General features: G+C 33.8%; 5 protein-coding genes across 8 annotated transcripts in view; 3 read left to right on the top strand and 2 right to left on the bottom strand.

Annotated features, from left to right (window-relative positions):
• LOC108552941 (beta-1,4-glucuronyltransferase 1) overlaps positions 1–13,544 on the top strand; it is a 97,145-nt gene extending 83,601 nt beyond the window's left edge. For all 3 annotated transcript variants that reach the window (XM_017907641.1, XM_017907640.1, XM_017907642.1), the window contains exons 3-6: positions 5,868–6,245; positions 10,115–10,450; positions 11,919–12,161; positions 12,559–13,544. In XM_017907641.1, coding sequence (XP_017763130.1) covers positions 5,868–6,245; positions 10,115–10,450; positions 11,919–12,161; positions 12,559–12,756 — 1,155 coding nt within the window. In that variant the 3' untranslated portion in view covers positions 12,757–13,544. The remainder of the gene's footprint in view (positions 1–5,867; positions 6,246–10,114; positions 10,451–11,918; positions 12,162–12,558) is intronic.
• A 5,479-nt stretch (positions 13,545–19,023) lies between these two features.
• On the bottom strand, positions 19,024–25,548 carry Pp2C1 (protein phosphatase 2C). 2 transcript variants are annotated; one of them, XR_001890598.1, is made up of 8 exons: positions 25,100–25,548; positions 24,371–24,721; positions 24,070–24,290; positions 23,848–23,994; positions 22,353–23,698; positions 21,869–22,242; positions 20,154–20,421; positions 19,024–19,230 (listed from the first exon to the last, which is right to left on the bottom strand). XR_001890598.1 is itself a non-coding variant. In XM_017907637.1 (7 exons), the coding sequence occupies exons 1-6, from the start codon at positions 25,401–25,403 to the stop codon at positions 21,870–21,872; spliced, it is 2,742 nt and encodes a 913-aa protein (XP_017763126.1). In that variant the 5' UTR covers positions 25,404–25,548; the 3' UTR covers positions 19,996–20,421; position 21,869. The 2 variants fall into 2 exon arrangements, 1 of the variants encoding a protein (XP_017763126.1); XM_017907637.1 differs by lacking the exon at positions 19,024–19,230 and having other exon boundaries at positions 19,996–20,421.
• Positions 25,549–36,493: 10,945 nt separating this feature from the next.
• On the bottom strand, positions 36,494–49,817 carry LOC108552940 (uncharacterized). The gene is made up of 5 exons (XM_017907639.1): positions 49,700–49,817; positions 49,293–49,490; positions 45,055–45,263; positions 38,425–38,565; positions 36,494–36,511 (listed from the first exon to the last, which is right to left on the bottom strand). Exons 1-5 carry the CDS (start codon positions 49,815–49,817, stop codon positions 36,494–36,496), a joined length of 684 nt encoding a protein of 227 aa, XP_017763128.1.
• Positions 49,818–53,274: 3,457 nt separating this feature from the next.
• On the top strand, positions 53,275–55,072 carry LOC108552937 (uncharacterized). Its single transcript, XM_017907636.1, has 2 exons — positions 53,275–53,441; positions 53,929–55,072. The coding sequence occupies exons 1-2, from the start codon at positions 53,275–53,277 to the stop codon at positions 55,070–55,072; spliced, it is 1,311 nt and encodes a 436-aa protein (XP_017763125.1).
• Positions 55,073–58,727: 3,655 nt separating this feature from the next.
• LOC108552936 (uncharacterized) lies at positions 58,728–67,969 on the top strand. The gene is made up of 4 exons (XM_017907635.1): positions 58,728–59,561; positions 64,261–64,320; positions 65,691–65,843; positions 67,565–67,969. The coding sequence occupies exons 1-4, from the start codon at positions 58,728–58,730 to the stop codon at positions 67,967–67,969; spliced, it is 1,452 nt and encodes a 483-aa protein (XP_017763124.1).
• The last annotated feature ends 4,120 nt before the right edge of the window (positions 67,970–72,089 follow it).

Raw genomic sequence — 72,089 nt, 5'->3', positions numbered from 1 at the left:
CAACAATCACTGTTAAATGTCCACTATCGAAAAATTACAAGTTAGTAAAGACTGGCGTAAATTGAATCTCTTCCTAACCCTAGAATTAGGCTACCTTCATTGGGATCGGTGCATTTGGACAGGTTTCGGTACTCGATAAAATCCAAACACGATCCAACCAGTGGTTTCTTGGATTACACTTCTTCAACAGTCACTATTAAATATCCACTATCGAAGAATTATAAGTGAATAAAGACTGGCGTAAATTGAATCTCTTCCGAACCCTAAAGTTAGGCTGCTTTCATCGGGATCAGAGCGTTTGAGCAGGTTTGACTTCCGATAAAACGGATATACGAGCCAACTAGAGGGTTCTTGGATTACACGATCGCATATATACCCTGCCTTATCTCAGATTTTATCGCAAAAAAGCGTATCGCGCTCCGAACGATCGACTTTCATCCAAAATTCACGGAACCCGCTTCACGTTCTCGCCGCTGGATGAAAAGTGGCTCGACCTCGTTTAAAATCCTGATCAGTGGACAAGATCTGCCGCCTCTCGAGAGCCGGGTTCAGAAGTGGCCGCTTTTGCATTGTCGCGTTACATAGGACACGGTGTCACGATAATGCTCGCGGACTGGCCGAGATACGCGCCGCGACCAGTCCAGCAATTTTTATCTGCTCAACGTGTTAACTGGCGAGGAATTTTCTGGACAATTTATCAATATCGATGTGGTTCATTAACCACTTGGTCCGAGTGTCTTACGCGTGATGGCTACCTCGACACAGAGATGGATGCACCCTGGTGCACACTGGTGGCCTGACCTTTTCGGTTTGGATAGGGTTTCAGATATTTCTCTGCATTGTTAGTTGTCATTAAAATTATTTTATTCGTTAGTAGTTTTTAGAATTGGAAAATATCACGTATCAACTGAATCGGTAATTTATTTGTACTCAAAATTCTTTTTTTGATGCTTGTCGTGTATATAATTATACTTCTGATGTAATAAGACATCATGCAGTGATGAACTTTCTCAATTTATTTTTGTTTTATTAATATCTTTTGAACAGTCGTATTGCTAATATAATTTAATATAATAAATTAATAATTTTTAAATCATGATAAAAAATATTTTATTGCCTTATTGGACATTTTTCTCAGTTATAATTATTGAAAAATTAAAGAAATAGGTGGGTCCAGGGTTTGCATGATGCTTAATTAAATTTCAACATAAATCTTCAACTATTTTTATCAAGTTAACTATTATTTTAAAACGCAACAATTCGCATTCTCAACTATCTTTTTCATTACTTGAAAAATGAGGACTATCCTACGTAACTAAAATTGACTTTATGTTATAAAAATTTTCAATTCTGTGCCTCGAAAGATTCTCAAAATGTACCTAACTAACAAATGTGTCACTTAACATCCTCAAGGAAGAAGCTTCTTTTCATGACACCACGTTTACATCGGTTTTAACTCTCTTTAAAATATTCATGCCACTTCACTGGTCCTACCCTACGTTATTTTCATGCACCTTACTCCCATAAGCCACGTGTATCGCTCGTAATACACACCCTCACTTCCCTCAAACGCATTGGGAACATCAATGGCTCTACGGAGAGCTGTATCAAAAATGCCACATATGGCACAACACCTCTCCTGCCATTTTTATTTCTTCTCTTTTACAACTGTTACCATTTATATAGAGATTGAATGGAGAGAACATTTATTGCTAACAATAATATAAAAATGTGAGAGTGACAATAAAGTTACGAACTATTTCTTGGCTTACTGTAAAGCTCAATGCATTATTACAATATTACAACTCTGTTTGACTTCGACTCTTAACTCTTTCACAGGATTTCAGAAAATAAAATAGACCCATATTGCACAGAAATTTTATTGCGTTTTAAATGAAACAAAATTGGTATATTTTTACTAATAAAGGAATTACATAATGTAAAAACATAAAACCAGGAAAAAAAGATTGTCTTAACAAGAAGTGTCCTAAAGAAGTCTCTCCCATAGAACGAAACGTCGTGTCAAAGATGGAAACATTACGATCGTGCAGTCTTTGGTATTCGGTCTTTTGACGCAAATCTTTCGAAGGAAAGAAAGAAAAGAAAAACTGACCATCGCAATAGTGCTTGCAACTCTTTGCGAAGAAAGATAAGAGGAACGGTAGCACAGACAAGTGTTAATTAATTTTTTACTCAATTTTTGTGGCCGGTGACTATAGTTGCCTGTCGTGTGCAGATGGCGTCTCGTGGTCGGTGACCATAGTCACCCGTAGCGAAAGGGTTAATTTAGAGTAGACCCCATCCCAGCAACATTATCGCATCCGCGTAAACGGGCCTTACAACCCCGTGAAACCCCCACTGTGCGAGTTGCAGTGTTCGGGACGCAACAATGATCATGCTAAGGGTTTGACGACCCAAGCTTTTCCCAGCTGACCCAGGCTTTGCACATTGGACCCTCGTTCTCTCCGTAACCTTTATAAAGCTGCGTGTACATGATGGAAAATGTGCGATACTATATTACTACTGTTGGGAATTTCGGGAAGGAAATAAAAAAATATTCAATTGTACAGCAATTGGATGTATAAAGTTTAATGTAAGTGAAATATATACACTTTGTGCGAATATATAAAGAAAACGAGAGTCTATCACGCCACTATGGGTCACAATACGTAAGCAATCTGCACTGTTCTGGGTTTGAGAGTGAGAGCTGCGAGAGACAGCAGGCCCTTTTAACCCTTTGTACTCGACGATCTTTTCGTTACAGAAACATAGTAATTCGAAGACTTTCTGCCATAAAGTCGACGATATTTTCAAAACGGTAAATAAGAAGTGCAAATTAATTGTAAGACGTGGAATTATTTGACCTCGATATTTCACGCGTCGTTGGGCAATTTTAAATTCGAGATATTAATTAACAATGATCTTTAGAATCTGATTAAATGGCGACTGGAAGGCGCCTCTCGAGTGCAAAGGGTTAAACCCCAAAACCGACCCCTTGATGCCTGCACAGTATCTTGAAGTCCAAAGATCGGTACTGGCCTGCAACCTCTAACAGGCCTGTCACCATCGCTGCATAGGAGTAGTTAATTTACAACAACTACCCTAAAATTTTCAGTTTTATATCCCATATTCCTACGGAATAGCCCAAATTCGAGATTGCGTTAGGAATCTGTGTTTCCTTCGAAATATTTGGATTACGCGTTAATAGCGATTGCACGAGAAATCACGATTCTCTTCACGTTTTCACTCGGCTCGCGAGCAAGTCTCGTCACCCCCGAAAATCCCTGTAAGCCGTCGATTGTTCGACACAGATGACCCGGCGGTTTAGGCTGGGCCTTTTTTACCCCGCAAATCAAGCTTTCCACAGCTTCCTAGAGGAGTGTAGAGGAATTAAGTCGCGTCAAACCAGGCTCAGGAGCTGCTCCAACCGCTGTGCAGATCAATATTTCAGAAGAGGAAACTTCAACGTGTATCTTCCTACTCCCTCTCCCAATCGCCGTGCAAAATTGAAGCGAAAGCTTTTACCATCTCTGTCTCAACCTTTCCGATGGAGACCAGTGCAAGAAACTGTATCTAACGATAATTTAGTAATAACGGAAGATGCCGGTAATGTCACGTGCAAAATTCACTGTAGAAAGTAACTCGGGATAGCTGGGTAACGGTTATGGTATTATACTTCGTCGAAAATTGGTCAGGCATTGGAATCACGTTATGCGAGGATTGTATTTTATTCTGTGTTTGTTCCTTTGTTTCCATGGAGGGTGTGACCGTTACACGTCTAATATAACTGTATGTGATATACCCATAATATATCTATTGTCTTGGGAATCTGCATATTCTTGGGAAAGGATGTAAAATAAAATAGAAATGTGCTTTTTGTATTCTGTATGTAGGTAAAATTCATACGTATACCATTATATATTATTTAATTATACAGGGTGTCTCGTCTAAGGGTAGCCACCTAAATATCTCTTTAATTATAGCAATACAATATTTTATATGTAATTTTGCATGGTGATAGAAGATTAATATACTGTCAACAAATTTTTGAAGCAAGCTTGTTTTTGGGAAAATTTTTAAGGTTATGGATGTCTCTTTGCATGTAAGTGCAAAATTAAAATTAAATGTATAGTTTGTTCCTGTTGAAATTATAGTTTCCATGGAGGGTGTGACCATGACACATCTAATATAACTGTATGAGATATACCCATAATAGAATCTACATATTCTTGGGAAAGGATGTAAAATAGAATAAAAATGTGCTTTCTTTATTCTATATATAGTTAAAATTCATACCTATACCATTATATTATTTAATTACACAGGGTGTCTCGTCTAAGGGTAGCCACATAAATATCTCTCCTAATTATAGTGATGCAATATTTTGAATGTAATTTTGCATGGTGTCCAAGATTAATGTATTATAAACAATTTGTTGAACTTACCTTGAATCTAGCTAATTTTGGAGGAATTTTTAAGGTTATGGATACCTTTTTGCACGTGAGTGCAAAATTAAAATTAAACGTACAGTTTATTCCTATCAAAATCATAGATAGAAACCTATTTGACTATCATTTGTGTTTTTATTATTTATTTAAAAACAGTGAAAAAGAGGAGCTTGGTATATGAATTTTTTTTATCGTATTTTGGTCTTTGGACTAATGTACAAATAGCACACGAAATATTTTTTTAGTGACATTTAGACTACCTTTACGAGAGGTACTATATCAGTACTGTATCTTGATGTTCGTTGCCTATATTTCATGTTTTTCTTCTTCTGTACTTCGATATGGGACGCATCAAACTTTATATCTGATGGAACACGTGAAGATGATACGTCATCCAACCTAACCCTCTTTTTCTGCGACCCTCCGTCTGTTCTATACTACCCTGAGAATTATCGAAATTAGGGTATCCGAATTTAATATAAATAGAATCTTCCCCTAATTCAATTCGTGTCGATTTCTGATCCCCTATACCTAACTCAAACTCAATCCTGTTTTTCCTATCTGTTCATTCGTCCCATAATGCCTCTGGAACTAGCAAAGGAATTAATCGAGAAACGCAAACCTAACCTAACTCGAGTTACGAACTGACACGAACTTAGCTCCAAATTTTCGGAATTATGGATATTAACGTGTTCCTTAAGTCTCCTCATACCTGACAATACTTTACAAATAATCCGCAACAGTTGCATCGGAGAATACAAACCCAATTGGAAGCCTGCATATAATTTCTGTTAATTTATGATTTTTCATACTTAATCCAAAATTGAATCTATGTTCCTTAATTATTAAATTAATGGATCAATCCACGACATCTCAGAGTCTCGTAGCACCTTAAAAATTAATAACGTATAAATGCTAGGGAACTGATTTAACAAAAATTCCCTAGAATTCCCTAGAATGCAATACAATTCCTGATTCTCAAAACTAGAAGCTTCGTACAATTCAGTCGAGCTTCAGTTCACCGATTAATCATTCCTTCGTCATCCATCTACCCCCCATCAGCCCACCTAATTACCAAGAACAAGTACTAGGGAACAGAAACCTAACCTAACCAAAATCCCGTTTAATTCAATCCGGACCAATTTCTCGGTCTCAAAACCAGAATGTGAACTGAATTCGGTTCACAACGAGTTCATTGATCAATTATTCTCTAATCGTACACCTATCCTACGTTATCCTAGAGTCCCGCGTTACCCCGGACAATCGTTAAGGGCAAACGCCGAGGAACAGAAAGCTAACCTAACCAGGATTCTCGTCAATTCGATCCGCGTCGATCCCCCCCGATCCTCAAGATCCAGAACCTCGTTTTAATTCAGTTTGCCTGAGCTTCAGCAATTAACCATTCGCTTCCTCATTAAGGCGAAGAACGGCATGCCAGTGATTTATCCGACGATGAGCCTAAAAGAAGCTGTGCCCTGTAACGAGAAGTCAATGGAACCGAGGAGAGCACAGCGGGGTGATTACTGGGTCCTCTACAATTACGTGCCGATGAGCATGGCGGTAAGATGCTGGGAAAGCGTGACATACACCACGCACGCGGACTACACGTTCCTGGATAATCTGGAACCACTACTGGAACGATGGAGGGCGCCGATATCGATTGCAATGCACGCCCCTGGCACAGACTTCGCGGCGACCCTTGACGCCATCAAGTACTCGAGAAACTGTGGCAGCCATCTGGTCTCCCAGCTGGTCACCTTCCACGTATTCTTCAGCAGCAAACACGTGCCAAAAGTGGTGAGTACAAGTAGCGAATTCTACCGTTGTTTCCTTGGCCCATGTGTCTTTATATATATATATATTTGTGTGTGTGTTTGTTTGACCAGATATTGCGTTAAATTTGCAGATGTTCCGTTTGATTTGTTAGCTTTCCTCTTGGAAACAGGAAATTGGTTGGTAGCTTTTACACATATAGTCACTATTGGGGTTGGAAAAAGCTTTTCCAGATTTCCTTATAAGATTTGTCAATGAAAATCTCTAAATCGAAGGTTTCTAGGTTCCAGTGTCAAAAATTCGACACGTGTGATCATAATCGTTCAGTTCGGTTTACACCTCAAAACAGCGTGGCTTTTATTTTACTCCGCTGGTTACATCGATCTTAACCTACAATTTGCACTGTCGGAATGTGATTGTTATTATTAATTTTCTAATTAAGTATTGTTACCCGACGCAAACATCAATCACGTAGATATTGGAATAGAAGGAGCGAAGCCTACGCGTCTGAATATTCTCGTCTCACGCTACCCTACTTATGCAGCGCCCTCTATGCAGCACCGAACAAAGCGCGTTCCCTCGTCAGAACGGACACAGGCTGCTCGACCAGCATCTTAGACAAAGCAGAGAGTGTCTTCGGACCATACTTCAGCTTGGGACACTTGACGTAGGCAGGCACAGCCCCGGGTTCTGACAGTACTATACAAGGATACCGGGGGTTGACAACCACCTGTTCTCTGTAAACAGGCGCCACGGGGGCTACGACCTCCTTTTCCACTTCCGAAACGACCACTGTCTCCGACTTAGGTGCAGATTCCACGATCTTCTCCGTGTGGATGATCTTCTGGACCACTGGCACGGGATTTATCTCCTTTATCGTAGGCTGGAGGATGTTCACGTTGGTTTGGGGGCTGTGTTGAACTGGTTGGATCACCTGTACTGTATTGGAAGACCGAGGAGCCACTGTGATTACGTTGGCAGACCTTTGAACCGAGGTCAGATCGCGTTGAGGTTGCAGCAGGTTGAAAGTTCGAACTGTTGGTGAACCTGGTTGGATGCTGACGGTTGAGACGGGCTGAGGAGCTCGAATGCTGAAAGATTGAGTAACTTGTGGTCTTTGGATGCTGAGAGTTTGAACCGACGATGAACCTGGTTGGATACTGAGAGCTTGAACAGACTGTGGGGCTTGAATGTTGAAAGTTTTGACTCTTTGTAGCGCAGGCTGGATATTGAAGGTTTGGACAGGCTGTGGCGTTTGGATGCTGAGAGTCTGAACTGCTGGTGCACCTGGTTGGATGCTGAGAGTTTGGATAGGTGGTGTTTGAACTGGTTGTGGGTTCTGGATATTGAGAGGCTGACCAAACTGTCGGTTTTGGATGCTGAGAGTTTGAACTGACTGCGGGTTCTGGATGCTGAGAGTTTGAACTGGTTGTGGGCCCTGGACGTTGAGAGTTTGAACTGGTTGTGGTCCCTGGACGCTGAGAGTTTGAACTGACTGCGGGTTCTGGATGCTGAGAGTTTGAACTGGTTGTGGGCCCTGGATGCTGAGAGTTTGAGTTTGCTGTGGGTTCTGAATGCTGAGCGTTTGAACTGCCTGTGGGTTCTGGATGCTGCGATTCTGAGTTCTTGGGATCAGTATTTGTGGAACTGTTTGGATGTTGTAGTTCTGAAACACTCTTGACACCTGGTCCCTGACCTTTACGGACTTCTTAGACCTGTCCGTGTCATTGTCAATTTCTTCAGTCTCCAGTTTCTTCTCCTCCGCCGGTACGGCTTGCGACACCGCCAGTCCCAACAACAGAAACGCGAAACAGCTCCTCAACTGCATTTTAACGGATTACTCGTCGGATTACTCTCGGAATGCCTCTTCGAATTATGACGATCTACCGGCGAGTCTAGCTTTTAAAGGAATCCACGAGATCCTGTCGGCACGTTTGATGATGAAAACACTCACGTATCCAAAACACGAGACGTCGCTGACCGTGCGGAATTTCGTTATCGTGTCACTTGTTGACGCTGACCAGTCCACTGAACGCACCGTGTTTAGTACGTTCGCATTTTCGTTGCGTGACATTAGCTCGTCTTCCGTTCTTTTTATTTGCGTTTGTATTTACAATATCGCGATACCCGCGACACACGCGTGCCTGGTCCAGAATAAAATTTTGGTCGGTCCCGGTCGAGAGTTCGTCATAGGTTCTTCAAGAAACCATCTCCAACGAAGGATTCTTCGATCGGTGTAGGCTTCTCTCAGTCTATCTTTTTCTGTCAATGGTGCCCTATATCCGAGCCTTTGGGCAAGGATATCCCTCAAGAAAGGTGAGATTTATATCGGATAACCGGTCGGAAAGACGATCCGACATTCTCCGACGGGAAAGAGCAAAAAGTGGATCAAGATGAAAGGTCGAGAAAGTGGCAATTAAACGATAGAACCAATCAACGATTGATAACGGTGTCTATTTGCTCCTTTCCGTCCTGCATACATAATCCAACGGCAAGAGAGTCGTCCTGGAAACAAAGAACCTTCACACGTGTAATTGGTGTGTCTGGGTCTAGGAGTCGCAATCGCGGTTTCGCGTTCTAATTAATTACGTGCACGTGTATCGACGTTACGCCGTGATACAGAAGGAATTAATAACAGAGTTTCGCCACAGAAAAGTACGGCTGCAGGAAGTGTTTCTGCCAGCAATTTGTTTCTCATGCCGCGTGTCTGCCAGTCATTTCACTTTTGCCAAATACCGTCTGCCTCCATTGCTTCATTCGTTCCTTTCTGTTTCCGCAAGTTATCAACGATGACTTAACGTTTAATCGACTAACCTAAAAATAGAAACTAATTTTTGGAAAAGTTGAAATATTTGATCGTAGAAAAATCATCGTGATTCTGTGTTCTTGTTACGCTCAATTTCTGTTCCATGTATCGTTGAAGGTCGTTGGAGGAATGAGATAGGAAATATATTAACGTTCAATCAGTTAACCTAATTTTTGGAATATTCTGAAAAAGAAAAAAAATTGAAACGTAGAAAAATTATCGTGATTCTGTGTTCTTAGTACACTCGATTTCTGTTCGTTGAACAATTTCTGATCGTCGAAGGTCGTTGGATGAATGAGTTAGGAAATATATTTTTCGTAATTCCTAACAAAAATTTGATATTTGATTCGTACTACATTATGAAGAGATGTGTATATCTTGGTTGATACTAAAAAAATTTATCGATCAAGTAATATTGTAAACACGTGGAATATTAATAAGTATGTAAAAATGAAAGTTGACACTGAAAGTTGAACTTCCAAACTTTAAGGTTAGGTTAATAATAGTCTGTAACTGTACCTTAACTTTCTCGCATGATATTTTTGTATTATACACGATGTTATATTATTTGTGAGTCAGTTCAATAATAAGTAGAAGATACAAAAAGATTAACAGTAACTTCTATAATCCATCTTTGACCTGAATGCGAAGCTTCGAATTCCATAACCTTTCAGAAGTTTCGAATATTTATCCAGCATTTACAATCGTAACATCTCGCTCAGAACTACTCGAATTCAAAACTGACTACAAACCACGAAAACAAAATCAAACAAGACACATATTTACATAGAGCAGTACCACTCAAGTGTTAACCTAACCTCAAAATTCAATTCTACTATTATTTGTTTTGCTTTAAACTAATATCGAAATTCTTTTTTTATTCTTATTTACTGTGTTCAATTGAAACCCTATTATTATTATTACTGCTATCATTATTAATTTTAAAGTGTACTGTCTACTGGGATTATTTTGTAACAAGATTCTAGCCTTGGGAGGGTCGAAAGTAACTTTAAAATCGTCAAGTATGACTTCATACTAATGTTTCTACGGTATTAATATAATGCGATACTATCTGGTTCTAAAATAGGTACCCCATACCGAGAAGGTTATGTCTGATACGTATAACTGCACGCTGGGACCACCGTGGGTGAACGTCACGCTTTCAAAGATGTATAAAAACGAAAAGAAGCTGCTGTATCCTGTGAACATCGGCCGTAACATAGCCCGTGAATCGGCGCCGACGTTCTATATATTCGCCAGCGATATCGAACTCTATCCGAACCCAAACTTGCCCGCAAAGTTTCTTGAGATGATCAGAAGGAGGGATCAGCCCGCCCTCTACAAGCCTAACCCCAAGGTTTTTGTACTGTCTATCTTTGAGGTGGATGAGAAGAGTCAGCCGCCTAATAACAAAACGCATTTGGTAAGTTGATTAAATTTTAGAATAATTAAAAGATATTTACGAAAATAATATCTTGTTGAATAAAAAAATATTTCGTTGTGAAAAGAGAGTCAATAGATTATTACTGACCTATTTAGTCCTTACTTTCTTCTGAATATGATACTCTCGTTCTAAAACTCTCATTTTATGTTAACTTAACCTAGATTTGTCACGAATTCGGTTCAAACCTAACCTAAATTGAAGGTTTTGAAAGCGACGAAGCTTTATGACGTCTGCAAATTAATTCTTAAATATTGGATCGATAGTAAAAATTCGTGCATGAATTTGTGTTTTAACACTAAACCTACCATGATCTAAATAAATAATTTTAAATAATAAAATTGTCATTTAAAATTCTTCGTTGAACCTTATCGTCTTATCCATTCATTTTCGCAATTTTTCTTCCAGTATACCAATATATCCAATATGTAATAAATCTTTCAGTGTATCGAATTATTTTATTTTATCAAGATTCTACTGCTCTCTCGTTTATGGGTCATTTGACCGTGGTAGGTTCAGTGTTAAGGTTCGTGTGGTAGAAACGAGAGATAAAATGTTTAAAAAAAGATGGCGGAACTAATTTTCTTCGTATTTATAAAAGGGTTCGCATTCTGTTACGCAAGTTCATTTACATTTGGTATTTATGTTGAGAACTGAACTTGAAGGCAATTATAAGTGTATGGAAGAGTGCAATGGCGGCTGCATAATATCTGACAATACGTTAAATGGTATGAACGCGAGGGTCGTTTAATCAGTGGCGCTTCCTTTGACCGTGGACCTTGATACGTACAATTAGTAGTGTCGCTGTGAAGTGCAGCTGGCCACTGGCCGCACTTCTATGAAATATTCAATTCAATTCCGCCACTTCTATGCACTATTCAATTCCATTTCATTTTTCAAACGTTCAACCGGCTTTATTTCATTACCGTGATACGTTTCTGTGCCTCCTTTCAAAGCGTGTATAATAGTGGCAGCTGTACAGTTTCGTAAAAAGAATTTTCAATGGTTGAAAATATTGAAAAATAGAAGAATAGAAAAATTATTTCGTGTACATTATGTAATTAATATTTCACGTATAATATTAATTACATAATTAATTACACTGTACATTAATGCAATAATAATATATTATGTATATAATATTAATTACATAATTACATATGTATACAAAGTAATAAAATAAATAAATAATAAAGTAAATTACGTATGCAAATAAAACTTTACAACAGTCAAAATTATATAAATTTTGCTAAATGGGTTTTGTCTTCAAGAATATTTTCATTTCTCAAATTTTTAAAGTAATAAATATTTGTTACTGTTGTAATTATATTATAATACATATTATACCAGAATGTATCTAAAAATTTTGAGAATATGCAAAAATATTTATTATTACATTGTTTATAAGATTTTTATTTTATAAGAAATATAAAAAGAAATTGTTTTTCAGGTTCAAATGCTAAAGGCCGGTACGGCTATCCCTTTTCATAAAAAGTTGTGTTCTGGCTGTCATAACGTTCCTCGAAGCAAAGAGTGGCAGGAGACACCGGAAACTGAGGATCTTCATGTGTTTCATGTCGGCAAGAGAACAGGCAGCTTCGTTCACTGGGAGCCGATTTTCATCGGGACCAATAATGATCCTCTGTACGACGAGAGGCTTAGCTGGGAAGGAAAAAGTGACAAAATGACACAGGTGCAAATGATTTTTGATTCAGAGAGTACAACGTGAACTAACAGTCACGATCTACGTTCATTTTGTTACAAAACTTGAAACGAAATATTCGAGAAAGAAATTAATTTTTCCCTAGAATTTAACTTATAAATTTCTTTGTATATTAATATTACTGCAGGAAATAAATTGCTGCACTTAGTCAGTTTCTTTTTAAATTTATAAGATTTAAATTAGATATCTAAAAAGAAAAGTAAAGATATTAATAAATTTTTGGAAAAAATGAGTATCAACCAACGCTTTATAACACGAGGAAAAACGGTTGGAAAACGTTATTTCATGTAATATTCATAAAATATTCTCTCTAATCCGATTTCTCAAAAGAAAAAGCATCATTAACCCAGTTCGACTATCATTTCAGGGTTACGCGTTGTGCGTTCTTGACTATGACTTCCTCATCTTGGACAACGCATTCCTGGTTCATCGTCCAGGCATCAAGATTTTCAAGAAGGATCCTCACCGTGAAATGCTGACAGCCAAAACGAACGCACTGATAAGAAAGATCATAGTTCCGGAACTGAAAATTCTTTATGGAACCCGAAAAGGTTGTGCGGTGTAGCCCGTGATGACACGAGCACAACGCGTGCTCCACAGGTGTTTTTTGGTCAAGTGGAAGCACCTCAGATCATTCTTGACACCCGGAGTATCTGGAACTCAGCAAAAAATCAATGACGTCCGTAACGCCCAAGAACTTGTAAACACACGTGGCTTTAAAGACTATGTTCACCAGTCATTTCTGAACGTTTCCGGTGTCGAAAATAACCTAAAGGATTTGATTCATTGCGACTAATAGTCGTCGATGGTTAAAAATAATGCCAATTGAACGGTGCCGAAAGTAATAGTTTGTTGGTTAGATTTTGAGGCATAGCCTCATAAGTTTCAGCAAACTTCTCCTATGATCGTTAGTTCCTGCAGTTCCTCTTCGTTTCTCATCGCTGACTTCTTCATCTTCTTTGCAGTACAAAAGTGTGATGGCAGCATAAAAAAGGAATACTGAGAACATAAAAATGGAATTCGATTGGTTTAAAAACTCGCCGGTAGTATAGAAATGCTTTCCGTGATGATCATGTAGTTGTTTCCATTGTGAAAGAATCTTGTTGCGCATATTTTTCACCTGAGATCGCATTAGAGTGGACAATTGTATATATTAGCTTTAAGTCTAAAAATTAGTTTTAAAACGGTGCCTCGTATATAGTTGTACATTTACAAGAATGCTGTGTGGTTTGTCGGTGAACGTGTACATTTTGTCTCATTCCACGATTTCTTCGAAGAGGAAACGAAACTGTGTCTAATGTGAAACGACTGTGGTCATAGAAACATGCCAAAAAGGTACACTGCTCAAGTTGATTAAGGGACACAATGTTTGGAAAATGGAAGAAGTATCTTTACTTTTTTTATTTTTATTATTATCTCGAGCAGTGCATGTTAATAATTAAACCAAAACTCTGTAGCTATAATTTGGATTAAAATTGTTAGTCGACAAATTTTTGGTTCCTATAACTTTCCAAAACATTTATTTATTATGTCAAAAATTTATTTATTGAATCAAAAATTTATTTATTGTGCAGAGTTTTGTAAAGTTTACTACAAACCAAACGACTGAAGTCGACATTTTTCGACTTTTTGTTTTAATTTTATGCATTTATATGCATGTACACGAGCGTAATTGAAACAATTTCATTATTTTAAGGTTAAGTATCTTGTTTAATGAAAGATGCGAAAATAAATATTTAGGTACTGGAAAAAAGATGAAAAAAGAAATGCATTACGTACTTAAGCATCATATAAAATGCCCTTGTATTTAATGAACAATTCAATTTGGTTTTAAACGAATACCGTGGTAAAAGAATCAAACAAGGACTACTCGCGAATCAAGGAACATTTTACTCTCCCAAGACTGAGAAACATTTGATAACAGTTTACTAGGATATTTATCCTAAATATTTTCGATTAAAGAACATCAAGTCATTAGTTATTTAATGATTCTTTTATTATAGTATAATCAATTAAGATTAACATATTAATCTTTCTTTGTATACTTTTATTCTATGTCTGACGAAAATGAATTGGTGCTTCCAATACTAGATATTAATTACAGTAATCATGAAAGAAACGTATTCGCTTTTATCATTAGAATGATCGTTGCAACGCTTTATACAAGATGTCCTACAATGAGTGTTACAGCTGATGATGAAATGATTCCACTTCTCATCAGCTTTTGTTTTTGGAAACTCATTTACATATAAAATAATAAAATATATCGGTAAAAAAATAAAGAGTTAAAATTGATAAACGAGAAATTTATATTCTCAATATTGAGATATATACATAAATACTGGCAATAATTTTCGATACACTCAAAATTTAATTAGATTGCACACCTAAAAAATTTTCAATTTTGATTTTCTTAAATATAAAGTTTTATTTTACATTTTTGATTTATCTTTGCATGTAGAATTCAGCCTATCTTTAATTTCACCATTCATTATAGGACACCTTATATATTACGGTTGAAATGAAAGAGAGTAAAAAAGCGCCTCCTGATGAATTTCATTCAGCTGGATAATTATTTGATATTATTTCCCACGAAATCGTGCAAGATCTATTTCGTAACTATACATTATGTGCTAATACTTTTACTTGATAATTACTGGAGAGGGATATGCGTGGGGAACGTGTTAGAGAAGGAAGACAAGTTCGCGAGAATTCTTACACAATTACTATTTCGTGTGTTGTTGATGATGCGAGATGAATTTGAAAACTCTTCGTTAGGATTGTCTTATGTATGAAAGAAAAATGTAAATAACTCTGTACGTTTAAGTGTAAGTACATAAGTATGATGTAACTGGTACTACTTTTACACGATTAATTAGTCACTAAATGGGAATTCGAAATTCTAAAGAGGCGTACTGTCATGAAATGTCCGACGCGTCCAAATTTTTGTAAATTTTTAACTTTATTTTTCAAACTATGTAGATGATAAATTATAATATTTTATTGCAAAAGATAGTATAAAAATATTTAATTCTGCTATCTTCAATAATCAAAAGTTTGGAAACGCCTTAATTACTTATTTATATTAAATGAAGTAGTATTTTCATTTTCTATTTTATTTAAGCACCATGCAAAGCCAGCGAAAGAATGCCATTGTTTAATGTAATACTTTTATTTAGCCATTTAAATATTGTGTATAATATGAAGAAATATTCTTTTGAATGGTAAAAAAATATTAATTAGGAATGATCATTTTATTTTAAACAGATTATGTAATTAATTTTTATTATATTAGTGAATATAGTGTCAACAAAATTTGTCAAACTATGACAGTGAATGAGTGAGATAATAGAGAAAAATGTGCTTATTTGATATTATTAAGGGTACACTCATTTAAAACATTAAATGTATATTTTTAAGTGATAAATCATAAATTTAATTTACAAACTTTTTCATAGAGGTGGCTTATCTTTTAAAAAAATAAAAATTTTTCTAATATGAGTACCCTTAATAATGTATGATCCATACACAATGCACACATATAATATTATCACTTATACATACATATATTTGCAATATTTTTGTTATCACCGCCCCGAGTAATCTGAAAAAGGCTATACACGTGTACATATAATGTTTCATGATAATAAGACTCAAAGAATAAATGAGTGCAGTGAAAAATGTTTCAAATAAATTTGAGACAAATTCTTAGGAAAAATGAGAGGCTCACTCATTTTTCTGTGATAACCCTAGGGCACAAACTAGCTACTATTTCAATAATTGTTTTACTGGTTATAAGAGAATTAAATTCTTTATGCTAGTAAATCATTTAATTTTTAATAATTGTCACGAATATTTAATTTTTATACGCGGTACTTGAATCCTCTTTTTAAATTTATAAGCTTTGTTTCTTGATGAATTATTTCATTTCTTTCGCGAAGAACTATGTGATCAGAATCAAGCAAATATATATGATAAGTAAATGAGTCGTAAAATATCATTTGCCGCAATCCATATATGAAAATATTAAGCAAAATTATATATGCAAAAACAATTTTTCGTTGTTACTTAAAATTCAATATACAATTTTTATAATGTACAAAACTTTCGTTTTTTTCAGTGTAAATAATATAAAAAAAATTAAAATTACAGATAATATAGTATTTTCGTGTATGGAAACAAGATGTCTTGATGATTTTTTTTCATTAAAAGCAGTATTCTCTAATACAAGTTCCTTTCATTCTCTTGCCTTTTTTTTCATTTGTCGGGGCTGTGCAACCACATGTAATGATTGCTCGTAAGAAATAATGTGTATTCTGTGCCTTATTGTCTTTGTCTTTTAATGCGTATGCGTGTGCGTGTTTGAACTGGAAACACGCTAAAATATCGATTCAATTGTAAATATAGTTAATCGTAATAATAAACGAGTTTCACGGTGTAATAAATCTTTGAAAAACTTATTGCTACAAAAAAATGAATTACACTTTTAATGCATAAATATTTGTTCATTGTTACTAATTCTCACAATAGTATAGCAAATCTTAATATACCACATCATAGTAACTAATATTTGAGCATCCTAAAATTGCTCATTTTTAAAGAACTGATTAAACTATAATTTAATATCTTACACAGTTTTTTTTCTTGTAATTCATTTTTTTCAAATATGATACTTTTATATGATTTGTAACACTTTGAGATCCATTTTATTATTATGACTAACAAACTCATGAATTACTTCATTAAGTAAATCAAATTTATATGTAATACAATTTTTATATTAACAAGGATTAAGGTAAATATTTTTCCTCTTACTGAATTTGTCTATTATTATTTCAATCTTTATAAATTTGATTTTTGTCTATTAAAATGAACTTGTTCAATTAGACACTTTAATATAAATAAATGTCAGACTGCAGAAACATAAAACTATGGAAAACATAAAACTGTACAGATTATAAAGATTAATAGTCAATGATAAAAATTTTCTGTATTGTTATAGTGTTATTCATAAAATAATATATTATTCCAAACTAATTTTTGACGATTGCAATACTTTCATTATTAAAATTTTTGTCTTTTTAAAAAATTTCAGTAGTAAATATTTTAAATATTTTCATCATGTCATAAAAAATTATAATTATACAATTACATCAAATTTTATTATGCTTATAGTATATAAACAAATCAGCTTTTATTAAAATTTGTTTTCATATTCTTTACATTCTGACATATTATTACAAATTTCCGTTTATTATTGTATCTTATTGTCAAAGAAGATGTTACATTTTGATACATAGATATGTAATTTAAAATGACATTAATAATTTAGTGTTTCCATAATGAAAGTTGAAATAATCAGAGTTTGATATAATTCTTCAAATTTATATTGACTATTAAGTGGGGATTTTCCTTCAATAGAATTTTGCAAGATATAATAAACTAATTAAGAAAGAGAAAAGCATAATGGTAAAGTAAGAATAATCCATACTTTCTGGTATAAATTTTAGGTTTAAAAGTTTCAGTATTATGTCATAAAGTTACAGATAACTTTTATAAATTTTGGATATTCTCTCTGTGCATTTAATTGAAAATGAAAAAAAAAAGTAAAAAAGAGAAAAGAGGAAAAATATATCACTTAATAAGATATTGTGTTAGACTGTATACCAGCATGTATGATAATTCTTCTAAAGAATCATATTCTGTCGCTTCTTGTATTTCTATTTACATTGTAATTCTTCTTCACCGACACTATATTCGGATATCCTTGAAAAATGATGGTTTAAAACAAAAAGAAAGTATTTATTATTGGTATAAGTCAAATGAATATTTAGCATGTACATTGTTATGTATGGTGTATAATTAACATCATATCATTAACCATATGTGTATATGATATAAGTATACTTGTGCAAATGCCTATCAATATCATGAAATCACGTAGAAAAAGAAAAATCCAACTATACCGTATCTGTATATATATATGTAAAATTGTATTTTTTCAAATAACATCGTAGAAATATAACAGTTGTAAGAAATTTCTAAAATATCTAATTTACATATATTCTAAAATTTTATTTGTTCAATTTTCTTTTCTTTAATAAAACCATATAAATGCTCCTTTCCATAATTTGTAACTTATGTCTAAATTTCTAGGCAATGCACAATGAGGGTTTATGCTGGTATTCATAAAGAAAACATTTACTAAAAACATTTGTATATTTCAGTTTATTTAATTAAAATATACAGATTTGAAATGTGATCACACATTTGTTCGAGTTCGCCTCTTTCAACCTATACTTAACCTGAGATAAACCACTATAAATTTTTTGCTCACTATGCATTTCTGTTGTTCCAATAAATGTTGTTTATTTCTTTTTTTTCATTTATTTCGACTCTCACAAAATACTTAGTTTCTTTTTTTAATTTACATCCTATGTAACGAATGTTATATCTACAAGCGCAATCAGACGGATACCTTTTCTCGTCCATTTCTACATCTCATTTTTTTCATTTCTATGTATATTATAATTTCTCATGTATATAAATAAACGCTAGCAAAGATTTTCTTTATTTCTGCTATGAGCACAATCATCTAAATCTTCTTCTTTATATATACACGTATATAGACACCTTATAAATATACGTGTTTTTATTTTACATATGTATGTATATATGTATATACGTTTATATATATATTTACATACATATTGATATATATTTATATGTATACATTGTGCCATTGTATTGCATGCACCAAGAAGAGACAGTTTAAGATCCTTACTTACATATTTTAATTTTTACCTACCTTATATATTTTTTTTGCATCATTTGGTACTTATATTTCTGTTACGATAATGAAAAATGTGTTTTCTTCTTGGCCCATGATATATTAATACACTTTATACATACATACATATATATATACACACACACATTTAAATGGTAACTATTGTAGGCACGTGTCATTATTTCCTTTCTTTTTCTTTATATCATACTCTTCTTCATTCTTTGATATAATTATGTTTCTTTGCACTGTCTAAAATGAAACGTAAAAATATAAAAATATTGATAAATTCGTATAAACATATGCTTTTCAACCTATATTCAGTTTTCCATTTCTCTTTAACCTGGTCATATGATTCGTAATTCATGGACATAGTAAATTCTCTTATATCACGATACAATTATCATTTATACGGAAAATTTCTCAACTAAAAATTGTCTTAAAAATGATCTTATAATAACGTTAAATATTTTTTAACAAAGATTTTGAACGATCTAACGTTATAAAATAAGATTGCAATACAGAGACGAGAATTTACTGTTTCACTCTAGATTTACAGTTATTATTTTAATATACATTCAACTAAATTTTCAATCTATAGTATCCTGAAGTACATTTCGCACGTGGTTTTAACTATACGCAAATTTTAAATTATCTTAAAATATTACCACAAAACTCAAAATCACATTCTTAAGAAAACAAAGAAAAGAAAATTCCAATAGAAGTGTTCCTACTTAACAATTTAAGCACAGAATTATACGAAATGTTCACATTTCAATTACTGTTTTAACGATTTATGTTACTATACACAATTATAAACAGATGAATTCATTTCACTCGTTCATTTAATCTTTTTTTTTTATTTTTATAATTTCTCTAAATATAGTCTAAATTTTGTATCGCATAATAGACAGTCATTTTGTATATTGCTTAGTGCCAGAACGGCCACTATTCAAAATTCTATTGTAAACGACTAAATGCTTATAACAGTAAGTAGAATTACGAGTTACTGCGAGTCTTTTATGCATTGAAAGACTTTTTTTAGACTTTGTGCTGTTTTTGTATAAACTTGAATATCAAGATTTAATAATTATGTTTGTTTCCCTCAACATCGATCGAACGAATTTTGAATAGCTGTTCCGTATCTGGTCAAAGCAAATCGGTGATTTACGTACCTACGTATATTTTAATTTTTAACCTTACTGCAAAAGCAAGTCACATTTTCTCTTTAACGACTTATTAATCCCCTTAAGGTCATTTCCTCATAGAAGACTGCAACACTTAGAGGAATTATTGGAAATAATTTCTACAAATCACATACGCACTTTGTCGGTACAGTCATTCTCTCTTTTACTCCTCTTGTGGTCACACATTTTATACATATGTTCACATATTTAGTTTTTTATTTCGAACTTCCTCTTCTATAATCAACACCTCGATAAGCTAGTCAAATGTTAGAAAGCATAAAATAACAAAATGAGTCTTTTAATATTAGTTATACAGCTGAAGTGCTTATTAAAAAAGTGAAAAGTGACAGAAATATAGGTAGCTTGCTGATAACAAAATATGTTCAAATGAATATAACCGCGGTATAGCATTCGAACTAGTATAGTGATCTGTTATTTAAGACAGAGGAACATTTTAATTATGCTTGAAAAGCGAGATAACATTGACTTTTCAGAATCAGAAACTATGCGTTATACGGCATTAAAAAAAAGAGCGTTACGTTTTTTCTTTAAAAATTACACGCATGGACAACAGTGAAATATTCCAATGCATAAATTACAATCTGTGATAATTGTATGTACAACCGGAAAAATATATGCATGCAATTTTATTGATGTTACTCCTTTTCTCAAACGGAACACAAAAAACACGTTGTACTATTAGATTGATATCTACATTATTGCTAAACATTCTTGAACATGCGAAATTACGTAAATATGAAAAATACGATCGACTTTTCATCCGTAGTGTGCTGTAGAAGTTATAAAATACCGCTATATTGATAACAAACTGCTGTCCTATTTACAAGAGAGAAGTATAGGTGTGCAAATCGCTTTTGGAACGATAGTATACATCTAATATTACTATAATGAGATTTGATAGAAAAAGCTTTTGTTTTTGAGATACTTCGGTTTAATGTTTTTTAAGCGAACAATAATTTACTTATATAATACTTCACTTGAAAAGAAGAGCGGGTATAGCGATAATTAGCATCTTGAGTGTAGTAGAAATGTATAATATCCTAATATATAATATTTATATAAGTAATATACAATGTATATTACCGCAATTCTTTTCCTCTTCTTTGTTTACACTTTAATAAAATATTTACAATACAAATAATATTTGTTTTATTTGATATCAATTTCAAGATCAAACTGAAATATTAAATTAAACCGAAATATTAAAAAAATGACAGTTCATTGTAATAAATCCCATTATGGCTTCTTATCGCTGGATACGTACTGTAATTCCCACTTAGTGTCATACCAAAAACGATTTTTATATCCATATCTTCCCCTTAGTACATTTATATATGCAATTACCTCTTACTAACGAAATAGTTTTAAGAAAATGTTAGAACTATCCTAAAATAGAAAACAACGAAAATCGATGATTTTTTTTACACGAATTGATTGGTCCGTAAAATGCAAACCCAATTCCGTCAAGACGTTTGGAAAATTGAGACATGAGCTTGCCTACAATATCTTTAAGTTTCAAGATAAAATGCAACAGTACAAACGAGAATAGATTCTTTTTCAACTAGCTATATCTTCCCATGAAAATGAAAAGCAAGACGCGAAGTAAATAAAAACTTGGTAAGGGTAAAAAATAATACCCTGTGTAATGTAACAAATAATATAATTAATGTACGTTACCCTACCTCATTTTCCAAGGCGCTTCATACGAGATCGCGTGCTTAATGATCTAGCACTTGGGTTATAAGGTGATTTAACTCTCTTAGCCATTCCGGAACTAGAATTACATCCCGTATTTGTAGGACTAATCGTAGAGCAAGCTCCGTTCCCAGTATTACTGTTAGTTTGCTTTATACTGGACGCCAAGGAAGAAGACCTTACTCTACTTGACTGTAGAAATCCATTATTACTACGCTGTTTCAATTTACTCGGCAATGAAAGTCGACTTTGCTTTACTATTCCATACTGATGTACTAATTGTGCAGATATTGTGTGACCAGTTATGTCTACATTACGTGAACGTAGTGTTTTTACAGGTGTCGCCGCAATGGTATCCGACCTGGAATGAAAAAACATAAATATCATATAAGAAATTGCGAAAATACCATGAGTAAATATAAACTCGTTATGCATGAAAAAAAAAAAAAAAATTAAATGATAAAAACCAACCTGAGCCAACGTTGCGGAACAGTTGTATTATCCGAAGAACCTATAATAGACACAGTTCGATTTATCCTCTGCTCGTTGCAATTATTCGAACGACTACTTCTTCCCTGATCCCACTCTCTTGCACCGAGACTAGCAGCCCACAATTGTTTCAACAGACCTTTAATAGACGGTCTTCTGATAGCCTTCACTGGCGTAGCTTTCTTTCCCAAATTTCTTTGGAAACTATTAAGCGAAGATAGTCTTTCCTGTACAGGTACAGTGATAGCACCAGCCGTAGCACGAGTAATGTTGGATTCCACGGTAGGCCAACCCAAACTATTATTTGTATCTTTCGTAGCCTGATTCGCTGGATCATTCTCGTCAACCGGGTTCGGACGATCCTCCGAACGCGTTCTCCTTTTAATGCATGGCTCTTGTAATATACATGATTCTTCAGCTGTGTTAACTACACTCTGTGATATTGCACTATGTCTTCGTTTAGTACCAATAGCACTACCGCTCGTTTTATTTGCAGAGTTCCAAACACCTTCCTCCACTCCATTCCCCGTCACAGACACTTTTGTACTACGCGACTTAAGCCTACAATTTACATATGTTTTCGTTTCTAACGAACCCGCATCCACGAGGGTATTTCGTGAATGTGCACTCAAACTGTGCCTTCTTGTATTTCTAACTTCCTTCTTTGAAGCGGAGAACAATATGGGCTGTTTATGACGTGATCCATTTAATACATTAGTCTTTACTTCGTTTTCACTACAGATAATACTTCCCGACATAACATCATTGCTCTCCGCGTTACTAGTAACAATTGTGGAGGTGTGTGTATCATCACATTCACTAGAAACTGCACTTTGGTGTATCACATTTTCTGTTTCAGATGACTGTTGAGATGCCAAATTCTTTTCTTGAATTAGTATATCGTGCGGTTCATTTGTCGTTTTTGTTTGTTTTTTAACATTTTCAGTTGATATTGTATCAAGATCGACATTATCTACATCTATACTTTTTTCTAATATTTCACTACTTGATGTTTCTACAACTTGAAGATTTTCTTCTACAAGAGATTCCTTGATATTCGTTCGTGTTTCATTCTTTTGATTGTGATTTTCTTCTATTTTTTCTATAAGTGATGTATCTTCCACATTTGATTCTTCTTTATTCTCCTTAACTTCATCAGAGATAGTTGGTTTTTTAAGGTCAATATCATGGGTTATTATAGGGGATGGTCTTGATACACTTGGAGAACCAGGGTTACAACTAAGTTTTTCTGGAATATCAGCAATTGTAGGTGCAGGTGTATGAATAATATCATGTGTTACAACACATTCCTTCTGGCTGAGCAAAACCTTTTAAAAAAAGATAGATGTTCATTTAATAACAGATTATTTTTATTAATATTTCTATAACAAAAATCAACTTCATTTTATAACATTTATTTTGAACCTTTTAACAGTGACTTTTAAAATAAAGAAATACTATGTTCAATAATACATACCTCACTACGAGATGGACCTGTTGGATCTAGCATTAATGTAATCACGCTTGTATTATCTGCACGTAGTCGTTTTGATGACCATTTTTCCAATGCTCTATCTACCAGACTTTTTGAAGGGTTTATCCATAGTTGAACATTGTCAGCTTGCTGTTTAAAATAGCCATTAGAACTACATCTTCATATATATCTAATATTTTATTGTAGTTATTATGCTAAACATACCCCATTACATGTTTGTTGAGAAGCAATAAGATGTTTCTCATTATGTCTATCTGCAGCTTGAACAATAGCTACTGCGGCCTGAGGTGTTAACATATTCCATAAACCATCTGTTCCAAAAATAAGGCAACGATGTGATTCAACATCAATTGCAACTACTTTAACATCTGGTTCTGGAGATACAACAAATGTGTTCAATTCAGAATTATAACTCCAAAGATCACCTATGAAACACAAGATCTTTAATCAGCTAATGATTTACATACCTTTATGGGTTTCTTTTAATATATTAATGATGATATACCTAAAGATCTAGCAACAGCAAGAAAAGGAATTTCATCTATGTGAGTCGATCTTCGAACTGGTCCTTTGTGTCCTATACGAGGTCTATTCCAAACAACTCTTGGAACCCCAGATTTGCTAACAACTTTACCACCAGACTCACGTATCCTCATCATTTCAGGCCCACTTTCTGGTTTATGATCCTTAGTTAAAGCTTCAGCATGCCACTGTGAGTCACCATCTACTTGGTACCCTAGTATTATGCCAGAATCTCCTACATGGCCTAAGTAAATCTTGCCTTTACGAATGAAAGCTATACTAGCTGTGGTCCCAGCAGTAGATGGTAATCCAGATGCAGTTCTTGGCCATTTGTCTATCATAAAAGTAGATCTTTATTAACATTTATGTTTATTCGAAATTGTCTCGGTAAACCAGTTTTTATAATTCTTCATTTTATAATAGACGAATTGATCACAAAAAAACTAACAATGTTGAAAATTTTCTCTCAACTACTTTTTCTTCGAATTCGAATTTTCAGGTTAGCTCGGATTACATAACCTAAATTCTAACCTAATCGGGCACAGGTGGTGGGGGAAATACGCGGGACAATGAGAGAAATTCTTAAAAAATACTAAATGTACTAGATTTTTGGATAAATGTACTCGGAAATTGTTTAGATTTTATAGAAATTCTATAAGGACCAGTAAAATAACAAAAATAGCAGAATAGGAGGCGTAAATAAGATTTTTACCAAGCTCCCGCCACATCGCATAGTGCGTGTTCACGTATCCGTCTTTGATAGCTCGAAGCACATCCTCGTCACGATCACTCCAGAAATTCTTCTGTTTCACGATAACTTTCATTAAATGTTCTTTGGCAAAAGTAGCCGCTTCGCCGCCACCGTGGCCGTCAAATATCCCGAAGAAGGCATATTCCAGATCTTTGTCATTCGGTGTCGATTGAAAGGCCACGCTTAACATGTCCTCCATGTACTTACGACCGCCCTGATTACAGTGTCCGGTCACTCTTAAGTTAACCCCAATACTCAACGGCATGATGGACACGCCGGTGATACGGGATGCCGAAGAGACAAGACTTTTCTTCCTTTACTACGCACTCTTTCGACACGCACAGGGGAACGGAAGCTTCGTATTTACTGGGCAGGTCTGCGCGTAGCTCGAGGGACGCACACACACTCCAACGATCATGGCCCCACACAGCACAATGACGTTGTGCGCAGCGGAGTAGGGCAGGAGGGGTCGTCCCCTCTACGATTTCACCGTCTCCAAAGCGCCGCACTACGTACGACGTTTCTCGAGAATTTTCAAATTGAAGATTTTCAAGCCACACAATTTGTTCCTTTCATTTCCGTTTTTTATCTTCAAACACACCTCTATTAATTCATTATAGAACTATATAAAAATTAGCTACTCATATATGAAAATTTCTTCAAATCAGCACTATGCTGTGTAATAATCATATCGTAGTGAGAGTTTCTGAACATTTTACGTCGCGGAGTTAAACATGGAATTTAAATCGATTCGCGCGCAGAAAGTTTCATACGAAAGCATTAATGATATATCTATGCATTTGATAAGTTGCAAAATGTTTGGAGTATTCGCATTTCCAAGATAAGGTATTCCCGTTAGTTCGATTTTCATGAAGCATATGTTAGTCGACGTATAGTTAACGTATGGTGGTTCGATTATCACGATTGGTCGATTCAATTTGCCGCGCTTCGAATTTAACCGGGAAACTAGATGTGCTCATGAAATTTCCAAAAACTCTCCGTAAACAGCAACTCGGTAACATTACCTCGCTTATATTACCCACACCGACGACCACCACATGCAGAACATATCACATCCCCCTTCCGTTTCAACGTTTCCTGTCTATCCCCACTATCGTGGAAACTTTTACCTTGTCCCTTTCCCCTCTAGCCGCTAACAACGGGCCGGCCCATCAACGTCGGTGCTATTCATGCCGCGCATCTCAGCTCACGCAGTTGCTACGTTGCCACGTTTTCTCCGACGAACCTGAACTTTCTTGTCCAGCTGGAGACCTGAGCACATCGAAAAATTCTTTCCAAATTATACTATAATTATATATAAGTTACATTATAACATAATTGTTTTAATTACTGATTTACTATAAATTTTATAAAAGCAAACAAATTTGGGGTAAGATTAAATAAAATATATGATACTTATTGGAGCATGTAATATTTCGATCGTTCTCAGATTTAAGTTTCCCTCTTCGTTTGAATATTCGCACTTTTTATGTTCGAAGCGTGTGTCATGAGTTTGCAAGATTTAAACAAAAGTATGTAAAATTTATTACTAAAAAGCGTAGAATTTACATTTTATTTCCGCATTTCTTTGTTACAATAAGTGGGAAACTTTGCTGTGAATAAAGTGGAAAGCAAACATTCTGTTTTGTCAGGCAGTGCAGTTATCTCTTTCCAAGAGCAAAACACGGGGCACGTGTTTGAACTTGCTTGCTTCACGATTTGGCAACGTTGTTCTTCGTTCAAAATAGCACTCCCAGCTGGCGGCTTTCGCTTAACATCCGATAGGCTATAGTTTGATGAGAATTGTTTCGACTTATCGTAAAAGTAGAACTAATTCATTGACATTTCATTTTTCAATCCGATTTTCTAGCAAAACTGACGGTAGAAAAATTTATGATGTAAAAAGCGATTAGCGATACGGTCGATATGTGTCATCGATTGCATCATCTCTTCAAAAAGATGGCTGTTCTTTTCTGCTTGGAAACAGTTATGCGGAAATACACCAATGAGTTATCGGTTTATTTTTTCTTATAAGTTATTGGTATTAAAGAATTGTTTAGTTACGAATATTCCAAAGAAATAACCACTAAATTATCGTCATCGTTGAATCTCGATTACTGATTGGACAGTAAAATTAATAAAAATAAAAATTTTAAAACTACATGTAGTTTGGAACTGTCAAAACAGTAGTTGTGCTACCATCTACCGACGATGGGCAGAATTACCGAAAGTGTGGACAATAAAAAAGATATAAAACTAAATACATAACAAAATAATTAAATTTTTTGTAACTTAAAATTTAATTTCTGTAAACGGTGTAAATCATAATTATAATAATAAAAATAACCGTATTTCTTATACTCAACAAAATTTTAATTTAGTGAAACAAATTCTACGATACAACATTTGTTATAGCGTTTGCATAATACGTAGTATATAATAATAATAACAACAATAATAATAATAATACCCTCTCTTATGAATGTAATTAATGCAATTTAAGATAAATAATAGAAGAATTGTAAATTTTTTATTAAACGTTCACTCGATTAATTTGTTACAGTGTTAATAATGTAAGAAGTATTAAAAAATATTTACAAAATAAACGGTGAGACTTTTGGTGTAAAGTTTTAAAGATTCTGTTTTGTGAGGTAATAGAAATGGGAATTTTAATTTGGTTCCCACGTAATTGGTCGAATGATTCAGAAATATTCTCTGAAGCAAGTCGGTGCAGGTTCAGTCTTGTCGAGACAGATATACCTGACGACATCTTCAAAGTTTCGGCGTGTTACTAAGCGAATACATCGATTGTGTCAGACAAGATTGTCCGATGACGTTTGTTTTGTGATATATAATAATCTTTTATTTAAAAGTATTATTCAGTTAATTATTTTAGATAGATTCATTTTACATACGTATCGTGTTTCGTTTTTTCATTTGTGATCTGTTTTTCCTCAGTATTAATTATAATACATATAAGATATTCGTCTGTGTTTATAACCTCTATGCTTTTATACCGACATAGATTAAATATTGTATTTTAGTGACTTTATTTTTATTTTAAATTTCATTAATAACTTTGATTAATAACATTCTATTAATCACTAAATCCCTCAATTAAATTTAAATTTTATTTTTTGAAATCTTTGCGTAAAATTGAAAATGTATCATAAATATTTTGCTATCGTTGTGTTGAATAATAATATATAACATAAATATATTGTCTATATTAGAAACGGAGTGTGTGAAAGGTTCTTTAAAAATTGATAATTGATATAATTCCTTTTATGTTATGATATAAATAAAGCACAATTCGAATCTAACATTGTATGTATTTTCGTATTCACCACGGACTATGTGTAGGATATATGTATGTACTTATTATGGGTCCTAATATCACATGTTCTGAAATACCGATCGTGCAGAAAGCAAGTTTTGTTATGTTCTCTATAGTGAGTTTCAGAATTACAATTCAATCATCAAAGTTGATAAAGTTAATAAATTAAAAAAAAAATCTTTATCACATCTTCATATAAATATTTATATATGTATATTGAACTTTTGTCGAGAACTTGATTGGTTCTCTCTAAAATACATGTATTTGAGGAATCAAACTGATGCATAGCTGTTATAATGAAAAAAGGTTCTTATCTATATTGATTTTAATTACACCTCCAAAGTATTTGAAATATCAGTTTTATATCGATTTCTTATCAGTTATATTTTGATACTGTATTAATTACAGTTAATGATAGGTATAATGGTAGAATATGCATAACATTTTAATACATGCATTAATATTTATAACATTATTTATGAAATATTTTATATTTAGTTATTACTCTTAATATTAATAGATCATAATATAGTTCAATAATATGACTATTAACTGTATAATTAGTATTAGAACTCCTAATTTCATTTCTCTGAATTCCATAACGATTGTATTGCAGGTACGATTTTTTTTCATACCGTGCGACATACAGCGACATCTTGAGGTTTTATGATCAAGAATCCCGCTAACAATGGTTACCGACAGGGATAAACTTATATTTTGTCAGAATGAATTGATACCATTGCTCGATAAGAAATTTATTAAAATGGATACGAATATCAATATAACGTGTTATTGTACTTTAGTATATTAGCACTCGTGGTCACTATGTTCTCTATGAAAATAATTAAATACAACCAATCACCCTTGCCGTTTTGAATTATTCATCCAACGATGTAATGGATAACCAGACGAATTGTAAACATGCGACTTACCCACTGTTCACCCTTTGTATTCTATAATATTACGTTTTTAAATATTCTAATAAAAACTCTTTCTATAACATATTTGTACAGTAACTAGTTCTATATCAATTCAAGTAATTAATTTATTTGTTATTAATTTCAACTACAGGTAACATAGCGATTTTCTTTTACTTATATCGGTAGTGTAGGAAGTGATATTTGTGCAATAGTGGATAAAAAAATATGTTCTAAATTTTATTTCCATTATTCAAGTATTATTATAGATGAAGTATATGTAGAACAATTACATTATTAAATAGAATAACAAGTACTGTAACTATGAAAGTTTTAAATAAGCTTTGAGTACTTTCTATTATCTTTTGTAATTTTTCCTTATATATATTGTATTTTAGTGAATAATATTTACAATGAGTACAATTAAAAAATTAATCAAAAGTAATCAAGGATTTTAAGCTTTGCACTAACTGTTGGTAAGGTAGTTTTGTTATCAAGTATGTTTCTATTACCACAAGCAGGTATGTTTCCAATTGCATGAAAATAGATAGCTTCAAAAGCTATATTCAAACAGTAACGAAGAAACTTCGGTTCCGTAATTCTTAAAATCGCAACAAAGCTGTCATAATCTTTCTTAAAGCTTAATTCACATAATACAATTCAACAACAATCATCATTACTATAATTATCAGTAATGATAAAATATCTGTGTTGTCAAGTTATGTTACGAACACAATTTTCTATGTTATCGATTTTGTTCAGTCGGTAATTGATAATAATTGCTTCTTTATGGTTCCCTACCACATTCAGACGCAAGTTAACAAGGAGACAAAATGAACGTTAAGGTATTAGACAAAGGCGGAATTCCATATGTGCAAAAAGGATAAACTACGTCATAGTCAGGAATTTTCATTATAAAATCCTATTATTTTGCTCCATAGTTTAGAGAGATGTATGATTATGGAAGAAGTTTACACAATGAAAAAATAAATGTGTATCAATGATAGGAGATATTTACCGTGTTCTTTTATGTACACCTGTTGCTTTCCTTAAAGTTGGTAGGAGTTCATAAGTATACTAGAAGTTTTTGTTCGACGAGGATGTGAAGTTATTAAATAAAGGAGTATTTATATTTCATTTTTGTCAAGACGTCTTTGTAGCTTATATCTTGCTTTCCCTTGTTATTATTTTATTTTGATATGAACATCGTATAACTCAATAATTTGTTATTTTTCAGTTAGTAATCAATATATCTACTTTGATTGTTTGTATACATAATATAAATTTATTCTATATGTGAAATAAAATATGATTATAAATAAAATATTATTTTCTTTCTTGAAGTCTTTTAATGATAATTATGGGTAAATGAACAAAGTATTATGATAATTATATTTATGGGTAACTTATTTGTTTTTATAGAAATTTTTCAATAATTTTTAGTAGTAACAATTTTTCTTTTTATGATTTTATGAATATTAATATATATTATTATGGTATCACATATCACTACTATGTTGTTTGCTACAATTTTGTATTCCTAATTACAAATATTTGAATTAGTTAATACATATAAAATAGGTATGAATTATCTAGTTATAGTCTCGTGCGAGTTTTCTGCCGCTAGATGACACTGCTATATCTATGAGTCGTCGAGTATCAGAAATATATATGTGTTCTCGTACGAATTTTCTCCACTAGATGACACTGCTTTGACCATAAATCGTCGAATGCTACAAATATACTTACAATCAATATAGTACATCTGGAATCTAATCGAAATGTACTGAATTTTTCTGTACAATAACGTTTCAATTATTATTTTTAATTGTTTCAAAACACTCAATATCTAAAAATTTTATAAATTATATTTATCATTAATAGTAAATTAGTATTGTTAAGAACAAATTATTTACAACGTAAATTTCTAATAAAAGTGAAATAATTAATAAATTATTGAGTAATATAGCCGTAAAGTAATTATTATTGGAATCGGTAAACTCCGGTAATTTCCGTCGATCTTCGGCCGATCGGGTGCTATATAAAAGCCGTCGCGCAGAATATGAGTTATTTGTCAGTTTATAGTCGGAAGTGTTGTATTAAAATTTTGTCCGTCGTGGTGTCAACGTTGGTGAAGGTTGTTGATTAGATCGTGGGCTAGCCGATAGCCACTGTCCACTTCACCCACACCTCAATTTAATAATAATTTTATGTTTAAGGCACTAATTATTTTTTTTCCGTTTTTAATTTTTTTCTCCTTCTTCAAATTTTATTTTTCTGTCTCTATTTACTTCTATTCGAAAATTCATTGCAAAACAGTTTCCTTTAGTGATAATCGATGTGCCAAAGATGTGGCTTATGTATCGAACAATTTATTATAAACTTATTGTAAACAGATAAATTTATTACGATTAAATACATAGATTAGAAATAAATATCGTCGAAGTACAGTTCCATGAAAATGTTGAACACAGAATTTTTAATTTAACGTAAAGGATTATTCGGTTATTTGTACCATGGTGGGTTTATCGTTTGAAAAATGTAAATTGGATGAAGTATATACACACTATGAGATTGACGAGTATATTATCGTTCCAGACATAATTAATTAACCAATTTATTGTTGTTGTATCCTGACGTTCGTTGTTGTTCATATAAAGTATGCTGCAACCAAAGGATCGCGAATTTCATCCCATATCACCAACGACGAGAACACATGCGCATTAAATCCAATTTTCTTCGCCTCATTAAAATGATTATTTCGTGTAGCGATCGTTAAGCTCCGATGCTGCAGTACCCATTTGCCAGAGCGCTTTACGTAACTGTCTAGTGACAAAATGGCGGTACGGGGAGCCATTTCCTTTCGTTAATTAACTATGTTCCTCTTTTATTTTAAGCTTCCTTTCACTGACAATACGCCAACAAGAACATCCAGTAAACGAATAAGCGAATTATTCTGGCCTGTATAATATTTAATACGATAAGCAAGCAGCTTGACTTTTGTCCATAATTGAGTAGCAAAAAGGAACGATTGCGCCTGTTGAAATTTTATTCGATAATTACGTCTATCAAAGGATGTACTTATTCCAAACGGAAAATTTGTTTAATTTTAACAGGAAAGTTTATTTATTAGTAGGTTCCTCGATTTTTCATCTTCTTCGAAAAAGAAAAGTATTAAAAGAATTAGGAAAGATTCGCAATTTTTCGTTGAGAATGCAACCACTGTTCAAAGCGATATTGGATTTTTCAGGCTAAGAAGAAGTTCTTTGTAAAGAGTCATTGCTGAAGGTCCTCCGAAATCGTGGTGAGATTGAAAGAGAAAATAGTAACGGAAATGATCAAAGTTGGATCGTGGTTATTACCGATTAGATAAATGCAAAGAATTCTTATCAATGTTACCCAGTTACTTTCATTTTTAGCAAGAAACTTCGAAATGCAATTAATATTTAGCGACAAAGAATTTTTAAATTCATTTTTTAATGAAAAATGGAAACCATACGAGTCGTCATGGTGTCTAAAGGCCCTACACTGTCTATCAAAACTATCAGTAACAGTGCCATTTATAAAAAATTTACATGTAACTACCTATTGCGAAAGATGACGAAGAAAGACACTGAAACAATACTCGATACAGCAAAGAAGCATAACAAAATGGCGCATTACAGAAATATTCTCTATCTAGGTCCCAACCAAGATGAAATTTCCGGAGTTCCATAGTAAAGTGTCCCAGCCGTCTCTGGCACAGCTCCGAAAATCACCATGACCATCATGGGATCGGAATAATGGTTCCTAACCTAAATTCAACACGGTTTCATCAAGCTGTTGACGTGCCTCATACACGCTAGAAGCCCATTGTCTTGCCCTCTATTGCTTCTCGATATTCCATTACGCCGTTCGACAAAGCGTCACGAGAGTCAGACGGAGAAAATGGCCACCGGAAGTGGGCCATTTACAGGCAACCATGCGAGCGTGCTGGAAAGGGACGCGCGGGCTGAAAGTGCGGGATACGTTCGGCACGGCGTTTAGTATTCGCCTTAACGACGTTGCACGGGACGAAAATGCAGATCGCAGTTGAGATCCGCGGCAAAGAGTCTGCAACGCGCAGCGCTGATGCACGACGGGAAATTTGACATGGCGGTAACGACGATCACGTCGAATGAACTTAAATTGTATCCCGACTGCAGGAAGAACAAGTAGAGGGCATGCTGTACATAGGGGAATCGTGCCCAATGGCGGTTTAGGATGCGACGTTCGTGTCACGATGATTCCTGTGGAGAGATCAGGCTTGTTTCGTGATAAAAGTCTCCTCGAATACGGTATTCGAGGTTAATGTACGTGCTCGTTACGGACGTAGTTTCCAGAATTTATAATTTAAACGTCGAATCATAACGAGGTTATGATACATCGATATAGCACAATGGAATATAAAAGCGTGGAAATATGGTATAGATAAATGAAAAAGTATAAAAATATTAAATGCAAAGATACAATACTAAAGAAATATGGGAAAAATAGAAATGTAAAAGTGTGATATAAAGGTATGTAGAAAAATAGGAGTTAAAATTGTACAATAATATGGAGATATGTAGGAATACAGATATGAGGAATAAAGAAGTATAATAATATAATACTAAAGAAATATGGGTAAGTGGAAGTGTAAAAATATGATATAAAGGTATATAGAAAAATAGGAGTGAAAATTGTAATATGGAGATGTGTAATACAGAAATATACTATACCAAAATAAAAGAATGTATAGATATATTATAAAAGGACGAAGAAATGTAAAAATATAATATTGAAAGAAATATAGAAAAATATAAATATAAAAATGTGATATAACGAAATGTAAGAAGAAAATAGAAATGTAATGTAATATAAAAGAATATAGACAAGTAGAAAAATAAAAATATAATATACTGTAGGAAGATAGAAGCATGGAAAGGTAAATACGAATATAATATAATGAAATGTAAGAAAAAATAGAAATGTGACATAGGGAAAATGAAAAAATATATAGAAATACGAAAATATAATATAAAAGAATTTAACACGTAAGGTAAATGAAAAGTAAGGATTTATAATTCATAAATCGAATTTAGAAATTTAAATTAGTAATAAAAAGTAGAAAAATGTGCTATTATCACATTTAAAAAAATTGTTTATCAACTCCTTTTTGAAATCTATTTTAAAATTAGCTATTAACAACAATTACATGCTGTTGGATTTTAATTGATAAATTTTCCTGCAATAAATTTACACTTTTTGAAAATTTCGATTATGTCCCAGGTTGCATGTAGTATTTTCGTTAATCCTTTCTAATCAGAATTTTGTTCGATCATAAAATAAAATAATTCTAATCAATTCACGTTTTATATTAAGTTAGAAAATACTAATAATTCATGGCGACGAATTGGACATAGTGGAAAAAATAGCGATTTAATAAGGTACAGCAACGAAACGATAAATGGGCAAAGCTAGGTTTAAGAAACATAGATTTATGAGCGTTTAATTTCGAAGTTACGACGCGTTATAGAGTTTCTCGTAAACTTTCCGTTCCTAGATTTCTTCCTAGCATTCACAGTTTTCTGCTCTTTTGTCTCTCTACCTTTAAAGATCTTTCCTTCGCCCTCGCAAACCGCGAAAGTACATTTGCGGCGTCGAGGCACGTGCAGAATACTGTTTTTCCCTTTTCCTTCTTCGGTACTTCCTTCATTTCTGCCTCTATTTATATCTACTATCTTTCATCTTCTTTAACTACATGCTAGTTAAAACCAGTAATTCTTCCTTTAAAATTTAACTCATATCGATGGTATAAAATTCATGTCACAGGAATATTATGTTATATCCTACTCCTAAAATTAATCGTTAATTTATTTATCTTGAAATTTATATGGAATTATTATTGATTTTATTCGTTTAGGACAGATAATTTCAAGTAAAATTATAATTATTAAATACAAAATATAATATAGAGTATATAAAAAATGATGAAACGGATTTTCTAGATGGACAATAATTCCTTTTCTTTGTGTAATTATTATATAAATTTAATGTAGATTATTATTGATTTATTCGTTTCGGATAGGGATAATTTCAAATAAAATTATAATTATTAAATATGAAGTATAATGTAGAGAATATAGTGAATTATAAAACCGAGTTTCTAATTGGACAATATTTTCTTTTATGAAAACCCTTCTGGATTACCATTTTATTTTTCACACATATATACCGCACATGAATCTTCCATATGATGATAACAGTTATGTATATATTTATTTATTTTTCAATTAAAAAACAGTTATATTCATTTGAAAGTAATGTTAAATATAGTATATATGTTATAGCTATTAAAATATAACAATTAAGACTACCATAATATCTGACTCGTGGTAGTTTTATTTAATTAATTCTTTTTCTATTTAATTAATAATATATTATAATAAGAAATAATCTATTTCTATTTAATTATAATTTTGAACTGTTTTCATTTCGATATTCTCTCATTTCACTTCAAAAATGTACATGCACTTATAGTCTTCGATTTTGTAGTTAATAGATATCCAAAATTCTTATTTTATATATAAATTTGTTTACAAATTAGGAATGAAATTTTCAAAGAAATCTTTGGTATATTAATCATCTCGCTTTACAAGCTCAGAGTTTATTTCTAAACATTTGAAGCAATTATTCGTACACAAAATTCATCCGAGTCTACAACTTTTGGAGCACCATGTATATATATTTCAATTTTTCTCCGTGTACATCCACCAGCTTTTTCGCGGTAAACCATAATCGGTAAAAATGGGAGCTCGACGTGACAGGGATTCGTCGCTATCCGAGTGAAAAATAAAAAGCAAATAAAGAATGGGAGATAAAATGGAAGGGAAGAAAGAGGTTAGGAAAATGTCCGCTCACGCGATGGTCGATGCGCGGGCGCGGAGGTACAGGTAATTTACACAGTTCCATTACATTTATATCGAAGAATTACATTTGTATTAATGCCGCTTAATGCCGGGTGCTTTCGATTCGAATTGGAAATCGCTGGGTGAAGTCTGCTCGCCGGTGGGCCATGCAACGGCACAGCGAGAATCCCGGTTATCTCTCCAACCTAACCTAGAACGATAAAAAGGACATTTGTGTAAATTTGTTATTAAAATCGCCGCTGCCCGAGGTACCGAGATTTTTCCATGCCGGCAGGTATCGACGTGAAAAGAAACGATTCTGAACTGATCGCTGTTCGCCTTTTATTTCATCCCTTCTCCCTCGTCCGCCATTGCTGTTAGCCGGAAGTGCTTCGAATCAGGGGAAGATTAATACGAGAGAGCATCGAGTGGAATCGTCGACTAACAAATGCGCAGCGAATCTCGTGCTTCCAACGATTACTATTACTTCTATAGTCCGCGAGGCGGAAGACGGAACAGTATAAAGAGATTTCGTGTAATCTCGTTAGCTGCCTCAGTTCCCTTCTGGTAGCGTTCGTCCTATTGACGAGACCGATTGTATAGTGAGCATTGAAAGCTGGTAAAGAGAAACTGGATGAACAGATACTGATTTTAATAAGCGTTTCCATCGGTTTGTTCGTTTCGTTAGTTACTCGTCTTTTAGTTTTATTCATTTCTGTGACGGCATCATTCTCACGCTTCCTAATAGATAGACTCCTACTTGAAAGAGATTCGAGGGCTTCCTCGGTAAAAACCTATATATATTATACAATTTCCTATATATACAATTTTCAAACAAATTTTCAATAGTATCCTCATATAAGGCAAGACCTGTTAGGTTAGGTTAGGTAAAACTTATATATACAATTTCCTATGTATACAATTTCCAAACTTTCCAATTGTATCCCCATATAAGGCAGGGCCTCTTAGCATAGGTTAGGTCAGGTAAAACCTATATATACAATTTCCTATATATACAGTTTCCAAACTTTCTAATAGTATCCCCATATAAGGCAGGGCCTGTTAAGTTAGGTTAGATAAAACTTATATATACAGTTTCCAAACTTTTCAATAGTATCTCCATATAAGGCAGGGCCTGTTAGGTTAGGTTAGGTAAAACTTATATATACAATTTCCTATATAAATAATTTCCAAATTTTCCAATAGTATCCTCACATAAGGCAGGGCCTGTTCGGTTAGGTTAGGTAAAACCTATATATACAATTTCCTACGTATACAATTTCCAAACTTTTCAATAGTATCCCCATATAAGGCAGGGCCTCTTAGCTTAGGTTAGGTTAGGTAAAACCTATATATACAATTTTCTATGTATACAATTTCCAAACTTTTCAATAGTATCCCCATATAGGGAAGGGCCTGCTAGATAGCCATACTGATGACCCCCACAATTCCAATTGTTTTTTTAATTATTTATTGATGGATGTCGTATGACTGAAGAAAATAGACGAAGGGGATTGTAAAAGAGGAAGTCTGGGGCCCAGATGGAAACCAGACCCATCAGGAAATGGTCGTCAACGATGTTTATCGATGGGTCTGCAATGTTTTAAGTGGTTCAAGAGATGCGGATGGTATTTCTAGAAAATCTCAAAAAGTAAAAGAAGACTATGAAAAAATGTTATTTGAACATATTTCAATTTTTGGATCTGTCTATGGCTCACTTTGACTGAATTTATTTTAACGAATACCAAATTTTCTTAGTAAATGAAATCCGTTCTAAAAAATAAAAGGTAGATCATACTAGGGCAAGATATATTACAGTTAAGATATGTTATATATTAAGATATAATTTCTAACCTCAAAATATTTCCCAAACTAGTTGCAGTTAAGTTAAAAAGTCTACACTGTCTCAAATAAACAAATAAAGCTTCTCTATATCAAATTTTCGGGATTATTGAATCCCTTTTGCCCCAAAAATTTCTGTAAGTGGAAACGACATAACCTAAAACTCGTAACTTTTTTCTCCGAATTTCGACTCATCGAGATACGATCGTATTAATTAATTAATTAATTAATTATTAGCGTATAGAACTGTTTCTAAACCATAGGAAAGTTTCCGTTTCTTACGTTGCCGACGTTCCCAATAGAGAGTCTCGTGGATGCTATTTCGTACGATCGATTTTCATTCAACTGCAGTTGCTCGGGGGCCTCGGTAATTAATTCGCTGAATCTGGCGGCCACTTGCTTCCATTTCACCAGGTCGGCCGGCTGTAACAGCAAAGCGATCGATCAGACACGTTGAAATCCCCGTCGATCTGCATCGCCAATCGTCTTTGCCTGTTTCCATCATCGGAATGTTTCCAAATCGGATCGACGATGCACTTCTCTCAAGAGGGTCTTAAGAACTGTAAAAGCTCGTAAAAATGACAAAGCCCTTGAGGAAAAGGGGATTAAACGAAGTGAACGTGTAAAAATAATCATTCGCGAACTACACGATGAAATAAACTGAGAATGATTGTGGAAAGGAAAATAAAATACAATCGTGCATCGAGTATATGTTGTCAGAAAATTTAGTTTTAATGGAGATCAAGTGTATGTCGGTAAACAGAAAGCTTAACATTTATCTTAATCGATAATATTATTTATCATTATTATTATTTATTAATATTATTAATTATTATTTATTATATCAATACAAATTATATTTTCAGACATATTTTTGAAACACAATTTTCAATGTATAGTCATGTTTAAAATGGAAGTTTTCAAGCACATGGAAATTTATTAAAGATTCATAGATCAATGGATCTTTCTTTCAAAAACGTTCTTAATTGCAATTTTATTGTTATGTATCTTTCTTAGTATCTATCAATTAGTCATTGATATTTTTTGTTATTTAATATTTAATAACAATAATGATAAAAATTTTATGACTATATGAGACTCTTTTTTGGAGAATATTTTTATAATAAAACGAAATGTAAATTTATTAATGTTACTAATTTCAAAGAAAGAACAAAACGGAAATATTTTATGGTCCATAAGCCTGGATTACCATAGCACTTTTTTTCGAAGTATAATAAATAATACAAGCATATAAAAGTGACAGTAATCTCTTTTAAACTGCAAATAAAATAAATCACGAACTTATTTTCACGAATTTTGAATAAAGGATAACACGAATATACTTTACGGCCCATAAATTTGGATTATAATGCTATTTTCTTCCTTTCTCTTTGTCAGAGTGGTAAATAGTACGAGTTATAGTAGTATAACAGTACCGTATATATTAAACGAAAAAACTGTAGACTGTTTAATATTGTCGACTTCAGAAAATGGACAAAACGCAAGCATTTTACATTTCACAAGGCTGCATTCTGATGATACCTTTTTTTGAAAGCATAGTAAATAATATAAACTCTTTTCTCTGTTCTTTTTACGACGATAGAAGAACCAAAAAGTACCGGTAGAGAAATGGTCTTAAGTTCCCAAAACTTTTCGTACTTTAGTAGCTTTCCTTCTATTAAATTGCCCAGGAAATTTACAGCTGAATTTAAGAAGAACTTCTAAGTAATGCATTTTGCACAGAATTGTCAGATAAATAAACAAAAACATTATAAATATGTTCCTTCGAGTTTCTTTCATTTTTCGCCATTTTGCCTAGAAATCTTTCATGCAAGGATTTTTCGAGGTAGTTTTTACAAATCCCTTGAGTATCCAACCCATTACCATTAAAAGGCTTCAACACATGCTAGCATAAATAATAATCGGATTATGTCATATTCGATGAACGAGTTAAAATATTGTAATTAAGATTCAACTTCGCAACATCCTGCATTAATCTAATCGAAAAAGGGTACTTTTTCAGGTCCATCGAATAATTTCGAAAAATATTCTGTCTCATATTTCGTTCAATTATGTAATGCACGCATAATTAATATGAATTTAATTATTTTAACCTATACACTACAGCAGCGCCACTACGGGGATATTTATAACCAACGTGTTATTTAATTCCATATTCGTCCGTAAAGAAGAAAAATTGAGTCGAATCTACAAATAAATTCGCATACATTCATAATTTATTCCTTTCCATGACAAAATATTCTTTCCAGAAAATTAACCGAATGAAGAAAGTATTTAGAGTGCAAAATATAAATATAAATGACATAAGTCACGAGCAAATTTTAAATCTGTTTGAAGTCGTTAAGAAAAACGGTAAAAAAATGTGTGTATTTCGTCATGGATTATCTTTCGTGATTTTTACGTTCTATGTGCAATTAGAATCGCGGTAAATAATTTCTTTCCAATTTCGCTGGACGTGTACAGAAATGCCCGTTTAATCGTCGCACGCTCGTGTCCGCATCGCAACAGTTATCCGGGGAGATAGTTGTTCTGGGAATTGTCGGCTATTATCTCCCCGGGACTCGCTCATTGTTGAGTACGTCGAAGACCAGAGTGAGAAGCATTCAGAGCGAGTGAAACGGAGACAAAAGTTCGAGCGGCTGTTTTACGACGTGCCAAAATCGTGCAAGTACTGCGCGTTCCAGAAAAGAAGGCACGTGATTAACCCTCGCGAAATGGTTACGGGGTCTTTAGAGACCCTACTATTTTTCGATTGAGTGGAAGTTAGTGATGTAGGCAAGGAGATCAACGTCTACTGACCCTACTCTTATCGCTGTAATATAAACTGACTGCATGGAGAATTCCAACGTCATTAGCTACAATAGTATTCAGTGGAACAGTGGAAAGAATAAATCTGCCAAATATATCTTCATTTTATGAATTATTTTATGAATTATAATATAAAGCATATTATCTTGGCCACTGAAGCTACGGGCAGAAAACTCAGCAAACAAAATGAATCATCACCAAGTATTATAATGTCTAGGGAACCGTAACATGTATAGTATGAAATGTGTCAAATGTTAAGGATTCACATGCAAAAAAATTGTAATAAAACATAATTATGTTGTATGTACCCAGTGATAAATAAATAACAAATATGTTTATAAAATTTTTCATTTTTTAAATAAACTATTTTCCTCCGTATATTATAAATATTGTTAGATACTATGCTACACCAAAAAGTTAGATGCAAAGCCGACCAGGTGTCAATTTGCTGCGTCGCTCATCTACGGTCAGCTATTCCAGGGAGTGGTGGGAGTAGTGGAATAAGGGTGGGGGTCTCGAGCATGATTGGCGGAATATCAGTGTGGGGTCTCAAGAGACCCCGTTACCGTTGAACGAGTGAGCGTGCTCCAAGGATTAACTGATTAACTCCACTGACACTCCCTTGATCATCGGTCACCTTTTTCAGCCAATAACGAACACTGCCTGTGATCAAAGGACTGTCAGCAGTGTCAGTTAATCAGCCGTAAAGACGTAAACACTCTGTGCCTTCTTTTCTCGAACGCGCAATACGGTCATCTTTGTCTCAACGTAATTTTTACACGGATATACATCACGGTTATATTACTATGGAATGAAACAAGCAATTCGCGAAATTAATGAATACGTACATTAATATTAAGATAACAGGGTACGAAATGTAATATAAATAAATAGGTAAAAATTATCATACACCTTGGCCACGTGCTTTGCCGAACATTTGCACGACGAGGTTAAAACGCGCAAAGAGATCGGAACGCGCCAGAGACAAACGAATAACAATACATCACGCCAAGAGTAGACACAAATCAACACAAAGGCCAGCAGAACGACTCTTCTTGAATCGTGAGGTAGAAGAATGTAGGAATCTTAGATAAAATTTTGGTGGAAATTTTTAATAAAATCTTATTTAAAATAAGACTGTATTTTTAGAAAAGCATCAGTGAATAGTTGACAAGATATTTGAAGAGAATAATGAGGAGGGAGGTTAAAACCAAAATATAAATTTTTAATTGGCACTTCGTTCTTGAAATATTATTTTAAGCTAGAATGACGTGTTTATGTCAAATCGCATAACGATGACCTACATCTGTCATGCGACGTAAATTATACTTAACATACTTCAACGTGTAGAAAATTTGTGTAGATTGTACAATTTTTGTATAGTTTTAGGATCATATTTCTTTATAATTTTGTAGTAGTTAATTAAAATGAAATACTTTTTTGAAATAGAATTTTTCGTAATTGAAGATATTATTTCCTTCGTATAGAGACGTTAGTAATACAACCGTCTTCACTATAGCAGTAGTCGTCGGCTGTCAACTGACCGACGAGGCAATAACGGCAGTACTGGTTTAGGTTAGATAAGAGTGCAGCTGCTGGCAGGCCGCCATTTACACTACTGCGAAGTCTCACAGATGCACACGTGTACGTATGATTCAGTATATGATACTGAAAGTCTTTTATTAAGATCTTGGAGACTGACAAATACCCGATAAATGCCACAAAGTCAAAATTTTGTATTTTGTATCTACCACCTCTTCCCACCTTCAAATTTTATATCAATCGACCATCGATATTTTTCGGAAAAATAATATAAAATGATTCCGCAATTACGGAATAAAAAAAAGGAAAAAATTTATTATTATTATTTTAGTGACTATTTAGTAGCAATTAGTCAATTTTGAGTTATAAATGATTGTTGGTAGGGATAACGTCGTAACAGATAAGCGTGCATTGACTGTACATATACTACTACGTAGTTCCACTATATAGGGTGTTCCAAGCGACATGCACATCTTTATAATTTCTAACCTATATGTTACAAAAAAGAATGTATTATACAAACGTTGCATGTTTACATTACTTTATATTAAACAGTGCATACACCTTTTTCATAAATATAAACACTGCTGTGTTGAATTTGACATCACGCGAAATAAAATTTTCAGAAAACGAAGCCTAGTCATTCCCTATCTAGTATATTTAGGGTTAACAAGATATCTTTACTCAGAACTTGACGTTCTTCCAAATTTTTGTTGAGAAAGTAAGATAAGAAATAGTATTTCATATAGGATAGCAAAGTTAACCTAAAAATTTTCGAAACACTTTTACCTATAAAAAGGTGCATGCACTATACGATACACCTCTCGAAACCATGCAACTTTCGTATAAAATATCTTTTTGTACATACTTGTGAACCACCCTGTATATATATATATATATATAACTCCGTTATGTAACTCCGTTATATAATACGGAACGATTTAATACCATTTGTAATAAATGCTACGAGATATCCAGCGAAACCAACGTTTCTCTTTCCATTATTCAACGGTGACTGTGGCGCGACGAATGAAATGACTTTCAAAACAGTATAGCTAATACAGTGAGAAACAAGCATCGTGAACAGAGACGTTTGAAATGATCGGAATTCTCTGCTGTAAACGTAGGAACCGGCTGCGGATCCTCCTTTTCTATCCGACAAAGCGTTTGTATATTCTTCGTAGCGCGCAATATGGCGGCTGGCCTTTGACCCCGGACGTGTTTGACGTCGCTGCCTCGGCCGAAACCAGTGCCAGTGCCTCTCTTTGTGAATTGCCGTGGCACGTGCAGCCAAGATCGTGTTTCCCTTCCTCCTCGGATTATTCTTTCTCCGACATATTGTGCCGCGCGCCCTCTACGTTTTATCGACATCTGCCGCTGTGTGGCGGGCCCGTCGAATGGCTTTTGGCATCGGAAATGATAAAAGAAAAAGGTGAACAAAATGAAGGCCGAAATAAAAGATTCTGCACGAAACATTGTAGACTCATTCACGAAGAGAGCTTCCATCTAATTGGTGCGTTTAGTAATGTGTTTTTATAGGTCAGTAATATAGAGGATGCTGAGATTTTGAGGTTATGAGTGTTTTTCGGAATGGAACGATATATTTCTGTACTCTTTTTACAGAATTTTGTGTTTGTTTTAAACGAATTGCAGATTCGTGTATAGTATGGTGTTTGAAAGTGCAGTGAGTGAAAGAAAATGTGTACGTATTTGTGAACTACGTGTGATGTGTATGTAACCTATGTGCAGGTAGTTAGAAAGACTAAAATCATGAAGAAAAAGAGTTTGTCAATGAGATTTGGGAGTGAGAATTTTTAGAATTTTAAAATTTAATGGAGAGGTAAAGAAAATATAGCAAGAAATATACAGGGTGTTTAAAAAACAGAGTACAACAATTAATTTGGGAAATAAAAGTATCTAACGAATATAGTAAATCCTAGAATCAATTCTTTCGAAGATAAATCGACTTGTATTATTTAGATATATTTCATTAAACGCAGTTATTGTTTTATCTGATATTTCATGTATCAAGCTCTGTTCTAACCTATCTTTTAGATATATAACCTCAAACTATTCTTATAACAATGATTTTTAATGATATTCTTTTACTCATGGCACACATCAATTTGTAACTAAAATTCGACATGATTATTGATATAATAAACTTAAAAAAAAATAATAATAATAATTCCAACTGTCTACTATTTTGTTGCACCACATTTAATGCAAAACTAAGAAAAATGAGATCACTATTTCAGACTATATAGTCCTCCCTCAATTTCTATATATAAAATATTTTTTCGAATTTACAAATCATGTTATTTCAGGATACTCTTCATGCATTTATGTAATTTTCCCAAATTTTCAACTTTTCGATTCCGAGAAAATTTATCAGTGATATAAAGAAGAAAATTAACTACGGGTGTCAAACCCAGACTTGTGGACCACAGTCGCTTAGACTTTCGACAACTATGGAGGGGTAGAATTCGATTTCTGTTATGGCAATTTCGTTTCAGGTTCACTTGTGTTAAAGTGTTTTACCGTCAAAGTGAAAAAGACCGGAAGCAGTGCTATTGGAAGCGGTGAACCACGGAGCTCTGATCTTTCGGACGGAGGGCCGGAAAGGGTCAAGTGTCTCAGTAAATCAAGAAGACCAGCCAGTAGCTCTCCGTGACGTCCACCGACGTCTTGTCGTATCAATCCGAGTGCATCCTTGGCGATCACGTGGGCAGTCACTCCGGGGTTGTCAGCTGGTCGATGCAAAATTACCATTTAATCACTGGTCCTTCTTACTTCACGGCGAGGGGGGAAAGGGAGCATTAAGATTTATGGCAACGAGAGAACTGGATTTACAGCAAACGATCAGAGCTTTCATGTATGTGCGTTGTCGGAAAAACGTCTAGCGGAACGGTAGAGAAGTAAGAGGCATGCTTTCTTGGCTCTGCTTAACTTCATTTTTGTTTTTGGTGCTCTTCAAATTCCTAAGATTTTAACAATATACCCTGACATTATGTACAGTGTGGGTTATGTCGTTGTAGTTTTTATATTGCGTTAGCATTAGGGTTGTAATGTATATCTAAATGTAGTATGCACAGTGTACTACATTGTATATTGCTATATTGCTACATTTATACATGGTACACTATATTATCTACTCATACATTAGTTAGCAATGTACTACATTACTATTATATTATTAATATATTTTGCATGTACTATATTGTATATTGCTATATTAGTATACATAGGACAATATATTATATATTAATACATTAGTATACAGTGTACTACATTACCACTATATTATTAATGTACCACATATATACTTCATTGTATATTGCTATATTAATATACATAGTACACTATATTATATATTAATATAGTAGTATGTAATGTACTACATTATACAATATTAGTATGTAGAGTATACTTGATTATTATATTACTATAAGGCATGCATTATATATTGCATTATATATTACTATGCTAGTGCAAGTAGTATGTCACATTATGTATCGCAATCCTGGTTTACTACAATGTATTAATTAAAGTGATATGATATGAATAAATACATACGTCAAAATAATGCTGATCAACATGAGGAGGTACTGTTTGTACATTTATTGGCAACATATTGTTCCTTCAAGCGAAATTAACGTGGATATTTATTGAAATATGTGTAACCATTTATTCTTTATTAATTAACTATTTATTTTTTATTCCTTAATTATTGTCATTTACATAATTCAGTCATGCATTTAGTTACATATTGCAGGTTAATAATGTTAGCGATAATTACGTCTCTATCTCGGCAAAGTCAACATTAATTTTGCCAGAAGCAGCTGCACGTTTGCAGTAATTGCAGAATCAAAATGTTCGAAACTAGTTACTTCCATAATTTATGGTTTGATAATTTTAGTGTCAATGGTTAACATCGTATCTTTGATTATGCGAACGTTTTGTAGTATTTATTTGCTTGATTATATAATTCATTTCGTTTCCTGTGTTTGTCGAAAATTCGTGTGTAGCGTCTTTGTAATTGTGTCAGAGAAGATTTCATTACATTGTAAAGTTACAACCTAACCAATCAGACCCACATTCCGTCCGCTAACCAGCTCCCCAGCAACGCACATACCAGAGAGGGGAAGATGGCGCTGTGATAAATGGACGTCTAGTGGTTTTCTAGGGGAAAGTTCTTGGCGTCGCAAAGATTAACTGCAGTGTAGATTTTGGATTAATCCATTAACCTTTAATGTACCATTTATTTTCTTTCTGCATTGCACCTCAAATCATTTATTTATATTAGTTATTTGTCTTTACTTTTCTTCATAAAATTGAAAAAATATAATAAATCATATTCTTTCCTCTGACGAGCATAATAATAATAATATAAATAACGAGATAAAATGCAAAGCTGGTGCAATAAGGATAATAAAAGAAGAAAAGATTTCTGGATTAAAATCTGTTCATAAAAGCTGTTTATTAAAAGATAAGAAGATTAAGTATAATAACATAAAAGCTACAGGAATTATAACTTTTTGTCCATTAAATTCATAAAAGAACAGTTTATATTTTTAAATATAAGCATATGTAAAGTTCGTCGACAGAAAAATCTTCGATTATTAAATCATTTTGAGGAAATGATACAAGGAACAACCGGTAACAAATATACTCATTTTTGATGCCAATTACCATAATCATATTTCCCAACGAATTTTTCAAAACGTAGAATCCGCAAAATTGGGTAAATTTTGAATCGTCGTAAATTCTCAAAAATCGTTTCTGGTAACAGTTTCGGACAAACTTCCAAATGGAGTGGTATAGGAAAATTTGAAATTTCGCCAGAACTGAATAACGACGAGATGAAACTATTCGATTTGAAGTTTGACGTTTACGTGTATCAATTTATTTATTGATTTTTTCGATAAATAAAGTTTATCGAATAAAAGATTAAAAAAAAAAAAAAGAGAAACACGAAGAGAACGATTACAGTTTACCAATAAAACCCGTTTCTATGAATACAAAAACGTCACGTGATGGCCCAATTCAGAGGAGAAACAGTTTGGTAACTTTTGTTTGTTTACACGACGAGAATCGATCAGTTTTAATCACGATCGCGTATCACGTATCGCGACCTTTCGCTGCTGCGAGCGCCGCATGGCGGTCGTGTGTCGAAACGCGTCTCGTTATTCGAGAGCACGGCAGGTGGTGGGGGTACGGGCGCACAGTGTTTGCAAATATCTGCGGTTAGGCAACGCGAAGAATTATTACTTAACACGATGCCGGGTGGACTCGTTAATTTCATTGGCGACATGTATCGCTTCGCCAAATTGCGAACAGATATGCATACACGAGCGAAAATTTGTTACGTTATATATCTAATACAATAACGCAGCGATTCACCAATCGTTCCAGTTACACGGTCGAGTTGAGTGAAATTAATTCCACAGGGAAGTTACCGGTGACGTAGAGATTTAATGGCAATAAAACATCGATAGGAAAGGAAGAAAAAGGGACAAATAATTTTTAAACAACGATTATGAATAACTTAATTTGTTCGTTTAAATTGATTCTTAACTTAGATGTTTTTTCTTTCAATATGGAAAGAGAATATTAAAAAAAAACTTTTAATTTTGATATTAGGTAACAGGAGAATTATCCATAATTTTTATTATAGGTAAAGAAGAGAGATAATAAATAATTTCGAAATATTAAATGCAAGAATAAATTCTATAATTCTAAGAGTTTATTCTCTTTTTTTAATATTTTGGGAATTTTTAATTCTTTTTGAAAGAATTTAATATTTTTATTTTTTAATAAAAGGAACTTTTATATTTCTGCTATTCCTGCTATTGAATTTCACGTTTTTGTAAAATTTCTACAACACGGTCAGTTTTAGAGAGAAAATTTTTTGTATAAAATATTTGGTATCACTGTTTGTATATTAAGAGCTGGACAAATTATTACAGCAATTTCAGCAGCATTTTTATTGAGCTAAAAAGCGGAGGAAACGCAGTGTTTTGTAATATATACGCTTTATCGGCTGTTACTGTATTTATGATTATTTTCTGAATTATTAGGTTGATCGGGAAATTTTGTCGCTAGGTTTTACTGGTACATTTGCAATTTTATATTGGAATTTTCATAAGTCGTAGATAAAGTACACGTGTACACACTACCGCGCGAAATTTTCGGATTTACCAAACTTTATAAACCAGAAAATAAAGAAAAGATATTCGGCGATAAAAATGAAGCTGTATAAGTGTTGGAAGAATATTTCGATAACGAAAACGTAAAATTCTGTAACAATGAAATAAACGTAGATTGAAATTGAGAATTATGAGGTAGAAGCAGAACATTCATAAGTAACGATCAATATTATATCAAATATTAATAAATAACAATTTTAATTAAAATGATTGATGTCATTCTCTCCCTTCAAACAAGAAAGAAAGAAAACAGGAAAATGTAATCAATGTTTCTATCAATTTAAAATATTGGAGAGTGAGAAATAAAATTTATGTATCAACGATATTTAAAAAATTAAAGATTAGTGTCATAAATATGTTGGAAAGCATTAAAACATCTCAATTCATACTAATGCCATAAATTACAAGACTGAATTTTACTAAAAAATTAAAAGAGGCGTTGGAAAAAGCTTCTAGTTATCCAGAACTATTTTTACACTTAATAATTTCAGAACAAAGGTAAGCATGTTAAATCTACCAAATTTTACTAAACGACACTACTGAAAGAAGATGTAGGGACTTTTTGGTTACCCAGAAGCAGTTGCTGAACGTGCTGAGGCATTACGGGCTTCTTCAAATGGCTGAGAAAGAGTTGTAACGCGGCTGCGCACTCCAGAGCCGCGCCATTGTTGCCTAAATGAGGTTTTTCCCCTTTCTTCAACGAGTTGAAAATCCGTCTCCTGAGATCGCTGTGCCCTGCACGTCGAAACAAACCCTCCTCTCTGGCATCTTGAAACAAAAAAGCGATTTTCTGATTCTCTTAATTAAAATAACCATGGTCTAATGCATTTAGAGAGAGAGGGAGAGAGAGAGAGAGAGAGAGAGAGAGAGAAGGAGGAAGAGAAAGAGAAAGGGAAAAAGGGAGAAAAAATATATTCAGACGTTTCGTTGATCTAGTATGCGAAAATATACTTGCTTCGTGGTTTCGTATTTCTTACGTTCTTTTAGGAAGTTGATGATCTGCTTTACCGTCTGCAGCGATTTCTTTGATATTATTTCGTCGTCTGTGTCCTGTCTGAGAAGAAATATTCGGTGGATGAGCATTCGTAGCGCCATCTGCGGTGATGAACGATATTAAAAAAGTAACTAGAGATCACATGCCAGGTAGGCTTGGAATATATACAAACGTGATCGAAATTTTTACATAAAAGAATAATAGAAAATGGGAAAAAATGGCGGAAGAAAAATTCTAGAAAATGGTGGAAGATGGATGATGAAAAATAATTAAAAAATGATAATAAAAAACAAGGGGGTAAAAGAAATGTTACAAAATGGTAAACACAGAGTAGGTAATAGAAAATGATCGAAGAAAAATACAAAATAGAACAAGGAGTATAACAGGAAATGCTCAAAGGAAAATGACAAAATTGGTGTAGTGAAAGTAAAGGAAAAGGTCAAAGGATGATGGGAGAAAATGGTGAACAAAAGATACAAATATTTTATATATGAAAAAAAAAAAGAAAAATATCGTGAAAGAAGCAAATACAAAAAGATAGGCATAAAGCAGTAAATTAATAATTCTTGACTTCAAACGACCACAGTTTTGAAAGTCATAAATAGAACGCAAATATTGAAGTGTCATTTTATAATTAAAAAAAAAAGAAAAAAATACAATATTTTATACTCCAATCCACTGTCAACAAGATAAATTGGGTATCATAAAAAGTGATAAATTCAACTAACAAATAACCACGCTGATATTTGAAGAGATATATACGTTATTATATTATGCCTATAAAATTTGCTTTCGAAATAAAAAAATCACCTTGTAAACACAGAAAAAATATAAATACTAATAACTACACTCCGTTTCTTCGTTTAAACGATATATATTTATATATTTAGAAATAATATAGATATAATTAATAAGATAAACATAATATAGATATAATAATATTACAATAAATAATATAAATATTTTCCTATAAATTTATTTCCTCCAAATTTTCTAAGAAAAATTTCCCCCCAAAAGTACCCATAATTTAAAATTTAAAAACTAAATTTTTCTTCTCGACTATACGTGAAAATGTTCGTTAAATGCATACGAAAATCGAGCATATTCGCGTGAAACCGTGAGAAATGTGGATAAAGGGTGGAAAATACGAAGTGTTATATACATAGCAGTGAGAAACGTGTCTAGGAATACAAACGACTAGGACGTGACAGCGGTGACGTCGCTGCCACAGGCTGCTTAGGAAAATTCGTATGCTCTTGTCAAATTGTCCCCGGTTATTTGGAAAAAGTTTTACGCCTTTACGTCTTTGGGAAGAATAAATAAAGATGAAAGAAACCGAAGATGAAGGAAACGAAGCGTTCTATGTCTCTTTTAACCAGCTACTTTTGCATTCAAAAAATGTCCTTTCGTTTCATTCTTATGTTAATATTGGCACGTTTAAACGAGTCACAAAGAACGATTTGGAAGTCTGAATCAGCCCCATCCTTTAGACTTAAACCCCATGATCCTATGAACCGATTTATCTCGATTCGATTCGCACGAGAAAAATCTTTCTCATTTGACGTCACTTCTTAAATGGAAATATCTCTTTCCAAAATCGATGGACGCTCTTTTCGAAAGGAAATACAAATTCAAAATCGACGTTTCGCTGTTGCACTTCGTTAGAGATTTTTCTCCGGATATCACAAGAAATTTTTTAAAAATTTTCAAATTTTCCTATTTTCTCTAAGCCATTCATAGCTTTCAAATTTTCCTATTTTCTTTGACCCATTCATAGCAACTACCATGCAATAGCATCTTATTTTTGGAAAAAAGGGATTAGTGTATACAGATTTTTAAAATAAGTGTCTGCTTGGGTTACGAAAGTATGCCATTAAATTAATCGAATTTTTCTGTTTCTGAATTATTTCATTTTTTCTGAATTATGGTAACAAGAATTATCGTTATTTAAATTATTATGAGATAAACGATTGTCATTTAAATTACCGTAAATTAAATTCTCGTTGTTTGAATTATTATAAAGTTAATTATTATTACTTGAATTATTATAAGTTAGATTATTATATATTAAATTATCGTTAGTTGAATTATTATGAATTAAACGACGAGTAATTAAATCATCATAAGTTAATACAAAATTAAGGAACGAGAAATCATCTTTCGATCAGATTGTCGTGAAAATCGATGCAAACAAGGAGCGAGTGCGTGTAACGAGAGGTGGAGGGACGAAGAGAGAGGTTCGCGTGGTGAGCGTAATTAGGCGACAGAAAACGGCAATTAGAGTAATTGTACGCGGTGCACGAACTCACTTTGAAACAAATATATGTGCGTGAAACGAGAAATAAAGCTCGTATTTCATGTGGTAACTTTTGTCAGTGTACACTGATATAAATAATCGTGTTATTTATTATTACTTTACACTCGTTGATTTTTCACGTATTATCATAAATTTTGAAACTAGAAACGAATAAAGGACAATTATTCATGGAAATTCACAATCTGGAATTACCCTTGCAAGAAAAATTCTAACTTTTGATGAGCAACTGTAACAATTTTAATATATGGCATTAAAGGTGCTAAAAAAATCAAAGGCAGAGCTTTCGCCAGAGAGAAAGTTCTAATATAAAGTTACAGTTATATAACATAACTTTATTCAAAGTTATAATATGAAAGTTAAAATACAGATTTACTTCGTGTCAAGAGGTAAGATATAATATGACGTTACTTCAAGTTATAATATGAATTTCGTAATATAATTTTTTCCCGTTTAGCAGAATAACGCGAAATGAAATAATTAGTAAAATTGAATAAATTATTATACAGAACCAGATGAATGATAATTTTTTTCTTTGTCAATGCTAGTCCCACTGTTCCAAAATTTCTATATTCGGTGTAAACAATTTGATAGAAATTACTATGAAAAATTTCATCAAATTTGGTTTTATATATTCTCAAAAAACGAATTAAACAGAGAGATAAAGGAGAAAGAGAAATTAATTAATGGAATTTAACTTCCGAAATAAAAATTTAAGCACTTATTGAGAAGCAGGTATTTCCACGTTAATTCAATGATTTTCTTTTAATTATCCAAACGAAGTGGAGAATTAAATTCAAATAAGCAGAACTGTAGAAAAAAGTAGGATTTTTTAAAATTTTACCTCAATTATAAAAAATCTCATTAAAAAATAATCCTGTTCTTTTTACATTGTCTTTGTGTCTCTCACAGTTTTAATAATCGATGAATATTAAATTGTTGAATTAAATAAAATTACTTAAGAATTATTGAAAAATAATTTACATTCGTTTCCTTATTGTCTCATACCCATACAAGAAACAAGGCTTCGTATTAACTGTTGCACCAGCAATGATTGTTGCCTTGACGAAGAAACAGATCAAGGTTAACCTAACCTCAACACGTGTACCATCGAAGCATCTTCACTTCCGGCTACGTAAAGGAAATGCGAGATTCTGACGCAACGAGGAGGAAGTATATCCTTGGTGGATCGGTAGCTTATAAAAGCGTGACGAATGGCTGTAAATTTTAATAACCATATAAGCATGTTCGAGCGATCTACTCGGAGATTCATCCTCCTTTGTCTGCTCGTAAACGCGATCTCTGGATCGCCACGGTTCCAAAGCTGGGACGAGGGAGAAGAAACGAGATATCTGAGGCATGCTACCTGTCCCTCGTGTCGTAGAGAACAGCCAGGTGCCCTGGTTTCATGGTAAGAATTCCAATCTTCCACATTTTTTCACACTTTTATTCCCTAAACACCTATTCCCTTTATTAACACGCCCGAAGCTCATAGTATTTTCATTACACGGAACGCTATTTGCTAACAAATAGTTTTCACGCGAAATACTAATTAATAATTTAAATAATACTACTTTAAATAGTACACTAATTTAATATTATATAAAAATTATATTTAGTATTGTATAAAAATAATACTACTTTAAATAGTATACTAATTTAAATACTACTAATAATTTAACGATCAATACCAAGAACACCAAAAAATCATCCTCGTTACGAAACATCATCGATAAATCGAGAAGAGGTTTATTTCGGAATTATTTCCTCCACGAATACTTTCTACACACACTGTTCGACTCGCAAATCTCCTCCAATTATTTCCAGAATATGTACCGAACTAACAACTCGCGAGAGTAAATCTTCTTCGACTTTACCGAACGAATCGTTTCCTCTAGGGACGCACCATCGAGAGGAGAGTATCATGGACTTGATTCAGAGCCAAGTCCTTGGCAGACCAGTCAGCCGTTCAGATCTAACCCCACCTACAACCCAGCCTCCTACGATAACCCATTCAGCAGCCCGTACACCAGCAACTCGTATGGCAACTTTCCCAGCAACACATATGACAGAGCCACTAGAAGCAGAGGGACCCCGGGTGTCGCGAAATCAGGAGCCACCTGCAAACGCGAGAATCCCTTCACCATTGGAAGAGACCTCGATTTTGACGTTACTCCTGCGCAGACCACCCCTATACGTAGCATGAGCTACGATGCGATGACACCTCGTTTCCCGGTATCCAGATACCCTGACAGAACGCCATACAGGAAACCTACCTTCTACGACCTCATCAGGCCCCAATCTGACCCAGTATCTCCTAGAAGACCGTACTACAGTCTACCCAACAATCAGCTTTCCTATGGCAACTTCAGAAGACCTTCGAGTTTCTACGATGAGCCAAAGAGGAACCCTGAAGCAGTCTACAGAGCTGATAAGCATCTCGACGACTCTTTCGAGCAAGAGAATCCCATGATTCAACCGCAACAACCTCCCAGAGGGTGGAACATGGGAAATTCGTATGGGAGGGGTCCAGCAGCTGTTCGGACGCAGGGGTCAGACCGGTTCGTTCAACCTCGAAAGAATCAGCCTAGTGACACCAGGATGATCTACACGCCGGATGTCAAGTACAGTCCCTACAACCCGGCACCGGAATTGAACACGTACAAGATGATGCAGAACGTTGGTAGAGAGATTGTTAACAGTAGCAGGTGGCAGAAACAGTTGGAGGAAGAACAGGGCTCTGATGCCTACGAGATGAATGAAAATGCCGAGCAAATGGGAGCTGGGATGGTCGAGGAGATGGATGACGGTTATCAGGGTAATGACCAATTCGGGTCTCGCGAGGCAGTGCAGCAGGAAGAGATTAATGGGAATGGAGATGTCGCGAGTGAAGGTAGTAATTCTGGGGACAAGTCTGGACACGCGAGGAACAGGTCCCAGGGTGAAACTTCGTCGCAGGCTGGATTGTTGGAAACGGAGAAGATTACCGAGCCTGCTGCTAGGTTTGCCGAGACCACAGCGAAGGCTATGATTGCTGCTTGATCGCTTGGAAACGACGATTGACGGTCTAGGGAATTATTGTTGAGAAGTTGGTAGCCGAGCTATCAGATAGCGTATTTGTTACGACTGTGATTGCTGGTTGGAAGTTTCTGGTGCTGATCCGAGGGATAAATTCTCGTTGGAAATGCCGCTTTCTTCGCGTTCTATCTTACGTTTGCAGCTCGAGGCGAATCGAAACCGAAATCACTAAAATTTTACTAGTATTTTATAAATAAAGTTCTCGAATATCAGCGATCGTTGCTTTTTATCCGTTAGCCGAGATTCTCCTTGCTGTAAAATGTTCATGAATATTCCATTCGATTTACGCTTCGTCACAGTGCCCCCAAAAATACGAACAACAAACATCCTAAATATTCACGGGTCGATGTGTGCATTTACTGTTCGATGAAATGCGTCGATATGAAAATATTTGACTGGGAAGCTTCATCGTTAAAATACTCGATAAAACGGAGAAATAAAATCTATTTGCCGATATGGAACCCAAACATCCTATTACGTTAGTGATAACACGAAAAATTCCCTATGTCACCTATATAAAATACAAATTACATTAACGCGGCTTGAATAACCTAATTATGCAGATGAAGCTTCGTGATGAGTTCAAAGAAAATTATAGATAGGAAAATACAGTCGTCTCCATATTTTTGAATTAAAAAAAATTTACAGCGAATGAGGGCTGTTTTTAATACGTAATCCCGGCATGAGGGAGAATTTTGTCGAAATTGTCAAAGAACAGATACACAGGGATACTTTGAGGTACTTCGAGATAAAAATGTTTCTACTAAATCAGAAACTTTTGCATACCCATCAAACCTACCCTTTTTCTTCAAAAACTATGTTGCGATAATAACCAAAGCAGTGTAGAGATATCAAAAGCGAGTTTTCAGATAGGAAAAGAGCAATAAAGGAATGCAATAATGAAAAGAAGGACAAAACGAAATGCTAAAGAAAGAATTTTTATATTAAAAGGAAGAAAGATATCGAGGTTATCAAAAAAGGGATTCGAATGATGAAAAATACTGCAGTGGTACTAAAAGAGGGACTCCAAGGGGTAGAGAAGCATTACAACGGCAGCAGAAGTAATGGCAGAAGTAAAGGGAACAGGTAATAGGAACAACAAATACAAGACGATAAAGGGGAGAGAAAATAACAGTTACTAATACCTTTACCCGATTTTACAACCTCGTTACACTGTGAAGGGCTATACTTTCAGCGAAGTTGTATTACGAAGGTGTTCAAATGAAAGAAGAGAAGAACTGCAACGATTCGTGGAAAAACAAAGGCACTGGGTTAAGATTAAAACGTACTCTTCAATCCGCCAGAGGAGAAACAATTCGATCATTGCAGAGGAGAACTCCTGAGGAGAATTATAAAGCTGGTTAAGGTTCGGTCTAACCACGACTCGATTCGATTTCAGAAGTTGGAAGAAAATGGGGATGAGTTCCTCTTTCGTAATCCAATTGGACCACTGTGAGAGTAATCCGATAAAATGGGTGCTTTAAGATTAGACGAATCTTTCCGTTGTCAATCATCCACGTCACAGAACGTTGAAAATATCTTTCTCTGGAATCTGAAGAAGTTTCAAGAAATTGGAAAATTACAGAGGTTCATATGATGCAATGTGTCTTTATAGTTCTACTATAAAAGATATAACTGAAATATAAAAATGACCGGGTTAAAATTAGGAAAAATAATTGTAATGAAAATAATAAAGTTTTTTGTAAAGAAATTGGAAAATTATAGTTATTTATACAACGTCAAACGTAATACAATACTTGTATTATCAAAAATATAATTGAAATATGAAAAAGATAAGAATAAAAATATCCAAATTTAAATTAAACATAATTTACGTAACAATAGAAAAATTTTTTTATAGAGAAATTGCGAAATTATATAGATTTATATGTAAGGTACAAACATTTACACCTAAATATTTTAATTATTAAATACTTTATAAATATTGTAAAATAATTGAAGTACGCAGAAAGAAAAAGTAACACAATGTAAATAAAAAATACCTTAAATGACAATAATTAATTTTTCGTAATATTATTACAGTGCGTGACTTGCCGAACAAATCAGGAAGAACGTAACTTCTCCAGATTCCGCACTCGTAAAGTTACTTATTTAAATCGCAAGCACGAACGCGAGCTGTTTGCGCAATTTCTCATTATCATTTCATAATTATAAGGAATACCTGTGAAATAATATTGTTCAATGCTTACGCAAACTGCATTATTATTTTGAAAACATGCAGAAATAATGATAATCATTGTAACGTTGATGTCGATGAAATTGAGTTTGCTGTTTTATAATTGGAAAGCGCCTATGACAATTAACTATCCTCGACTTAAAATGCAAATTATTTTCGATCATTCCATTTCGCAGAACTTCGTAATAATAATTGGATATTAACTAACGGGTAATTACTATTGATTTAATTTTAATTTGAATACATTTAAAATAATTAGAAGGAAAAGTAACCAAAAATAACTAAAGGGAACTAAAAGTAACTAAAGTCATAAAAATGGTGAAAAACATGTAACCTAAAGTGCCTATTGTTTCTAAAATCTAAACATACTAAAAATTTCTAAATGTTACAAATAACGTGAAAATTTATTATTTACACCTTTACTTTAATTTAGTTTTACCTAATTATTGACAATTGTTCCTTATGCGATACAGTTTAAAGTAACTATAATATTAGCTACCTTATTTTTTTCCTAATTTTCTTTCCTAATTTTAAACTAGGATTATCATTAGGTTAATCTCATCTTGAAATTCAAGGTATTATAATCACCTTTGATTTAATACTAGTAGTTAATAGTTAACTTTTCATTACATGATAGTCATACACCTCAAGCTTCACAAGATTTTTTGATAAATCTCTTAAAGCCCAAATATTTACCCAGACAAGTTTTAGTCTATATTAATAACATTGCATTATTAATTATTAGTCATTCTTACCTAATTACGAAATTATTATTACTTATTAGTCATTCTTATCTAATTACAAAATGATTATTAGTTATTGGTCATTCTTACCCAATTACAAAATTATTATTAGTTATTAGTCATTCTTACCCAATTAGAAAATTACAAAATCAAATTGATGAAATCCACTATGCACAAATTTCTCGATATCGATACCAGCGAGTGCAATTAATACTTAGGTTCTCAGAAACAAACTATGATCGATTAGTTTGGCTTTTGCACGGCTTCGATAACCTCCAGTTACATAAGTCTTAATCAAAATTCTCAAAGCATCAAATATCGCGGTAAATTTTCTGTCCGGGTGATGTTCGTTCCCTTCAATTTCATGGAAAGCCTCGTTATCGCAGCTCGGAACAGCGGAAAAGTGAACTAGTCCATGTTTTGTTTCGATACACCATTCTATTTTTGATTCACAGTGTCGTTTCACGCACAGTGACACGTGCGTTGATCAACACACCGGTGTCCAGTGTCAACAAGTGACTCAATAACGTTGACATTTCGCTTGGTCAGCTAGGTTGCGTATTCCTGTTTTGTGTGTGATTTCCAAATCAACGGGACCACGGAATCCGACGGATACCTTTAAAAACCGAATGCACCACTGAAATCGTCACAGTTCGACATCGAAGAACAATCCGAAAAAATGAGTCTCAATATCAGTTTCGCGATTTTCCTTCTGGGTTTGGCTCTCAGCCAGGCCATCCCAACCAGGAAGATCGAGGAGTCGCTGACCAAGTCGAATCTGAAGCTAGAAGAGACCGGTGAAGAGGTGGAGAGATCCAAGAAGTCGGTCGTGTGCCTGGATTCTGGAAGCATGACTCCCCAACTGCAATCTTACAACATCCAAACGGCACCTCAAGTTCAGACTCTCAGCATTCAGCCTGCGGGACAAAGCGTTCAAACGTTGAATATCCAGGCTATACCTCAGCAAGTTCATACCCTCAGTATCCAATCTGTTCCACAGCCTATTCAGACAGTGAGCGTGATCCAACCACCTGCCCCAGCCATGAAGCTGATTCAACATCCACCCAATCCTTGCCCTCCGAGCCAAACTAACGTGAACATAATCCAACCCTTAAAGGAAGAAAAGCCCGTAAAGGTCAGGCCTCCAGTAATCGAAGCCATTGTGCATGAGAAGATAATTAAGTCTGAACCCAAACCAGAGAAGCTAGTCGTTCCCAAGGTGGAGAAGCAGATAATGATGCCTACAATGCCTGTTTACGAGGAACAGGTGGTTATGGTTCCCCCGAAGCCTATGATGCTGGTGGCTGAAGCAGAGCCAATGACTAGCTGCGTCAAAGAGCCACATTGCCATACTTGCCAGCAAGCTGTCATGCAATGTTCCTGCAAGTCCCATGGTGTGCCTGCTATGAGACCTGCAGTCATGGTGGAACCAGCCATGCATCTTGTGGAAGTCAGGGAACGTCCTGTTGGCCGTCACATGCTGACACCGATGCACCGAAGTTTAATACATAATGTAAGTTGAAGATTTCTGAATACTTCTCTGATTCATTCTCACGTCTAGTGGACGAAAATTAACTATGATTTCCTTATTCCGCAGTTATAATCTCTGGAGCTTGGTGTCAATCAAGCCTCGGAGTTAGTATAGTTGGAAAACAAAGGATATAACAATTGTTAAAAATATGAATAAAATTTGAAGAAACATATGTCCACTTGTCCATCTTTTCTCAGTAACCATCAGACGTTCCATAAATTTATCTCACTCAGCGATGAACTAGCTTGAAATATTATCGTTTCATCCTTTCTATCATAATCAAAAGTAATCCTAACCTAAAATTAATCTTACCTAATCTTACTTAGTCATGAATCATGTCGAGCGCCCTCTGCATCACCTAACCTATTCGACTTTCCTTGAATCGAGGAACCAATCGATTCTCGACCCAGAGAGAATCGCCATAATCATAGTTCCTTGGACTGACAGTCTCGAGGAAGATCCATTTACCAACTCGACGAATGTTTGGAATCACTTACACTCAGAAGAATCGACCATAGTGGGGTCTGATCAGTGAATCCCCGACGATTTATCACGGAACGTCCAACGAAATGGCGTATGATTATTTTCAAGGGAACTGTCAAAAGATTCTGAACGATAGTCTATTAATGGAGGTAATAGCATTGTATATAAATATCGATTATCACTGTTGAGTCTATCGATAAAGCGCCAGAGAAAAATGATTAAGAGTAATTAACCTCGACGAATGTATTTAATTAATACAGTATCGTCAAATGCATCGATATTCACGTTTATTCCATTGCACGTCAATACCTATATCTAACCAGTATAAATTTGTTCGCATAAATAATCGAGGACATATTTAATCGGTTTCCAATTATGAAACAGTACGAAAAAATTTGGGTAGTGACGCATGAGAGCCACGCAAGTGGAGTATTAAAATTTCGAATAGTTGTATAGGAATTTGTTTAATGACAATTTTGGAAGATTCTGCACTAACCTCTTCGAATTTTGCACGCCCATAGCTCAACCCCTGGGTCGAGAAGTTCCGATTTTCAGCACGAGGATTTCGTCCTACGTTTGTTTACTATGTTAAACAGTCAACCGTGGAATTTTAGAGGGTTCATCCGGACCCAAAGCTTATGACATGCCGCGTGAATACTTCTGGGAGCGACGTAAATGTGTGCAATCAACACACGCCACACGCGGCCACTATCTTTTGTCTCGCTGTCGAAGTCGTAGATGGGGTGCCACGAGTGAATTCGCCGATCGTTTCTGTCCTCGAATCGCTTCAGTGTCAAAGATCAGCTTGAAATTTATCGATCAATCGTATCATGCTGTGTCTTGGTTACATCCAATAACTTCTGGCCTTTCAATGACAGAAATGTCGAAACCTTTCGCGAGTTTATCGGCTTAGTGGGGTTTTAGGTTAGGTTGTCGTCTTCCTCCAAGAGCAAATAAGTAGTTTCGTAACTTCGAAGATACGTAAGTAGTTACTTGGGACATAAAAATTGTCTGTCTAAGTTTGAACATTTACTCTTATAACACCTTATGGAGCACATGAAAGATAAGTTACTTGATATCTCAACTCTCTTACGTCATAAGCTATAATATTAGGGAATCTACAAGTTACAGTTTGTAGGTTATGTACTTTCGATACAGAAATAATTTTTACAAATTTGTGAGTTATTAAACATATAAATTAACGATTAAAATATTATTTTTTAATAATAGTATTACATTTTTGTATATTTTATAAATGTTTATTTAACAATGTATATTTACGAATTTTAGGAGCACAATGGTAGAAGGATTATATAGAAAGCAAATAATTTTTGTTGGATATTAATGTTATTAATTGCTGAGAGAAGGACTTTTAAAATTAGAATTTTAGGTTAGGTTTTCCAGTTACTTGATTTTCCTTAAAGAAAATGAAAAGTAATTTAATTATTATTGTACGAAGTTCAATTTTCACTGATTCTATTCCAAATCAGGAGTCATCAGGCAACGAAGATTAGGGAAGCGACTTGATCGATCGATTTGTATGGAAATGATCAATATCCGGTCTAACATGTAACCACAAGCTTCTATTTGTTCATTACGTCGAGGAGGAGGCCGGAAATTGCAGTATTAATGGCGTGTAGCCCATTATCCACGAAATTTGGTTCGTCTTAGTAGTAGAGGCAAAGGGTTCTAAAAGTTCAAGCAAACAATTGATTCTAGGTTTTGTTAACAGACCAGTTGGCGTACTGATTGTGTTTGACGAGTGATAAATTGGTTTCCACAGTTCTGATCGATTAACGGTTCTATACCTAACCTATATCTGTTTAACTTCCATTTTGTAGGTTAGGTTTGAGATTAATTTTCTTTTTTGTATAATTTCCGCTCGATGCTTTTCCATTTCGCTGGAGTGGAAAGTTTCGTTAAATTGAACCACGATTTAACCTTTATTCTATATTTTTTAATGGATTTTATTACATAAAACAGAGAAAACGAAATAAAGTTGAATATCTTAACTCAAATCGAAAACCAAACTGTATCTTGTTACCTGTGATCCAATTAAAGCTTATTTCTTTTCTGTGAAAAATATAATCTAAGCATATTTAGTTCCAATGTTAATTTAAATAATAATTCGTATGTTATTATACAATTGATGTAATGAAATTTATGATACTCTGAATTTACCGAATCTTGTAATAAATTTATAAAAGAAAGTAGGGGAAGGAAATTATTTGATGCTAAGAAAATATAATATTGATTGAAGAAAATATAATAGTACAACCGATACATCATAATTCCAGTAATCGTTATAATGGCAAATGTTTGTATCACAACTTTCGTATTTGAAAGAGACATAAAAGGTTGTGAAAAATGCTGATGTTTCCAAACTTTTCTTTGACAGAGGAGGCACGTTCGAGTGACACGATGTTACAGAGGGTAAATCTACTCCACCGAGTGAGGACTTCCCCTCCTTCCCTTTATCCGGCGAAAGATATCGTACACCTCCGGTTCCAATAACAACCTGTCGACGTTGCAGTCGTACTTCCCTTCCGTCGACGACGAGCTACACAAATACTCCGAATCTTCGACTGAAAACCTCGATTGGCTGTTTCGAGAATATACCCAACTGAAGACGGAAGCGAAACACCTCGCGAGACTTTGGTCTTTCTTGTCTCGTCGTAGTTTCCTCGAGACAATGCGATGCACAGTGAGGAATTACGTCGAAAAACTGTCCAAAATACGAAGACATATTTTGATTCCTACAAAAATTGGTGTCTTTCGATTTTGCGCGTAGCTGATTACGAATTTGAAGTCGGAAGTGAAAAGAAACAAAATGGCGGACAGATATTGCGTCGCTTAGTAAGGAATTTCGTCGAAAAGCTGTCCAAAATACGAAGACATATTTTGATTTATACAAAAATTGGTGTCTTTCGATTTTGTAGGTTACCGATTACTAATTCGACGTCAGAAGTAGCAAGAAACAAAATGGCGGACAGATATGTAAAAGAATATTTGATTTGGGTTACGAATTTGAAGTTAAAATTATAAATTATAATTTTGATCTAAAACATTTAATTTGTTGCAATTTCCTGCACAGACTGTATAAGAATCGTCTATTATTTTAAAATTGAAAACCGTTGATGTAAATATATAAGTATATTAGCAGGTGCTACTAACATAGTTTATGACCTCGATATGGTAACTGGCTAAAAAAGAAGTTAATTTTCAATTTCAATTTTCAACCAAGGTAAACCAATTTTCACGTGAGGTTTAGCGTTACTATCTGTTGTAATTTTTTTTTTTTCGCATGGTAATTTCTAATTGTTTCTAGTGATTTCATTTGGCTATTTTATATTTGATATATCGACGATCAAAATTTATACGCGTTTCAAAATCCGCAAATGTCGTAAATTTGGAAATAAAATTTTCTAACAGATATACAGAATATCTCGGGCAATTGGCGTAAGCTATATTTCTGGAACTGTTTAAAAGCAAGCAATTATAAATTATAATTATAAATATGCACCAGTACATTTTTTTACGGAACCATATACTTTTAATTACATTATTCAGAGCAATTTTTCACTTTCCATAAAAAGCCACGAAGAAAATTTATATTTTAAACTGTTCCAGGTTATTTTTGTGATAAATGTTCGTGTTACATTTCTGCTGAAGCACAATGTTGAAAGTTTTGAATATTATATAGGGCATCCTATTTAAATTGAATATTTCAATTAATTCCACTGCCATTGAAAGTATATACATAACTCTGTATCCAAATTTCATGCATTTCTATGCACATTCTTTCTCTTTGCCTCCAATATCATTTGGAAAAATAAATTTTTAAGTCGTTTTTGCAGAGACACTGCAATCAGTTATAAATTCACGCAAGATTTGAATTTTGCGCCATTTGTGCGGTAAAGTGTTACCAACAAAAGAAAAAAACAGCTGACAGTTGACAGTTCAGGGTTATTAAAAATGGAGTGCTACACGAAAGAACAACGCGTCTTCATTGTCGAGCAATATTTATGATTTTTAATTAAAAGCCTGTGTTTTCTATCCGAATTACTTCCTGCCTTAATTTTAGGGCAATATTCATTTTTGGGTCGGTAAGACAGTCAAAGTTGGCCATGAAAATTCGTATATTTGTTATTTTCGTAACTAGATGGCGGTAGCTTCGAACTCTCGTCAGCCGCCATAGTGCCAATCGCTCTCTGTCTCGTTCCGTGCTTCACGGTCCGGAATTTCAGTATCAACTTCAGTACGTATTATTTTCTTTGGTGCAGTGGGTGAACAAAAAGCAGCGATAAGGATGTAGCTTCACCGTGTCCCGAACCCACGGAATGAACTGGATATCGAGGGTTTATCCATGAAATCGACAAGAATCGACGGATCACTCGCTTCTCGCGTTTCCAGCCACACACGTCGAACCGAAAATGTCGATCCTCTGCGTGAGACGATCCTACTGTTCCCATTTTTCGTTTTATCGTGTTTTACGAGCTTCAACACCGGTGTTGTTCTTTCCCATTGAAAGGCCGATGTGATATGTACGACCAGGGAGACGGGTTTGCACTTAGAGGTTATGTAGGCCCGGGCGATGTTCGAGTTATATACCGAGTGTCTCATTTTAACCGATCCGACAAGATTTCGTGGTTTGCCTTGGATCTCAACATTTATTTCTTTGTGATAATTGAATTTGATGATAAAAATTAAATTTGTAAATTGAAATTTAGACAGATATTATTCATGGTTTAAGTAATTCTTCTCTAACCTCAAATTCAATTTTATATTTTCTTAGTACACTGACCTTTTGCACTCTAATTTGTGTTTAATAATAAAGGTGGAAGTGTAAGAAAAATTACCGTGTAAATAAATTCACAGATATTTGTAACTTTTCTCTTTCAGACATAATTTTGCTTTTATAAAGTTCTTTACTGGAAAAGTACGTTAGACACGAAAAGAAAATTTCCCGGAGTACAAAGTGTTAATTGGCAATTTCAGTTCTATTCTTTCGTATTTTTTAATTCAGAAAGGCGATAAAGGTGAAAAATAATTAATTCATATCAAAATTTAATCAATTGAAATCAAAGTGAATCGAGTCCAATAAAAGAAAATAAAGTTAATCGAGCCAAATGAAAAGTCAATTTGAGCGAAGCCACATTAAGTCTAATAAAAAATCAATGAAAGCAAAAGTCAATTACATTAGTTAGTGTTGGTTATAATTGGAGCTCACACGTTAGCATTCGTTGGTCAAAACTTATTCGGTTTTTGTTTTCTTTTATCCAATTCACGATTATGATGAATTTTTTGAGGTTATGTACTGAGTGGTGACAATTATAAAGGTATTAGTATGCTTCAGTGTATCATCTTATTTCTGCTATGCAAAATTTTTACATAAATTGTGATAGTATTTAGAAGGCGTGAATAGAGCTATAGCTTTAGAACTACTGTTCCCTTGGTCGTCATTTTCATTTTGGCTCCATAGATAATCACGCTGCTTTACCGCTCGAAAATTGGCGCGAAGAATGATACCGGATACGTTATAACGGTCGATAAGACCTCGCGTTTCCGGTGGTCTCTCAAAGATTTTTCTCCACCATTAACCACGTTAAATGGTATTCGATATTTCAGGCGGTAACGGGGCTGCTCGAGTTCGTGATACTACTGGCATTAACCGGAGTCCTAGCCTCTGTCGCTGCTGTGCTACGTTTGATGGAACTGACCATCAACCTGATTCATCCACTAACCGTTTTTGTGCTCCATCAGTTTGGCAAATTGATAATTGTGAGTATCGAAATGGAATTTCGAGAGATACATTATACACGAAATAACTTAATCGTTGGGGAACTCCTAAAATGAAATTTAATTCATGTTTGATAATCTAGGGAATTTTGCAAACATGGTTGAAAGAATGGTCCTTTTGTCAGTCTAACAAATAGGTTAAGTCTTTCAAGAACCATGATGCACAGTAAAATTCATATATGATGATCTAATATTTTGTGAATCTATTGGAATTTTTGTTTTATTCGATTAGTTTGATACTTATAAGAAAAATCCCTAGAGAGAAGCGTAACATTATATTAAAGATTTAAGTTTGAAATGTATAATCAAATTACACGTGTAATTCTTTGTTTCATTTATTCCATATGATTAGAATATTTGAATGATTTAATCTTATAAAAAAATCACGTGAATACGATTCGAAATCACTAGATATCACGATACGAAAATTACGTGATACGATTATAATTTCTAATTTCTAGTTAAATGATGTAGATTCGAAAGTTATGAATTCAATTATGTAATTTGCTCTGGTTTACGTGATCCATGCTACAGGGTATCTCACCTGGTGAGATAGAAATGTCCCTAGGACGAACTATAGTATTAATTTCTAGATTCTAATCGGTTCTTGGATATCTAATTCTATGCTTAATTTCGTCGAACGAATTCAGATGATCTTAAATGATAAATATGTATACTATACCTTTAAAAAGATACTAGAAAATCACGTTGAAATAAGATAGCAAGATGGTTAACGCCATTCGGATTAATTAGTTTGTCGTGTTGAATATTCGTCGACGGGTTTGTCGTGTGCAGTTTGCGAACGTTAGAGAAAATGGAAAGCTGTCTGCGGGACTGCGGGAAACCTGCTAAAATATTAGGTTATTACACGATTTCGTAATCCAGCGTCGTCGTAGGACCTCGTCGCGCGAATTATTCGGGAAAATTAGATCACCTATTTCATGCTCTCCTTCCGAAATTCTCTGCCGTTAATAATTTCTTACACCAACTAGTCATATTTTTGCTGGCTTTAACCAACGCCATTACATCTTCATCAAAAATAAATCTCGATCGAGTCGAACCTAACCTACAAATTTCCAGATTCTTTGTCTCTTCCCCTCTTCCTTAAGGAATAATAATATTTTTGTAAATTTGTTTGCTCCCTATCTCTCTAATTTTTCAAGTTTCTTTTTCAAAGAATATTTTTATTCCTTTGTAAATCCATAGATTTTGTCCCTTTCTCCTTTTCCCTCATTTCTTTCCACTTTCTATAAATAATACGAATATTCCCGTATAGAGAACACAACTTTTGTAATTGTATGTTTCTAAATTCCCGTGTCTTCCTTTTTCTTTCTCTCTCGCCCATTTTTACCTTCACCCAAGGAATAAAAACATTCCCTCGTACAGGAGATAGCTATCCTTTCGCAAAGCACAGGAATATCCTCTGTAAAGAAGAAAATTTCCTGTCCCTTTTCTTATTTTCCCTCAAGAGTACAAATACGGATATTCCTCTCCAAATTTATTCACCACCTTCCCCTAGATTTTTCACTTCTCACCCCCTTCTATCTTCCTCTACATCCATATGGTACCATCGAACCTAGTGACGCAGATAATAGTGTTTGATAGATAATTAGTAGATAATTATAATACACCGATAAACTGGAAATAAGAGGCAGGGCCAGAGTCCCGTGGCCAGTTAATGTTAAATACCTGGCTGTCCGCAGTTTGGGGCAGGTCAGAGTAAAAGGCTAACGTCCCACGCATTCGAGAAGATTCGTACGATGGATTGTGGTCGCACACCGCTGGTGCAAATAAATATGCGCCAACCATACGTTTGCTACTACAGAAGTGCTATACCAGGCTTGGTCGAAGAAACGTATCCCCTGAGGTTGGATTCCGAAATGACGGAGGAACAGGCTAGCACTGCACAGGCTGCTGACGGAAATGAAATTAAAGAGCACGAGATTCAGAACGAGGAGAAAACCATTGTCGAAGAAGAAATAACGTCTATTTCCGATCAGCCTGGTGAGAATAACGAAGTCCAGGAAGAACTATCCACTTCTGCTCAGATTGAAGACGCTGATGGGACTGAGGCGACCGAAGAACCCGAGGAAGTGACTACAGCTTGATTTCTTGAAAATTGTCCGTCTGTTCTCAAATGTATCAATCGCATATCTTCTCCGAATATAAGAAATTTCATTGTAATTGATTTTAATAATGAATTTTGTAGGTGAATATTACATGTGAGATTTAATTTGTGTTCATTGTGTTGTGAAAATTTTCAGGTTAGGTCAGGTGTGAGAATTTTTGGAACGTGCAGTAATTGGCTATTAAATTTGGGATATTGATCTTTCTTTCTTTAGATTGTTTTAGAAAAAATTAAATTACGAAGAGATATCGAAATTAAAGGGTATGGATCATTATTATTGTTATTATCACCTTTTCCTTTAAATTAATCAAAATTACATTTATTTCTTTTTTTGAACGAATTAAAATTGTTTCTCTTTTGCCTTATCAACAATATTTATAATATATTTTTTAATACGATACAGAATTTTAGTAATTAGTTCATGTATAGGATAAAAATGGTTGGTCATCATTGGGTTGGGGTAACCTTATTGTTAGTATCACGATCAATCTGCCATTTTTCGTAGCCACGTGACAAAATGGCGACTAGGGTCCACACTTACAATTTTACAACATTCTTGGTATTTATTCTTAATATAATATATATTATTGATATTTATTTCTAATTTTTGATATCTTTTCATTTACAGGATAGATTCATATAAAATTAATAACATTTTCTTTTTGTGAATTAATTTAGTATTTATTTGGTTTATTTTATTCCAATTTTGAGATTGCAAAATTACACATTGCTCCTTAGTTAATTCTTCTACGTCTTTTTTCGATTCTTTTTGTTTTTTGTAATCGGTTTATTGAATTAAATAGAATATCAGTTACAATTTCAGGTTTTAACGCATTTCTAAATGAAATTGCCAATGTACCTCGTCAATCACGAGGCGTTCTATCACAGTAAATACACGTTTCGATAAATTCTGCCTTGTCGTTCGAAGGAAATCGAATGCCACGGTTCTCGAACTGCTTCCAGCCTTCTGGATGTCCCTTTCAAACGCTTTCTCCGTGATGAAAATTCTCGGAAAAACGTACTTCGGCCTCGAAACCTCGTCATCCACCGATAATTAATTTCCCTCGTGAAATTTCAATTAAAAGTACGTCAACTTCCGCTCGACTTGACACCATAGGATTATCACATGACAGTCGATCATAATTGAAAATTTTATGAGTTGTTTTTGAAGATCTTCCATCATTTTTTTGTCATCATTTCATAATTTTACTGGGTCCATGAAAGGTCGTAAAAAGATTCGAAAAATATTCACAACGATTTTCTTTCTTTACTTATCCTTAATATTCGACGAAAATGATCAAGTTTAGAGTAAATTTGGATATCCCAGTAATTAATTCCTTAATTTATAATTGATCCACCATTTTATGGATTTCAGTACATCACTCTTGCGTCGACAAGCAATCAAATTCCTTGCAATATCAAACGAATGTAAATTTATCGTTACATTGTTATTAATTAGATCATGCTAATTTTTATTACAATATTATTCTATTAATTCTTCGATTATTTTTCCTATATTTATACAATATTATTATATTATATTATTTTGTATGCACATATTTATAATCTATTAAAGATATAATGATATGTAATAATAAAATTACTCAATGCAAATTTATTTTCCAACGTAAATAAAATTTGGCGTTTCATTTTTATTTAGAGAGAGAGAAAGCTAATTGGATTTAAAGGATTTTTCAAAGAAGAAATGTAAAATATATTTATCCCTTTCGATATCCAGCAGTGAAATACTGCCACAAAAAGAATCGCATAACCGTATAATAAAATTACAGAGATGTTGTTATAAATATCGTAACAATGGCAAACTTTGAAATACTTTCTTTTTTCGGAATGTCAGCTGCGCGCGAAGCTCGTCTCCAGTTTCCCCGGGAAATTTAAACGGGACAGAGAGCTTGGGGCGTTCTCAGGGAAAAAAACGGGAATATTTTTGCATAGAAAGTATTTTTATCACGAGCATTTTTCACTTCTTTTTTTTTTGTAATTTTCTGCCAAATGCGCTCCTTTGTTTGCCATGTTTTTCATTGGATTATTTCGGTACCTCACGTCGCGCAGAGAAATTCCTTTGGTTGCCGTACAAAAGGCAAAAAGGCGTTAAAAACAGGAATCATGCTGTATTTGAAGTAAAACTATTGTAAATTAGGAAAAGCGTAGTCGAGGAATTTTCCAGACCTGCGAGTTTTGGATTTCAATATCGAATTACTGTTTCAATTGACATTGACAAAATCGAGAGATACGAAACGATCGATAGAATATAGGTTAGAAAATATTTCGTTGACAGTGAATGGTGCTGCGTGAGATAAAGTGACAGCGTCAGATCGTTTCTAGGTTATGGTAAATTTTCAAGCGTGCATTGTTTCCTAACAGAGATACTATTACACAAAGATGAACGTAAGTAATAATCAATGTCGTGAAACTGATACTATAGCGTTCACAATTTTATACCTTCACCAATAAAAAATTATTTTCACCAAGTTTTGGTTTTACAAAGATGGAGGTTAAAAATGGTAAAAGATAACAAATATTTCATTACATAAAATTAAATGATTTTTTAAGGTATATTATGTAATACGTATTTCTGACTTAGGGTATCTCTATCTTTCTAAGAGAATGCAACTATACTTTTTTTTATTTTATGAAAATATAAAAATTTTATGTTAATATATTTATAATTTTCTATTTTGATGTTTCAATTACCATCGTTATCTTTGGGAAAATAAAATTTTATTTATAAAAATCGTATGGTATAGTCGGGGCTCTAATGTAAATATAACAATTTTTCCTCTAAATACCATGATATAAATATTATTTTTTTTTTTTTGGTAAAATAATATGCATTGAAACGATATTAACAAATTGTCGTGTAGAAAACAATGTTTCCACGAATAAAGTTTCTCTATATGTCCTAAAGAACAAAATAAGTAATAAATGTGACCAAAGTTATTTAACGCCATATTTTTTCACAATTATTTTTTCTCAGAGACGAATTAATTCGTTAACTAGTAGACGAATAAAGAATTTAACTTTAGTAAGCTTTATTACAATTTTTCATATAGCTCGAGGCTATTCTGACAGATTTGAGCGTCAAATTTCCCTATTTAAAACACGTTCTGCGTCCTCAGTTCGCGCCATATTTGAACACAGCGGGCACTATATTATTAGGATGGTTGATAGTTTCCTGGATCTCTTACGTAAGTTTATTCATATCGATTCCATGGAATTCATTATTTTCTTCTCCACTGTTCCAATTTATTATTCTCCTTGCCTCTCTATCATTTTAAATTACTCGTTACTGATTTATTATAAAACTCGTTCATATATTGTTTACTGTGTACATGATACATGTCCCAATTATACGGTTAATTAAAGCGGAATGAACGAAAATCTGTTTCGTCTCTAATTAACTTGTTAATTTCGGGGAAACCAATATTTCGTATACGATGTCATTTTCCTCCTTGAATTATTTATATTTTTACTGGAGAAAAATATAATAATCCTATTTTTCGTGATTTTTCAATTTTCATGTTACTTAATGATTAACGAAGACTGATTTGATAATATAATTGAAAAGAGAAATATCCTGTTCAGTTAAAAAATAATAGGTCATTCAAAAATAATCTTAAAATTTTATAAAATACATAATTCATTTTATGGCTATGGATTGTTCCTATTGATTATTCAAAATTTTATGAATAAAAAATCCTGTTAACAGGTTAATTTTCTAAAGACGAATCAAATATATTTTTTGACGGCAGAAAAATGGAATTTTCTAACATTTCAACCACTAAATTTATGGATTTTTAACTTCGATTTAATTTGGCAATGTTTTATCGAATGATCAAATAACGTTACTTAGGTTATTTGGGCGTTCCTTGCACCTTTGATGATTACGGTCATCGCCATAATTTTCGTTTGCCCGACGACCGTGAGATGGTGCATTAGTCAAACCGTTCCCGGCTTGGAAATCGTTTTCAACGAGTTTGTGGAAAAGTTCCAGGCCATTTTATGGCAAACACGCGAGTGACCAAAATTCAACAATGAGAGCCACGAGTTCAAACATGGTCAAATATAACTATGCTTCGTTC

The sequence above is a fragment of the Eufriesea mexicana genome, unplaced genomic scaffold (genome assembly GCF_001483705.2).
Source record: "Eufriesea mexicana isolate 0111107269 unplaced genomic scaffold, ASM148370v2 scaffold8569, whole genome shotgun sequence".
Taxonomy (NCBI): Eukaryota; Metazoa; Arthropoda; class Insecta; order Hymenoptera; family Apidae; genus Eufriesea; species Eufriesea mexicana.
The sequence above is the reverse complement of the archived record's forward strand: the minus strand, read 5'-3'. Positions and strand labels throughout refer to the sequence as shown.

What these genes read in the sequence shown, in the direction of transcription:
- Pp2C1 (XM_017907637.1), bottom strand. Translation starts at nt 25,403, where the DNA reads ATGCCGTTGAGTATTGGGGTTAACTTAAGAGTGACCGGACACTGTAAT. An exon ending in TGCGATGTGGCGGGAGCTTG is followed by an intron (nt 24,722 to 25,099) that starts GTAAAAATCTTA and finishes CTTTTATGATAG; the next exon opens with ACAAATGGCCAAGAACTGCA. An exon ending in GTTCCGCAACGTTGGCTCAG is followed by an intron (nt 22,243 to 22,352) that starts GTTGGTTTTTAT and finishes TTTTCATTCCAG; the next exon opens with GTCGGATACCATTGCGGCGA.
- LOC108552940 (XM_017907639.1), bottom strand. Translation starts at nt 49,817, where the DNA reads ATGGCGCTACGAATGCTCATCCACCGAATATTTCTTCTCAGACAGGAC. An exon ending in CGTTCAGCAACTGCTTCTGG is followed by an intron (nt 45,264 to 49,292) that starts GTAACCAAAAAG and finishes TGCATCGACCAG; the next exon opens with CTGACAACCCCGGAGTGACT. An exon ending in CGGTCTTTTTCACTTTGACG is followed by an intron (nt 38,566 to 45,054) that starts GTAAAACACTTT and finishes TTGCTGTTACAG; the next exon opens with CCGGCCGACCTGGTGAAATG.
- LOC108552937 (XM_017907636.1), top strand. Translation starts at nt 53,275, where the DNA reads ATGTTCGAGCGATCTACTCGGAGATTCATCCTCCTTTGTCTGCTCGTA. An exon ending in CCAGGTGCCCTGGTTTCATG is followed by an intron (nt 53,442 to 53,928) that starts GTAAGAATTCCA and finishes CGTTTCCTCTAG; the next exon opens with GGACGCACCATCGAGAGGAG.
- LOC108552936 (XM_017907635.1), top strand. Translation starts at nt 58,728, where the DNA reads ATGAGTCTCAATATCAGTTTCGCGATTTTCCTTCTGGGTTTGGCTCTC. An exon ending in ACCGAAGTTTAATACATAAT is followed by an intron (nt 59,562 to 64,260) that starts GTAAGTTGAAGA and finishes CAGCCGCCATAG; the next exon opens with TGCCAATCGCTCTCTGTCTC. An exon ending in AGTTTGGCAAATTGATAATT is followed by an intron (nt 65,844 to 67,564) that starts GTGAGTATCGAA and finishes GGCTGTCCGCAG; the next exon opens with TTTGGGGCAGGTCAGAGTAA.